Genomic DNA, 72,089 nt, shown 5'->3' with positions numbered 1-72,089 from the left:
TTAGTTGTGGGAATTACAACTCGAAGACACATGATATCCAATATGGTGTTCCACAAGGCTCTATCCTGGGTCCGCTGTTATTCTCAATCTACATGCTTCCGTTAGGTCAGATTATCTCAGGGCACAACGTGAGCTACCACAGCTATGCTGATGACACACAGCTGTACTTATCAATAGCACCTGATGACCCGATTCTATTGATTCACTAACACAATGTCTGACTAGTATCTCAGAATGGATGAATAGTAATTTTCTCAAGTTAAATAAAGAGAAACTGAAATTTTAGTGATCAGCAATAATGGATACAATGAGGCTATTAGAAATAAACTGGATACATTAGGATTAAAAGTCAAGACGGAGGTAAAAAGCTTAGGGGTGATTGTTGACTGTAATCTGAATTTTAAATCACATATTAATCAGATCATTAGGACAGCATTTTTCACTTAAGAAACATAAGTAAAGTTAGACCTCTTTATCACTGAAAGATGCTGAGAAATTAGTTCACGCGTTTGTTTTCAGTCGACTAGATTACTGTAACGCACTCCTCTCAGGACTACCCAAAAAGATATAAATCGTTTGCAACTAGTGCAGAATGCAGCTGCTAGAATCCTAACTAGGAAAAGAAAATCAGAACACATTTCTCCAGTTTTGATGTCACTACACTGGTTACCTGTGTCATTCAGAATTGACTTTAAAATTCTGCTTATGGTTTATAAAGCCTTAAATAATCTCGCCCCATCTTATATATCGGAATGTCTGACACCTTATATTCCAAATCGTAACCTCAGATCCTCAAATGAGTGTCTCCTTAGAATTCCAAGAACAAAACTTAAAAGAAGTGGTGAGGCGGCCTTCTGCTGTTATGCACCTAAAATCTGGAATAGCCTGCCAATAGGAATTCGCCAGGCTGATACAGTAGAGCACTTTAAAACACTGCTGAAAACACATTACTTTAACATGGCCTTTTATAACTTCATTTTAATCGTAATTTAACTTAATCCTGATACTCTGTATGTTCAATTCATCATAACAACTATTCATGGTGGCTCTAAAATCGGTACTGACCCCTACTCTCTTTTCTGTTTCTTTTTCCGGTTTCTTTGTGGTGGTGGCCTGCGCCACCTCCACCTACTCAAAGCTTCATGATGCTCCAACAATGATGGACGGATTAAAAGGAAGAAGTCTACGTGACCATCATCATCATCAAGCCCTTCCGTGAGAACCCTAAATCCAAAGAGGACTGTTTCATTTATGTTAGGTAGAATGCCCAGAGGGGACTGGGCGGTCTCATGGTCTGGAATCCCTACAGATTTTATTTTTCTCCAGCCGTCTGGAGTTTTTGTTTTTCTGTCCCCTGGCCATTGAACCTTACTCTTATTCGATGTTAATGTTGATTTATTTTTTATAATTATGTCTTTCATTTATCTATTCTTTAATATGTAAAGCACTTTGAGCTACTGTTTGTATGAAAATGTGCTATAGAAATAAATGTTGTTGTTGTTGTTGTATCCTGTGTCCTTTAAAATTGATTGCATTTAAACTACAATACATCTTATCTATTGTGTCTTTCATGTCTATCTATCTATCTATCTTATATAGTGTCTTTCATATATTTCTATCTATTATATAATTCATTTCGGGCGGCATGGTGGCGCAGTGGTAGCACTGCTGCCTCGCAGTTAGGAGACTCGGGTTCGCTTCCCGGGTCCTCCCTGTGTGGAGTTTGCATGTTCTCCCCGTGTCTGCGTGGGTTTCCTCCGGGCACTCCGGTTTCCTCCCACAATCCAAAAACATGCAGGTTAGGTGGATTGGCGATTCTAAATTGGCCCTAGTGTGTGCTTGGTGTGTTTGTGTGTGTCCTGCGGTGGGTTGGCACCCTGCCCAGGATTGGTTCCTGCCTTGTGCCCTGTGTTGACTGGGATTGGCTCCAGCAGACCCCCGTGACCCTGTATTCGGATTCAGCGGGTTAGAAAATGGATGGATGGATATAATTCATTTCATATCTATCTATCATATAGTACCTTTAATATCTATCTATCTACCGCCACGCCACCTGCACTTCAGAACAGGTCATCCACCTGAAGCTAAGCACGTTCAGGCCTGGCCATTACTTAAATTGGAAACCATCCAGGAAAAGCTTGGGTTGTTCCTGGAAGCGGTGTTGGCAAAGCCAGCAAGGGGGAGGGGGTCCTTACCCTGTGGTCTGCATGTGGATCCTGATACCTTAGTGCAGTGATGCTGTGCTGTAAAAATGTAGCCATCCTTCAGATGAGATCTAAAACCAATGTTCTGACCCTCTGGGCATCGTACAAAAATGAGTAGGATGTATCACAATGTACAGGCTAAACTACACACTGTGGCCTAGTCATTCTGGCCCCCTAACCATCCACTATCTTTAATTGGCTAACTATCTCTCTCATCACTTCACCACCGAAGTAGCTAATGTTGTGGTGAGAACATACTGGTGCAAATATGGCCGTCGTCACAACATCCAGATGAATGCCACACACTAGTCGTGGTTGAAGTGGCTCCCCAATCACAATGAAAAGCACTTTGAGTAGCAAGAAAAGTGCTAAATAATTATAATTCTTTACATCTATCTACACCCCATGACCCTGTAGTTAGGATATAGCAGGTTGCATAATGGATGGATGGAACGGCATCTATTTATCTATCTATCTATCTATCTATCTATTATATAGTGCATTTCCTACCTCTCTATCTATCATTTGTGTGCTTCAGCTTAGGGATGGTATTAGGCAGGTGATGAGCAGTGCCTGGTCCTCTCCAGACATAGTGTTTAGAGGTCTGCCCAAAGAGTTCCATTTTAAGCTCATCAGACCAGAGACTCTTTTCCCTCGTGCTCTCATTGTCCTTTAAATACCTTTCACTCAAGAGTGACTTCCGTCTAGCTGCTCTACCATAAACGGCTGATTGATGGAATGCTGCCCAAGATGATCATCCTTCCGTCAGAGTCTCCCATCTCAGCACAGGCCTTCAGGAGCTCTGTTGGAGTGACCAATGAATTCTTGGTAACTTACCTGACCAGGACTCTTTTTGCCTGGTGTTGCCATCTGAGGGAATGATAGGCTGACACTGTCAAATTTTTGGAGTGCCAAACTGGCTGTCCCTGTTTATGTAAAGAATTTAATAAAAGTAACGCACGATGACATTCAACAAAAAACAAAAAGCACTCAGTCTAGCTTAGTCAGAATGACTATAAACAGGCTTAGGTCACTTAAACAGAAGTGATGCCTCCTTCAGGGTGATCTCACTTTTATGACCCAGGGACTGGAAGGGTTGGAGTCAGTTGCTCTCACTGGGTGGCTTCTCTGCACTGTGGAGGAAGAAGAAGACAAGAGACAGTTGGCTTGGGGTGGAAGCACATATCTGGGAAGAACTTGGAGGGTGACCCTCTAATGCAGTTACTAAGTTTTGCCAGACAGGCCAACTCTAGGAAGAGACCTAGTGGTTCGAAACCTCTTCTATTTCACAATTATCAAGGCCACTGTGCTCCTGGGAACACTCACAGCTTTAGGCATGGTTTTACCCGCTTGCATTGATCTATGCCTCAGCACAACTTGATCACGGAGGTCTCCTGAGAGACCCTTGGACTTCATGGCTTAGTTTTTGTCCCAACATCCATTCATCCATCTATCTATCCTATAGTGCCTTTTATATCTATCTATCTATTATATAGTGTTTTTCATATCTATCTATCTCTGTTATATAGTGTCTTTCCTATCTATCTATCTATCTATCTATCATATAGTACATTTCACTCTGTCTATCTGTCTGTCTATCTATTGTATAGTGCCTTTCTTATCTATCTATTATATACGTAGTGTCTTTCATATATATCTATCTTGGACTCGGACACAGACAGGCAGACACCAAATGTCTCAAAGCACACACATTTTATTGTACAACTCACAATAACACCACAAACAGTGCACCAACCACCAATAATACAGTCCTTTAGACTTCTTTCTCTCTCTCTCTCTTTCTGTCACCACCACTCCTCTGTCTTCCAAGCTCTGTCCACTTCTACCCGACTCCAGCTCCTGAATGAAGTGAGGAGGCCTCTTTTATACATCCCCCAGATGTGCTCCAGGTGCTTCCTGATCTTCTCCCAGCAGCACTTCCTGGTGTGGCAGGAAGTGCTGCTCTTGCACCCGGAAGCACACCGGACGTACCTGGATTCTTCTTCCGACAGCACTTACTGGTGTGGTGGAAGTGCTTCCTTCCAGGGCTCCATAATTATCCGGGCGCTCCCTGGCGATGACCACGGCCCCCAATCGGGATGAGCTTCCAAGCTGTGCTCCCGTGGCCCCTACGTAGACCAGGGCGGGTGCCCTCTTGTGGCCCAGGGAAGGTATTGCTCCTCTCCTGGTCCCTCCAGGCATCCCGGTTGGGCAGGACCCCCAGCCTTCCACCACATTAACTATCTATGTATCTATTATACAGTGCCTTTCATATCTATCGGTCTATTATATAGTGCCTTTCATATCTATCTATCTATCTATTATACAGTGCCTTTCATATCTATCTATCTATCTATCAATCATTTGTGTGGTAAATAATGACAAAAAGAAAAACTAGTCAGGATTATCTACAAATATAGTTACTAAAAATATGAAGGAAAAGAAAACTGTATGTCATGGCAAAGTTTTTCTGCAACTACAGTAACTATGAGCGGCAGCTTATATGACAAATTCTGCTCAGCCTCCTAAGCGTCTTGCTCTTGTGAGCGCCTTATTTTTTCACAGAATATCACATTTTGATAGGGAATTTATTTTGCAGCTTTCTAAATCTCAAATGACCAGTGGCACATTTGCAAGATGTACCACGCTTTAAGCTGTTAAAAATGGTTGTCGTGTTTGTCAGCTTCTCTCTTATAAACTCCCTTTTTTTTGTCTAAAAGGAGCCTTTGTTAAAGGAGAAATGCTGCAAAGATTTCATGTCAGGAGAATAAATCAACAGTAGTGCACCAAAAAGGTACCTTTTTCCGGCGAGCTCCTATAAAGGGGATGCCTATCTGTGGCATACAGAGAGAGAATAAAGCATGAGTCACGACTCTCGATCTCTGTGCAAGTGAGCACCCAATTATTTTGCTTTTTAGACACCTTTTTTTTTCAGTGTGTTGTTCCTTCCTGATGGTAAATCAGTATTGCAGCTCTATGATGTATGGGGTGTAGGCTGGATCAAGATAGATATGACCATTCTCGTTAAATGGGCCACTGTTTGCTTCTCGAAAAGAAGATGTATTACTGCCGGAGAATGATATATATACTGGCATTCTTGCAACATATTGTAAGCACACTCCATTAAAAATGATTACCATCACCTATATAATATGACTGGTGCAAGTTCATAATTCCTCAGTGCCTAACGACAGCGAAACAGTGTAGTGGCCGGGCTGCCCGGCCACCAGAAGTGCTGTTGGCTGACCCTTGTCAGGGACAATCTAAATCAAAGTGCCAGCCACACAAATATTGAACAGAGCCCTTTTAACACTGCCAGCTGCATAGTTAGAGCATGAGATCTAAAAATAAAGATAAGTCCATCAGTGTCAGCGTATAAAAAATGGCATTTCACACCAGATGGCAAGAATGTGAAGCTTGAATAATACTTTTGCTGAGAAGTTTTTGTAGTGTCATTTGTTTGTGTAGCGCAAACTTGGCAGCTCTCCACTTCAATAATTTGTCTACAAGTTTTGTGCAGCGTGATGAATGGTGGAGGAATAATTTATCTGTTGCGTTTACCAACTTCAATGATACAGTTCCGCTTTAGTGTTTTGTTTATTTTTTTTTTTACCTTCCTCCTGATTTTATTTTTATTCAGAAGCAACCTAAATTGAAAAAAGCAAAATGGGAAGCCGTGCTTTAAATGAATTTTTACTGCAAAGTTAAAGACACAATTATAATAGACTTTACAAAGCCACTTATTTTATTAAAGGGCTGAAAGCTAATTGGAGAGTACATTAGCAGGTTAGGGTGCGAGCCGACCTCACGCGGGGTACCAGACACAGGGCACATTCATGCACTGCAGCAACAGAAGTGAAGTGAGCCTTGAAAGTCATTGCAAACAATTGCTGCAGGTGTCCCAATATCTGCAGATTACTTACAAACCATCTGTCTGTATAACAGCAGTGTTGGAACAAACTGTGTTGCTATTCTTTGGACAATATTGCACTATATATTGTTATCATAATGGTAAGAAAAGGTTAAGGGAAGATATACTGACCATTATAACCCTTCAAAGTGTAGGTCCAAGTCTTTAGAGTCCCGGTGCTTCCTGTCTTGCTGTATGATTGTGAGACATGGATGCCATCCAGTGACCTGACATGAAGACTGGACTCCTTCGTTACTGTGTCTCTTCAGAGAATCCTTGGGTATCGCTGGTTTGACTTTGTGTTGCTCACAGAGTCCTGAATGAGACACAAGACCTGAATTGTGAGAGAGCATCAGTTACAACACTACGGCCATGTGGCACAATTCCCCAAGGGTGATCTGACTCGCAGGATCCTCATTGTCGGACCAGGCCAAGGGGACCTCGTGTAACACCTGGCTGTGCTCGATGGAGGGTTATTTCTGGAGGGTGTCTACCTAGGGGTTTGCCAACCAGGATCCTGAGCTATTTCGTCATGTGGTGGGTGCAGCAACGCACTGTACCAGTGCATGCTCCCCAACCTGACCTGCTACCTGAAAGTGTAGGTCTCTACTTTAGAGAAATTACAAAAAAAAACCAAAATTGTTAGTGAGTAAAATATCCTACTTGAAAATTGGTGGAAAGTCTGACAGGAATGGGTCTGGACAGCCCTTGTGTGGAAACCAGACCACCCAGGCCCATTAGTGAAATCTTGACCTAATAATCGGACCAGGCCAGACATGGACTGGAGACACTCAGATAATAAAATGCAAGAATTTGCTTGTAAAAATGTGATTACTGTCGCTTACAGTGTGAGGTGGCATAGACTCCAGAGCAGGTTTAATTCAAGGTCCACTTTGAACTTGGCTGCATGTATTCTTCACTCAGTTCTGACCACCGAGAAGCACCCTCATAGCAGGATGCTGCCACCACCACGCTTCACCTTAGGGATGGTATTAGGCAGGTGATGAGCAGAGCCTGGTCCTCCCCAGATATAGTGCTTGGAGTTCTTCCCAGAGAGTTCCATTTTTGGTTCATCAGACCAGAGACACTTTTACCTCATGTTCTCAGTGTCCTTTAAATGCCTTTCACTCAAGAGTGACTTCCGTCTAGCTGTTCAACCATAAACGGCTGACTGATGGAATGCTTATATTGTGTCACGCATGTGTGAATGGGAGACAGAATACGGGCTCGAATAAATGTGTTTCTCCGCCGGAACAGGGGTGGGTGCTGTTCTCAAACACTTTCTCCTCTTTTCCTCTGCAGACCACCACAAGTGCCCAACTCCTAGAGACAACACTTTCACTTCCGGTCCCTTAGAACTCTCCTGCCTGTCTGCCAACTATATAATGGCCACGTTTTTTGTTGTACCCCTGTACTGTTTTGTACTCGTCTGTAAAGACGTATTGCTTCTTTTTTTGTACACGGGGTGGAAACTTCAACAATGTATGCTTACTGTCTCTCTGTTTTACAGTTGTTAAACAATATTGAGTCCTAGTGGAGTTAATTTGGTTCTTTTGATGGTGACCGACACAAAAAGACTCTTTAATGTCAATTTGAAGACAGATCTCTGTAAAGTGGTCTGAATCAATTACACATATAAAACACAAAATAATCAATCACATACTGTAAGTGGTTTAATATGACACCTCTAACCACACCAACTGGTGTAGCCATTTAATTTTAGAATTCACAGAATTAGTTCAGTGAAGATCATCTGACTGGAGTTTCAGTAAACTGAAGTCTAAATGCACCTGAATGTGGAGGTATGAGTCAGTATGGTGGCATCACCTACACAATGAAGATGAAAGAACACTCCAAGGAGCTCCAAAAGTCAGGGGATGGAGACAAGAAAATATCCAAGTCCATAAACATCCAGTTACAGTCATATGAAAAAGTTAGGGAACCCCTCTAAGCCTGCATAATAATTGACTCTACTTTCAACAAAAAAGATAACAGTGGTGTGTCTTTCATTTCCTATGAACATCAGAGTTCCGGGGTGTTTTCAGAACAAAGATTTTTAGTGACGCAGTATTTAGTTGTATGAAATTAAATCAAATGTGAAAAACTGGCTGTGCACAAATGTGGGTCCCCTGATCACTTGGTTGGATGAGCTTGTTAAGCCTTAAACGTCATAGGCAGGAGTGTCCAATCATGAGTGGTAGAAGGTATTTAAGGTGGTCAGTTACAAGTTGTGCTTCCTTCCCTTTGACTCTCCTCTGAAAAGTGACAGACAGCATGGGATCCTCAAAGCAACTCTCCAAAGATCTGAAAACAAAGATTGTTCAGTCTCCTGGTTTAGAGGAAGGCTACAAAAAGCGATCTCAGAGGTTTAAACTCTCAGTTTCAACTGTAAGGAATGTGATCAGGAAATGGAAGGCCACAGGCACAGTTGCTGTTAAACCAACTCGGCAGGTCTGGCAGGCCATGAAACATACAGGAGCGGCATATGAGCAGGATTGTGAGAATGGTTACAGACAACCCACAGATCACCTCCAAAGACCTGCAAGAACATCTCACTGCAGATGGTGTATCTGTACATCGTTCTACAATTCAGCACAATTTGCACAAAGAACATCAGTATGGCAGGGTGATGAGAAAGAAGCCCTTTCTGCACTCACGCCACAAACAGAGTCGCTTGTTGTATCAAATGCTCATTTAGACAAGCCAGATTCATTCTGGAACAAAGTGCTTTGGACTGATGAGACAAAAATTGAGTTATTTGGTCAGAACAAAAAGCGCTTTGCATGGTGGAAGAAGAACATCGCATTCCAAGAAAAACACCTGCTACCTACTGTCAAATTTGGTGGAGGTCCCATCATGCTGTGGGGCTGTGTGGCTCGTTCAGGGACTGGGGCCCTTGTTAAAGTCGAGGGTCAGATGAATTCAACCCAATATCAACAAATTCTTCAGGATAATGTTCAAGCATCAGTCACAAAGTTGAAGTTACGCAGGGGTTGGATATTCCAATAAGACAATGAGCCAAAACACAGTTCAAAATCTACAAAGGCATTCATGCAGAGGGAGAAGTACAATGTTCTGGAATGGCCGTCACAGTCCCCTGACTTGAATATCATCGAAAATCTATGAGATGATTTGAAGCAGGCTGTCCATCAAATTGAACTGAACTGGAGAGATTTTGTATAAAGAATGGTCAGAAATACCTCCATCCAGAATCCAGACACTCATCACAGGCTATAGTAGGACAGCGTCTGGAGGCTCAAAGGAGCAAAAGGAGGCTCAGCTAAGTATTGATGTCATATCTCTGTTGGGTGCCCACATTTGTACACCTGTCAATTTTTGTTATGATGCAAATTTAGCTTTGTGTCCATCAGACTAAGCACCATGTTACACTGCACATGCCAGTTAAGGCAGTGACAGCGTCAGGCTGTGGGGATGCTTTTCCGCAGCAGGCCCTGGAAGGCTTGTGAGGATAAAATTAATGCAGCAAAATAAGAGGAAGGAAGTCCTGATGGAATGTACAAGAAACCTTCAACTTGCGAGAAGATTTGTTTCCTAGGCAAGACAATAAGACCAAGCGTAAAGCCAAAGCTACACAGGAGTGACTTCAAAACAACAATGTGCATGCCCTGGAGTGGACAAGTCAGAGTCTGGATCTCAATCCAGTTGAGAATGGACTTGAAAAGCCTGGTCACTCACAATCACGATGACACCTGACAGCTGCAGAGGTTTTGCCAAGAAGAATGGAGAAGCATCCAGTTGTACAAAGCTGACAGAGATATTGAGGGACCTGTACACACACACTCAAGGCTGTCATGGCGAGCAAAGGTTCAGCTACTAAATACTGATTGGAAGTGAATGCTTATGCTAACAATTATTTTATGTTTTATACTGGCAATATATTCAGCCCACTTTGCAGAGACCTGTTTGCACTTTGACATTAAACATTCTGTTTTCATTGATCAATGGTATATTGTCAGGGTCAAACAAGCCGAGGAGTTTTCAGGAATAATTGGAGGGATCCATCAGACCAACCAGTTTAAAGTAAGAGATCCAAAATAACAGAACTTAACCAGGTGCTCGAGGGGCGCACAACAACAGACAAAAGGTGTAATCAGTGCCTCCTAGGCTAACGTGGCTTCTCAATTGAAAAGGTTCAGTGTAGCAGGCCCTTCGTATAAAGGGTCAGATTCCCAAATCTCACCAACTATGGAAAAACCTTGCATATCACATCTTTCAAGTTTTTGGCAAATTGAGAAAATGATGTTGCCCCTCTAATTAATGATTTTTAGATTTCATTTTTCCTGAGCTTCACGTATGCAATATAGTTTTTTTCACAAATCAGCAATTCCTGCCATTTAAATCATGCAATCAAAGCATTTAAATCACGTGATTGTAATCTGACGTTTTCATTGGTAGGCAGTCTTTCCTCATTGGTCACTGGCAGGAGCGGACGGGGTCTCAAAACCGGCCCCGGGCCTCCTTCAACAAGTGTGGTGACGAGGTCGACCCACTCGGCCGATTATTCATTGTAATTTTCTTACAATTTGTGATGAGTATGCGGCTCGCTACTTGCTGTGAGCCTATGATATGAACTCTGTCTAAACTGTTGCCAAACTTAATCTGTAAACTTAAAATTTGACAACATGCTGAGAAATAAACTTTAATGAAACATAAAAAATTTAGTAACACAGCTTACACGTTATTGGAGTACATGTCAAATGTCAATGTCATGTTCAAGTGCCAGTACCCTAGTAGGCTAGTAGCTGCTCATTTACGATGGATATACAGTAATCCCTCCTCGATCGCGGGGGTTGCGTTCCAGACCCCCCCGCGATAGGTGAAAATCAAAGTAGAAACCATATGTTTGTATGGTTATTTTTATATATTTTAAGCCCTTATAAACTCTCCCACACTGTTAACATTATTAGAGCCCTCTAGACATGAAATAACACCCTTTAGTCAAATGTTTAAACTGTGCTCCATTACAAGACAGAGATGACAGTTCTTTCTCACAATTAAAAGAAAGCAAACATCTTATTTTTAAAGGAGCGCCGTCAGGAGCAGAGAATGTCAGAGAGAGCGCTGGCTAAGAGAAGCAAACAATCAAAAAATCAATACATGCTTTTAAGTATACAGAAGCACCGCGATAAGGCGGCATTTTGTAGAGGAGCGTCCGTGTCCTCTGTGCAAACAGCCCCTCTGCTCACACCACCTCCGTCAGGCAGAGAGAGTGAGAAAGATAGAGAGAAGCAAACAAGCACCGCGCGGGAAGCATATTTTATAGCATTGAGGAGTTTTAGTTAATATGTAATACATGCTCTGATTGGGTAGCTTTTAAGACAACCGCCAATAGCATCCCTTGTATGAAATCAACTGGGCAATCAAACTGAGGAAGCATTAAAAGACCCATTGTCCGCAGAAAGCGGCGAACCAGTGAAAAATCCATGATATATATTTAGATATGCTTACATTTAAAATCCGCGATAGAGTGAAACCGCGAAAGTCAAAGCGCGATATAGCAAGGGATTACTGTATTATAACCGAGATTATAATGAAAACTTCACATGATTGAAATGTTCCATTAACTTAACGATAAACTAGAAATGTTCTGTCTGTATCCTGTGCTTTATAACTTCATTTCATCATACTAATAATTGTAGCTGAAAACCACTAATTATCGCGCACAATGATGTCCACAGAACAATCAAATACATAATACATAATCTAAACTAATTATCAGTACTGAAGAATTTAAATACTATATACGAGATAAAACAAATTGCAATAATGTATATGCTAACCGAAATGTAGAGGTGTCGAAACAGAAATCGGCGAATGGCAGTTTTAACCAACTTTTTCGCTGCAACATTGTGTACTGACAACTAAAACAACTTGATGATGTTATACGGTATATTATATAGGACTATATAAATTGCAGTACCGGACAGATAATGTTTAGTAGTTTAGAAAATTAATTTTAATGTCAGACAGTAACCAGTACATAAAATTTATTTCATGAAAAGGCCGGCCCATGACCAGGCGAGAGTCCGCGGCCCACCGAGCATTGCCCAAATACCCTAATGGCCAGTCCGCCCCGGTCATTGGAGTTGCTAGGGTTTTGTCTTGCAGCATGTAAAATACCGTGTACAGACCTGCTTCTTCCATCGTGCTATGACCAGAATGAAGACATACTTGGTCATCACCACTACCATATAATATCAGGAAAGACTTAGTAACTCCATAAACTAAAATAAACTCATTTGTGAAATCAAAATGTTAGTTACAACTGTAGGTTTTTCCATTGTACGTCTGAAATGTGACCATTCCATCTGGAGAATGTCCGAATTTGTATTACTTGACTGAAAAGGTCTGGGCTTCACTGGAAGTTGTGGGCATATCTCAGTTACCCTCCCTGGGTCATCTTCTTGATACTCCAGAAGGAAAAAGAGACAATAATGTAAGCGATGGCACCCTCTTTCAACCTGGAGTGGTATTGCAAGCATCAGCAGAGCCCGAAAAGTGATCCTCAGGCGTCCATGCATGTCAGTTTAAAAAGCCAAATTACTGTAAATCTACTGCGATTCAATATTAATAAATAATAAAATGTGAAAACTTCAAAGAGGGTGAATACTTTTTATAGGCATGCATTGAAATACGAAGTTAATAAAAAAAACAATTTCAAAACAGAGATGAAAAGTTCCATTAGGTCACCATAGTCATATTTAAATTCAATTATTTTATGTTTCCAAATATTTCAGATTCTATTCACATCTTTGACTAATAGACATAAATGCCCAACTCAGACTGAAAAATATAAATGTATTCTTTATTTGTTGAATATCATTTGTTTAACTTATTTGTTAATTTCCCACAAAAAAGTAATTGTTGCCTGAATAGATTTTTACTAATTTATTTTGTATTTAACACATTGAATTGTATCCAGGTTTAAAGAAAGCACCCATATCTTGTTTCATCTTAATTTAAAAATCAGAACAGCGTTTCAGTTCTAGACGTGCATTATTATACAATATTCTGGTGGGTTGTAGAGAATGTTGACCTCTAATTTAAAAATGTATTAATCTGGCATTTTAAATAGCTGGTTTTAGTTGTGACTTCATTTGTGTCAAGTTATGTAACTTAGCGCATATGCATATCACTGCTTGTTATTTTCAACAGGTTTGGAGGAAGAGCCGCCTGAGAATTTACTTTTTAACCCATCTGTTCAGAAAGCCTGGAGGTGCTCAAATGACAGATTTCTATAAACTGCCTCTGGCGTTATCATCACGTGCAGCGTGCTGCTATTGTTATTCAACCAGTTATACTCTTAGCCAAAAATGGAAAGGTCATTAGAGTTAAACACACTATACTTAAAATATTGTGCTTTGAGAAATGGAGTTCCTTTGCTCGTAAACGTACTGAGTAGCCAATGTCTTGATCCTGCTTTACTCTTACTGGCCCATTCTGATTCTTCTTCTTCTTCCTCTTCATATTTTCTCACTACTTTGTGGGATCATTGTGCTTGATCAACCTTCTCCAAGTAGCTTCTCTAAAGTCTGACCCTTTTCCTTCAGATATTTTTCAACTTTATCTATCCACCTCAGCTTTGAGCTGCCTCACTTTTTCTTCCCCTGGACTTTCCAATCCCATCAGTCTTTGGCCCAGATCTGCATTATCTCCCCTCACCACATGTCCATACGACTTCAGCCTACTTCCCTGTACTTTCTTAGATGCAGTATCTCTCCCGCTTTTGTTGTACTTCTGATTGTCTCATGTCTTATTCTCTCCTTCGTTTATAACTCCGCACACATCCATCTCAACATTCTCATTTCTGTCGCATCTAACTTCTCCTACTCTTCGTTTACTGTCCAGTATGACTTTAGGGACTTTTAAAACTCGACTTGATGTTTTTTAGAAGAATTAAGTGGAGAGGACTGGCGAGCTTTGTTGGTCTGAATGGCCTGTGTGTTCGTCTAGATTGTTCTCTAGATGTCTCAGCTCCATACATCATTGCTGGTCTTACCATTGTCTTAGAAACCTCACCTTAATTCTTCGATCACACAATACTCCTGACACCTTCGTCCAATTGTTCCATACACACTGCACTCTATGGCTTATCTCTGCATCTAATTTTCCATCTTGGGCTACCACTGATCCTAGATGTTGAAACTTCTCCACTCTTTCCAATAGCAATTCCCACAGGCTAACTTCTGAATCCTGACCATCATTAAACCTTATATATTCTGTCTTCTTCCTATTTATCTTCAAACCTCTGTATCCCAAAGCCCTTCTGCATTCTTCCATCTTTCTCTCCACTTCCTTTATTCTAATGCTACGCAACACAATGTCATCAGCAGAAAGCCGGCACAAAGTGGATTGGTCTTTTATCCCATAACTCAACGCATCCATGATCAAATCTAAGAGGTAAGGACTTCAAGTGGTGCAGATCTCCTCTAACTGGGATCTTGTCTATTACCCCAACACTGCTTTTAATTCAAGTCCTTACCCCCTGGACAATCCTCACAGTCCTCACTGGCACATTGCATGTTTACAATAAAACTCGGAAGATGGGCTGAAGGGACAAAGCCTACTTTTTTCTCTGATCAATCCTTTGCTCCTCCAAGTTCTATTTCCTGACTTGTTCCCGTCGCCCCTCTTTGGTCATAAATTTGGCCCTCACTTCTCTTTTTTCCAGTCAGCACGTCCAGATCACTCTTTGTAACCTACTTGGCATTAACCCTGAGTGTGACCCAGATTTCTGTGCAATTTTCGTTATGCCGGAGTTAGCCTTGGGCTGACGTGTAATGATCTTCTTGACAGTGTTAAGCCCAAATACCTCTTGGGACTTTAAAACTCTGCTTATGGTTTATAAAGCCTTAAATAATCTCGCCCCATCTTATATATCGGAATGTCTGACACCTTATATTCCAAATCGTAACCTCAGATCCTCAAATGAGTGTCTCCTTAGAATTCCAAGAACAAAACTTAAAAGAAGTGGTGAGGCGGCCTTCTGCTGTTATGCACCTAAAATCTGGAATAGCCTGCCAATAGGAATTCGCCAGGCTGATACAGTAGAGCACTTTAAAACACTGCTGAAAGCACATTACTTTAACATGGCCTTTTTATAACTTCATTTTAATTTTAATTTAACTTAATCCTGATACTCTATATGTTCAATTTCCTCAAAATAACTATTCATGGTGGCTCTAAAATCCGTACTGACCCCTACTCTCTTTTCTGTTTCTTTTTCCGGTTTCTTTGTGGTGGTGGCCTGCGCCACCTCCACCTACTCAAAGCTTCATGATGCACCAACAATGATGGACTGATTAAAAGGGAGAAGTCTACGTGACCATCATCATCATCAAGCCCTTCCGTGAGAATCCTAAATCCAAAGAGGACTGTTTCATTTATGTTAGGTAGAATGCCCAGAGGGAACTGGGCGGTCTCATGGTCTGGAATCCCTACAGATTTTATTTTTTATCCAGCCGTCTGGAGTTTTTTTGTTTTTTCTGTCATTGAACCTTACTCTTATTCGATGTTAATTAATGTTGATTTATTTTGTTTTATAATTGTGTCTTTCATTTTTCTATTCTTTAATATGTAAAGCACTTTGAGCTACTGTTTGTATGAAAATGTGCTATAGAAATAAATGATGTTGTTGTTGTTGGGACAATATCCTGCAGCCATTTGGTGGATAAAATAACATAAAGCTGTAAAAATAAAATCAGGAATATTTTTTTTATGCAGTTGGCCTCTCAAAAGTAACTCATCAATATTCATGAGTGGGATGGAGCCATCAACCAAAACACAATGGTGTATAAACAAGAAGTTGTAAAGGCAGTTTTAGAACAAACCGAAACTAAACGATTAGTTGAATCAAGTGATAGTGATGACAATGTAAATTTGCTTCCGTAGGAATTACAATTCATTCCACCCCAACATAAAACTTAAATTAAATTATTCACAAACAGAAATTAGCTTTCTGGACACTACCATTCGCATAAAGGACGGTACCCTTATGACCTCTGTTTTTCACAAACCAACAGACAGACGGACATATCTAAGACAGTTTCCACCCAAAGCATATATGGAATTCCATCATACGTTACAATTGTATTTGCTCAGACCCAATGGATCAGGACCCACAACTGCAGAAACTCAGGACAGACTTCATCAAACAAGGATACGCTTCCAAATCAACAGACCTATAAATCAGGAGAGCTACGGCTAAACCCAGAGAAAACCTTCTGGAATACAAAGGTGCAGAAACCATCTGGAAACACTTCGCAAAATTATGAAAGAGCTTCAGCCCATGGTACAGAAAGACAATAAAATGAAGGATATATTCCCAGAACAACAACAACAACATTTATTTCTATAGCACATTTTCATAAAAATAAATATAGCTTAAAGTGCTTTACATGATGAAGAAAAGAGAAATAAAAGACAAAGTAAGAATTAGAATAAGACAACACTAATTAACATAGAATAAGAGTAAGGTCCGATAACCAGGGAGGACAGAAAAAAACAAACAAAAAAAAAACTCCGGACGGCTGGAGAGAAAAAATTAAATCTGCAGGGGTTCTGAGGCCATGAGACCGCCTGGCCAGCCCCCTTTGGACATTCTACCTAACATAAATGAAACAGTCCTCATTGTATTTAGGGTTCTCATGGAAGGACTTGATGATGATGGTCACGTAGACTTCTGCCTTTAAATCCATCCATCATTGTTGGAGCATCATGAAGCTTTGAGTAGGTGGAGGTGGCGCAGGCCACCACCACAAAGAAATCAGAAAAAGAAACAGAAAAGAGAGTAGGGGTCAGTACGGATTTTAGAGCCACCATGAATAGTTACTATGATGAACTGAACATACAGAGCATCAGGATTAAATGAAGGTGAAGTTATCAGAAGGCCATCTTAAAGTAATGTGTTTCAGCAGTTTTTTTAAAGTGCTCCACTATATCAGCCTGGCGAATTCCTACTGTCAGGCTATTCCAGATTTTAGGTGCATAACAGCAGAAGGCTGCCCGCCTCACCACTTCTTTTAAGTTCTTCTTTTGAGTTTAAGACACTCATTTGAGAATCTAAGGTTACGATTTGGAATATAAGGTGTCAGACACTCCGATATATAAGATGGAGCGAGATTATCTAAGGCTTTGTAAACCATAAGCAGTGTTTTAAAGTCAATTCTGAATGACACAGGTAACCAGTGTAGTGACATCAAAACTGGAGAAATGTGTTCGGATTTTCTTTTCCTAGTTAGGATTCTAGCAGCTGCATTCTGCACCCGTTGCAGTTGATTTATGTCTTTTTTGGGTAGTACTGAGAGGAGTGCGTTACAGTAATCTAGATGACTGGAAACAAAAGCGTGAACTCATTTCTCAGCATCTTTCAATGCTATAAGAGGTCTAACTTTTGCTATGTTTCTTAAGTGAAAAAATGCTATTCTAGTGCTCTGATTAATATGCGATTTCAAATTCAGGTTACAATCAACAGTTACCCCTAAGTTCTTTACCTCCGTCTTGACTTGCCCTCCTTGCATACAGACAACCACCAAACCCCAAACAACTGATTGTCTGAAACTCAATGTGTGGCTCTGCAGCAAGTGGCACATCTGCCTGCCTACAGGCACATATCTACGTACATGACAGATATACCACATTGCCAGCAGGAGAATAAAATAAAGGTTTCGTGCAAATCTGCTAATGTGGTCTACCTAATCATGTGCACAAGGTGCCCCAACACTGGACTGTATGTAGGGGAAACTGGTCAGACACTGCGCCAGCGAATGAACTCACACAGATTTCATATTAATCAGAAGAGTGTTGATCTTCCTGTGGCAGCACACTTTAGCAGTAATGGCCACAGCATAAAGGATCTGAGGGTCACTGTGCTTATGGGTAATTTCAAGACCCAACAGGAGCAGAGAGAATGGCAATACAAACTTATGCTTAAATTCAACACTCTACAAAATGGTCTTAATATAGATAAGAGTGTTATGACCAGATATGTGGACTAACAGACTGACTGACCAGCTGACTACACCAAAGGCCTATCTTACAGACAATGCACTTCAAATAAAAAACGTACTGGACTTTCTCTAGTGATGGTTATCTTATCTCTACATTTTATTAGTTCATTATTCTCTTCTTTCAGGGTAAATTCATCTAAGGTTTATTAATTTTCCTAACATTTGAACAAAAAGGTTTACATCTTGCCTGAAGAAGGCACCCGAGTTGCCTCGAAAGCTTGCATATTGTAATCTTTTTAGTTAGCCAATAAAAGGTGTCATTTTGCTTGACTTTTCACAACAAAAAGGTTGTTAAGATGAAAGGAAAAAATCACTTTGCTGTCCCAATATAAGCTAAAGTATTTTTCAGTTTCTTGCTCGCCTGATGAAGGGGCCTTATCTGCCTCTGAAGCTTCCATTTGTAATCTACTTAATTAGCCAATAAAAGGTGTCATTTCACCCTACATTCTCGTGTATCAATCTATGGCTAACATGGTACAACACTCTACTACTAATGTGAATTGGACATAAGACATTAACGTGGATAGTGAAACTCATGGATATGGTATTCTACTACCGAACCTCCATGACCTGCCTGGTGACGTCGGTCACCTGAAGGTTCACCATGATGCAAGCGGGAGTGTGGTAAAAAGAGAAAATGATTGTGATCAACAAGAAAGACGGTAATCCCCAAGAACTGTTCACAATGCAGCCACTGTCCATGTTCATGTCAGGGGGAATGTGGAAGTCACTGAGCCTTGTGCAGTGGTAGCTTACAATAACGCAAAGTGAAAGTTGATGGTGAGATTCAGACACTGATATTCTACCTTCTCGTCCTCAAACAACCAGAAACAATATTATAAGAAAAGTGCACAAAAAACCACGCTACTACTACAGGCAGTTCACATATCACACGAAAGACGTGAACTGAATCTGTATCAGTGCAGAAGTCGGCACTTGACATACCCTGTTGTGTTGGGAGACCAATAAGATTTTTATAGGGGAAGCCAGAAAAGTAAAATGCTGAGAGGTCGATAAGTGCCAAAACAATAAAGCCAAAAAGCAAAACGATAGTCAGTAACCCAACAGGACCTTATGAGTAATGGTGTCAAGGTACAATATACTTCAGATCCCTCCTTCCAGCTAAAAAAAAAAGCCATTTCTGGAAATGGTGAATTTATGTAGTCTATGCATGTTTATTTCTCTTAATGCGCTGAGATAAGAATATACATTACCCGGGGAGGACATTTTGGATAATTTAATATGTTTTTTAATAAAGAAATCTCAAAACTAAGAATGTATGCAACTTTCTCTGTCAAAAGTTCATTCTCTTCTTCATGTCTCTGTTGAATAAAAAAAAAAATCAGTAAACCCACTCAAGGAAGTGGGACGTCTTTCAGCTTTCAGTGCAACAACATCTGTAATTAATACAATCGTTTAGTTGCAAATCCTGTTTAAGTAGCCTCATTAAAGTTGTATTAATTAAAACAGAAATTAATCTTAAATGACATGGCACAGTTGTAATGTTTTAACTGATCCACTTTGAGCTTTCACACCATAGAGACATAATTAATTCATTGGTAAAGTATAGGCCAGTTCCCAAGGGTAGGGACTGTTTAAGGAATGAGACCTCTAAAGATCGGACAGACTCTCTGTTAACGACTGCTATTCTTGTTTCTTCTCCTGGTTACCTTTCTTTGTACATTATCTTACATTTGGAATAACAGGATCATAGGGCGGGTGGGACACGTCATGGAAACACATTTGGTGTAGTCGGCAGGATCTTCAGTTCGGGCAGGTGGAACGCTAGATGTGTGGAGCTACACGCAGGCTGAGGGCCATCTGAGACCTTAGCTAATGTCACCAGGAAGTACAATGTTTTAGCAGCTTAGAGACTGTTCCTGCACATGGAAGCAAGAGATATGCTCTCTTGTTCAAAGCATTAAGGAGCTGCTTCTAAACATCCCTGTAACCTTGGTGTCATGGGTTCATGGCTGGTCACCAATCGTTTCCATAGTGTAAAGTGTCTAGATTGAAATGAATCGTGGTTTGTCTCAGCCATTTCACCACAAATCTGGTTCTATAGCTAATACTGCTGCAGTCACCTGAGGAAAATAAAAGGACTTGTTGGAGCTGCATTAATCCCACCAAGCCCCCAGACTCCATCTCTCTGAGTTTCTTTTACCTTTAGTACTTTCTCTCATTTTGCTTTTGAGTTTCACATTGCTTCTTAGTAATGCAATTCATGCACGTTTGGATTAGTTTTTCAGTGTAGTGCAGGTGTTGCAATTACAGTGGTACCTTGGTATACGTCCGCTTTGGAATAAGTCCAACTTGGTATACATCCTGTTTGGATGCAAAGAAGTTTGCTTGGTATACGACCTTTCTTTGGTAAACAACTCGCGTGCTAGAACACCGCGTGCTACACTTGTTTACCTCTCTCGAGACAAAGCCACGACTGCCTACAAGCGTCAGTACACCAGTTGCTAGCATTCAGTGAACAACCCGCGCTATAACTCTCTGTGAATTTTCACGTGATTTTGTGTTTTTTCGCGTAAATTTGAATTGGTTGTTGAAAAGTATGAAGGTGGCATGCGTATCCGGGACTTGGCTGCTGCATACCGTATGCCGAGAAAGACGGTATCTATGATTGTGAAAAACAAAGACGATATTAAAAAGTATAGTGAGGTTAAATTTTCATTTATTTCATCTAATTGCTTTTGCATTTATGCATTTTAGTATTAAGCAGTGTTTAAATTATTTTATACAACCCCATCGATGTATATTATGCCAATAACAATAGGATTTTTTTCATTGGAACAGATTAATCATTTTCTTTATTTCTTATGGTAAAAATTGGTTTGGTATAAGTCAAAGGATCTGGAACAGATTAAGGACGTATACCGAGGTACCACTGTATATGACAATTGTCGATTAACGATTTCTGGCTTTGACCTTCCTATTTGTCTTTAGATTTACTCTTTAAGGATTATGTTTCAGCTTTGTTAATATTGAGTTTTATTTTGGTTCACTTGAATTTGTTTGTTCTGATTTTTCATAGTTGTTTCTTTTTTATTACTTGCAGTGTTTATATAACCACTGTATCTTTTGCTTTCTTATTAACTGTCTGATGCGATTAATTTTACAAAGTGGCCAAAGTGGTGTGAGGCCTTAAAAAACCCATGAAAGCAGGCCTGAATCCTACAAACCTGCCCAGTGGTGCTGCAACAAAAAGTAGCCCTGCTTCCACTTGAGTGGCTGGCTTTGTCCAACACTGGGCCAAAATTCATTTTACAATCAAAGTTCAACAAATACTTTAATACAATACTTTAATACAAATAATTCCCCAAAATACACTCAAAATGGCTCACCAGGCAGAAGATCACCATCAGCCCCTTGATTAATAAAGAGTGGGGCAGCAATAAATCTTTATAAAGGAAGTCTTATTAAATGAAAAGGAAAACAATATCAAGAAAATCGTCAAAAGAGAAAAAAATAACAAAAAAAGAACTTGCCTAAAAAGTCAATCCAAGACAAACAATTTCCAAATCAAAAAACACAACAATAATTCAAGAAATAGTAGCAAAAAGTAAAGAAAATCACAACAATCACCAATATCTACCAAAGCGTTTTAAAAATGAATCACAGTGGACTTCAGTTCCCAGCCTGCCTTTATAGGGTAGGGGGTGGTCCATTAAAAGTGATGGATGGGTGACCCCGCCTCTAGAGGATCCACCCACAAAACACAATGAACGTAAGACAACCTCAGATCTCACATACTGTAGATGCTACATAACAACAGAATAAAATTAACAGATAGTAACTTAAATAGAATGAAATTAACAAAGAATACATAATTAGATCAGTAATAAATGAACAGATCAGTGTAAAAAATAACGGAAAACATTGAAAATAATGAAAAGTAAATAACACTGTCAGTGTTTTTTATCTTGTCTGATTATTATAATATTTTTGTTTATGTCATCATCGGGTAGAGGGGTCCTTTCATCGGCTTGGCTGTCTCAGGTGTGGAATGGCCACATGAGGGAGGCAGCTTGATGGCTGAGGTCTCCATGACTCTAAACAAATCCAAATTATATTATGTGATATCATCTACTGTTAAATTCTGCTCCATACTTGTAAATTTGTTATTTTTATACTGTATTGAGGATTTGTTTTGTTCTGTTCTGTATATTGTATTGACCCCTTTTTTTGATACTCACTGCACCCCCAACCTACCTGGAAAGGGGTCTCTCTATGAACTGCCTTTCCCAAGGTTTCTTCCATTTTTTTCCCTACAAGGGTTTTTTTTGGGAGCTTTTCCTTGTCTTCTTAGAGTGTCAAGGCTGTCAAGAGGCAGGGCCTGTAAAAGCCCATTGCGGCACTTCTTGTGTGATTTTGGGCTATTCAAAAATAAATTGTATTTTATTGTCATATGCGTTAAATAAATATACAGTATTTAAATACTTAAAGGTGGGTTGTGTTTTGGGAGGTGATTTTACGGTTATTGTTAAAAAGACGGTCAAATATCCATATATGCAAATATTTAGAAGAGCACATGACTTCTTATGGGGGGTACTTACTTTTTCACAGCACTGTACAAGAGAACAGATATGCCATTTGGATATCTGAAAGTGGTAGGCAAAGTCAAATTCAAAGTGAACTTTATTGTCATCTCAACCATATACAAGTATACAGATAGACGAAATTGTGAAGCTCAGGGTCCACAGTGTAATAACATGATGTGCAAATAATAAATTAAAAATAGAATTAAAATTAAAAAATTTAAAAATTAAAGATTAAAACACAAACAAGACATTGCGCAAAGATAGGACAAAGAAGTAGCAGCAATATTGATGTGTAAGATATGTAATATAATAAATAAATAATAGATAATACAGAAATGATCAGTGTATGATAATAGTTGTTTAAGACGTGTGTAAACAATGAGAGGTCAGAATGTTTCACAGCAGAAGGATAAAGAGTGACCAAATCCTTAAAGGTCAGTAAGAGATTTTCAGTTCTTTTCTACCTGCACACTCATCTTTGCAGGACTGTGGTTTTCATGTATAAAAGTTCTGTTTTTAGTGGTGGTTGAGGCCGTGTAGAAGGTCCCAGGGGGCAGCCTGGTGTCAAGGAGTCTGACAGCTTGGGGGTAAAAACTCTCCTGCAGCCTGGCACATCTGGCTCTGATGTTGCAGTATCTTCTCTTGGATGGCAGAAGTGTGAAAAGTCCATGTGAGTGGTGTAAGGGGTCCCGCACAGTAATTGGATCTGGAGTGCAAGTGTACTAGTGCCACAATTTCCATTAGACAGTGACAAGTCACTGAGAAAAAGTTATTGTGAGCCTCTCTTACAAAATATACCTCAAATGTTGTAATTGTGGTATTTAATATACATCGAAAAGCTGACAAACACAAAACAGCAGAGAGAATGTTTCACAATGTCAGACCGGACTTTCTAAATACTACCCAATTCATTTTTGAAGACTTTAAGAAAAATGCCCCATACAAGTCAGATGATCATTTCTTTATCAGTTCATTATCTTTGTATCTTGCCTTGCTTCTAATGCAATGACAAAGGCTTCCTGCAACCCTACGCTAGGGTAATGTGGGCGCACTTAATGGATATACAAGTGGAGTAAAAGGAGCGCAAACAGGTAAAGAGTTGGGGTCCCGTGGGAGGCCCTGTTTAATGTCAAAGATTCTTATGAAAGTAATATAAATGAAAATGAGGCAAATAGGAAATATGCCCTGTCTTAAAGGAGAAGTTTGGTGTTTTTCAAGTCAAAGTTATTTCACACAGTCCATGGTGTATATTAATATTCCACTTGAAACTGTATTCTAAAGTGCAGGATTTTTTTTTAAAAATGCTTTGCCTGCTATTGTGCTTTATAATGGGGATCTTATCAGAAGATGGACCCTGAGCAAAGCGGCAGGAAAGAATGGTAAACGAAGTATTGATGCTGCTTCAAGAGTTGGTGCATTCACGTGACATCCTTGCTTTTGTTTGACATCAAGTTGCTAGAGCCACAGGTCTCATCTAACGTCTAATCTCGGAATTATGTGGTGATAGTTATTGGATATGGAGGTTGGGAGCAAGCACTGATACAGTGCGTTACCACACCCACTACACAACGAAACATCTCAGGATTCAAAATTAGGACCCGGGCACAGCCGTGCAATGGAGGACACCTCAGCACCACAGTAGTTGGAATGGACTCAAACAGTGTGAGATTCTTCATGGTGGCTGGAGTGCCAATCCTGCCATTAACCCCCAAGTTTTCCTTGTAAGTTGGAGGACCAGCTAACAAGACTGGATGCAAGTTAACGTCATACTCAGGATGTACTTAAGGGCCTTGCTCAAGGCCCCAATGGAGTAGAGTCACTTCTGGCATTTACGATTGCCAGTGTAGATCCATAGATAGATAGATACTTTATTAATCCCAAGGGGAAATTCACATACTCCAGCAGCAGTATACTGATACAAAACAATATTAAATTAATGTATTACAAATTTTAGGTTATAAAATGAAAGCCATCCATAGGAAAGCCTGCAATATACAAGTAATAAATGATTATACCGACAGAGCCAGCGTTATGGTTCCTTCTTGTGATTTGATTTCTAATGGAACAGATTTGACTAAAGGATTTAACACCTGTAAATTCTCATACTGTACATTTCTCTTAACATATCTATATTAATTATTTCTGTTAATTTATCTTATTATTTGTTACACATTACTTTAATTGGCTTGCTTTTCCTTGTTCTTTGTGAAAGAGAAACCCAGCAGTGGATCATTGAGTTTGCAAAGGAGTTTTGTGAGCATTCTTGGTCCTATGGATTTACCTGCTCGGTTTTTTGGATTTCGGCTCATATACTGGGACTAGTCCACCTTGGATTCCCTTTCTTAGCAAATCCCTTTCTGCCCTTTTGAGCATTTAGTTATATGTTTCTATTTTGTTGATACATTTCTTCAATTGTAAATATTCATTGTTCCCCTTTTGTTCCTAAACCAGAGGTATACGGTCACCCCCCTCCCTTGTAGGTCATTTTTGGTATATTTGTTATATCTTGAGTTTAAAAAACGAGAAGCTGACATTTATTTGTTTATTTGCTTTTGTAGGCCGCAGCCTGCAGGTAGTAGTTGGGGGCTGTCTGACTTGTGCCGAGCATTTTCAGAAGAGACTAGTGAAAGTCCTGGTCTCCTTTGCAGTTTATTTTGAAATCCTCACTCTTCCTTTGTACCCCTTTTGGACTAAACATAGACTGAAACGTGTTCAAGCATTAAGTCGGCGTTTCTCAACCTTTAAGTATTTGCAACCTGAGTTTTCATAACGGTTTTAATCGCACGGCCCCAAACATTTATTAGAAACCCTAATAAAATGTATTCCTATATTTTTTGCTGCCGATACACCGCTACAAGTTTTATTACACCTACTTAATTTTTATCGACATTTATCTAAATCTATATTTATTTTTCTAGTATCAGAATGTAGTTTAAGTTAATTTGTTTTGGTTTCAATAGATGTATTTTTCATGTTTTCGATTCTTGTTTTCTTTTTTCACATCTTCGCACCCCCTTTTTTTGTAGCGGGTGTGCCCTACAGGTTGAGAACCGCTGAGTTATCATTTTGGAAACACTGGCTTAGATTTTGCAAAAATGCATTCTTGTTCCTATCACAAACCAAGCCTAGCAGAATCTGTAAAGTTTATTCGTAATTGAAAAAATGCACTTATCAAAAGACGGATCTTTGAGCAAAGTGGCAGAAACGTATAAAAAGAGGGATTGATGCTGCTTCTAGAGCTCGTGCATTCAAGTGACTTCCTCGCTTGGTTTGACATCAAGGTGCTAGAGCCACAGGTCTCATCTGACTACTAATCTGGAAAGTGCGTGGTGATAATTGTTAGATATGGAGAATGTTACAAACTTCAGCATACAAAATGAAAGCCATTCCTTGGAAAGTCTGCAATATACAAGTAATAACTGATTGTAATGACAAAGCCAGCGTTAAAGTTCCTTCTTGTGATTTGATTTCTAAGGGAACAGATTTGACTAAAGGAATTAACACCTGCAAATTTTTATAGATTTCTATTATTATTTCTGTTAATTTAGCTTATTTGTTACTTGTTACTTTAATTGGCTCAGTCACCCTTGTTCTTCGTGAAAGAGAAAACCAGCAGTGGATCATTAAATTTGTAAAGGAATTTTGTGAGCATTCTTGGTCCTTTGGATTTACCTGTGCGTTTTTTTTTTTATTTTGGCCTTTGGTTCGTGTACTGGGACTAGTCCACCTTGGATTCCCTTTCTTAGCAAATCCCATTCTGCTCTTTTGAGCATTTAGTTACATGTTTTTATTTTGTAAAGATTCATTCTTCCCCTTTTGTTCCTAAACCAGAGGTATACGGTCACCACCCTCCCTTGTAGGTAATTTTTGGAACATTTTTTATATCTTGAGTTTTAAAAATGAGAGGCTGACATTTACTTTGTTTATTTGCTTTTGTAGGCCGCAGCCTGGAGGTAGCAGTTGGGGGCTGTCTGACTCGTGCCGAGCATTTTCAGAAGAGACTAGTGAAAGTCCTGGCCTCCTTTGCAGTTTATTTTAAAATCCTCACTTTTCCTTTGTACCCCTTTTGGACTAAACACATTTAAACACACTAAACACGGACTGAAACATGTTTAAGCATTAAGTTAAGTTATCATTTTGAAAACACTGGCTCAGATTTAGCGAAAATGCATTCATGTTCCTATCACAAAACAAGCTTGGCAGAATCTGTAAAGTTTCTTCGTAATAGAAAAAAAAAAAAAAAGAGAATACACTTATCAAAAGATGGATCTTTGAGAAAAATGGCAGAAAAGAATAGAAAAAGAGGAATTGATGGTGCTTCTAGAGTCCATGCATTCAAGTGACTTCCCTGCTTGGTTTGACATCAAGGTGCTAGAGTCACAGGTCTCATCTGATTGCTAATCTCGAAAGTGGGTGGTGATAATTGTTAGATATGGAGAATGTTACAAATTTCAGCATACAAAATGGAAACCATTCCTTGGAAAGCCAGCAATATACAAGTAATAACTGATTGTAACGACAGAGCCAGCGTTACGGTTCCTTCTTGTGATTTGATTTCTAATGGAACAGATCTGACTAAAGGATTTTAACACCTGCCAATTCTCATCCACTTCTCTGAACAGCGGGACAATCAGGCGGCTGAAAGTAATGTGGGATGTGACTGTTGCTTAGTGACCAGATGGGTCTGGCTGGTAGAATCTAACCGATATTAAACAGGTTACATTAGGCCTAGTAGTAAATTGAGGGTAAACTAAGTAAGGTAAATTACAAGCTGCATGGGCAAGTAAACAGTTCACAATAACAGAGCCATGAGCAACAGATGCAGCTTATGCTGATGAATGTAACACCGTCTGTCTTTGGTTTGACCAGAATCAGAGTTCACTTTTATTGCCCCGGTACACTAATGTGTACTGAGAATTTCTCTTAATGGTATTGATGCAACATACAAAGACAACACAGAAGACAAAATATAAATCTAAAGTATGATGCAGCATACAAGGTGTGAGGGACAGCCGGGATCATAACCCAGCCTCCTTATTGGAAGAAGAGCTGCTATTTGGCAGCTCTCCTGGGCTCCAACAGTGCCTCGGATTCCCACAGGGATGTATGGGAATTGCTATTTGTCGGCTTAGGCCTGTTGGGCTCCAGGGGGTGGTTGCCAGGAGGTGTCGTAGGAACTGCTGAGCCCTTTTGTGTAAAGCTCCCACCTTACCCAGACGCATTCCTGGGCCACAATTATATGATCCCAAAAGAGTTTCTGAACATAAGGAACAGCTGAATCTCATTCAGGGAGTCGGGAGGACAGAGGACAAAGGGAGGTGATGAGCGGAGGAGGTAGTGACCAAGGGAGAAGTCAAGGTGCTGTGCTTAATACTTGTGCTTTATTGTGCTTCTGTACTATGCTGCAGGTGGGAAACTTAAAGAAAGTGTTTCCCATGCTTTAATAAAAGCGTTGTGAGCTGCTGGACTTGTGTCTCTGTCTGTGGTGTTGGGTGTAAGGGAGCTGGAGTGCCCCCTGGTGGTTCATAAAGGGTAATACAAAATAATATAGAGATAGAAGGATTAAAATTTCCAAGCAGTCCAGTGTGCAGGTCTACACAAACACCAAGTAGAACCTCAGGCCTGATTAGTCAGAATAACTGCACGTGTTTAGGTGACGTGTTGTTTGAGCTTTCACCGCATGATGGCATTTGCTGAAGTGAACTCTTTGGAACAGATGATGTCCTGAGTGAGTCGGATCAGCAATGCTCTTTGTGGCCCACTTCCTTACCTTGTACTTATAATAGGACTTGAATGTGTGGGTTCTGATGATGCCTTGCAAGTTGGGCCTTAGCCTGACCAGAGGCAGCCACCAAACCAGACGGTCATAGACGGGGTCAGAATGGACTTGGTGATAGATGTGTGGAATTGGACCAATATTGTTTGAAGGGGGTTGAATTTCCAAGAGTTGAGCAAAAACCAAGCCATGTGGTTGAAGGAATTTCTTGCAGGTCTTAGAGAGAGGATTGCATAGAGGCAAAGATTTAGGGATGACTATAAAAAAACTTCAGCAGCATTGAGGGTTCCCTGGAACACAGTGGCCTCCATAAGCCTTAAGTGGAATACGTTTGGCACAACAATGACACTTTTTCTACAACCAGCCATCTTGCCAAACTGAGTAATTGGGGGGAAAACGGCCAGGGTAAGAGGTGACTGAGAACCTGATGGTCACTCTGGCTGAGCTCTTGAGAATTTGTGTGGAGATCAAAAAATCTTCCACAAAGACAACCAATCAGTGCAAGGCCAGACCAATCTGAGCTTTATGAGAGAGTGACCAGAAAGAAGCCTCTCCTCAGTCAAAGTCAAATAGAAGCCTGATTGAAGTTTGTTAAAAGGTCACCTAAAAGGAAGTTCAGACTGTAAGAAACAAGATTCTCTAGTCTGAAGTGTGAAAGATAATAAAGGAGATCAAGGGGTAACGTAGTTACTTAGGGGTAATATAGTTATACTTCCATATTAAAATGTAACATTTATCTTAGAAGTAGAATGAAGGGTTAAGCAAGCCAGGGTGTTTAGAATGAGACTTTTTATTTAGGTGTTTAAGAGTCGTGTATGCTAATGAACCAATCAGAGTAAAGGTCAGATGTTGTGTAAGAATTAATTCAGCACTGTTACGTAAATTCAATTGCTTATAAATGTAGGACTGTAACTTTGCTCTCTGACCATTCTGTGGCATCTCTGCTCAGGGCATATTTTCGTTAACACTAGAATTCCTGAAACCCACTAAAAAATCTGTAATCCCGGGCCACCTTAAATTCCTTTGCACCTCTCCTCATCAGTATTTTTTGTTTTGTAAATGTGTCGATCAGCACAAGCAGCAAGCAGCCTGCTATCCCATTCCCCTACTGCTGCAGCTCAACTCAACTCCAATTTCTCCCAGCTCAAGTCTTATTTATCTCGGTGTGAGGTGCCTGGAGTTGTAGAGGGTAAATAAAACAGTATATCGTTATTTGGAACACATGCATTTCATGAGTGTTCTGTGCCTACAATGATCTGGGTTATAGCACTAATGTCAACATTTTGACCTGAAGTGTATAATGTGTGAAGACTGAAGTCCAAATATCAAATAAACACTTTCACAAAAGGTACATGTATAACAAATCAAGTGAGCTTTTATTCAAGAATATAACAGAAGAAAAAGAAATCGGATTAGGGTACGAAGCTGACACAGCCACAAGAAGTTGCCGGTTCAACTCTGGGCGTTTCCCTTTATTACCGTTTTGAGCAGTGAGCTGCTCTTATTCTTACTATTATAGAATAAAAACATATATTTGATTTGAATCTGTAACAGCCGGTGTAAATTTAGAATGATAGATAGATAGATAGATAGATGGATACTTTATTAATCCCAAGAGGAAATTCACATACTCCAGCAGCAGCATACTGATAAAGAACAATATTAAATTAAAGAGTGATAACAATGAAGGTATAACTGACAATAACTTTGTATGATGTTAACGTTTACACCGCCGGGTGGAATTGAAGAGTCACATAGTGTGGGGTTCTCCTCAGTCTGTCAGTGGAGCAGGATGGTGACAGCAGTCTGTCGCTGAACCTGCTCCTCTGTCTGGAGATGATCCTCTTCAGTGGATGCAGTGGATTCTCCATGATTGACAGGAGTCTGCTCAGCGCCCGTCGCTCTGCCACGGATGTCAAACTGTCCAGCTCTGTGCCTACAATAGAGCCTGCCTTCCTCACCAGTTTGTCCAGGCGTGAGGCGTCCCTCTTCTTTATGCTGCCTCCCCAGCACACCACCGTGTCGAAGAGGGCGCTCGCCACAACCGTCTGGTAGAACATCTGCAGCATCTTATTGCAGATAGTGAAAGATGTTGAAATTAGGGTTTATTTATGGTACTTGTAAAGGTTAACGTTCATTTTTAATTCAGTTGTATTCTCTCAGTCACGTTCACGCTTTCCCCAATCTGACACTGTTAGCTTTCAAATAAAGACGTGCTGTAACAGAGGTGACCTCAGACGGAGAAAGACAACTGAAGCCCTCCCTGCAAGAAACGCCCACTCACATATAAGAACAACGCGGCTGCACCATGGCGTAAAGGCGAAAGGTGGCACTGTTAGGATGCAGCAATATGTTGGGTGTCATAATGCTAATCAATCTGCCACACGCATGTCCTTCAATGAAACAGCAGGACTTACAGAGCTCACCAAGGTATTGTGCAAAGTTCATAATACCTGTGTGCAAAATTTGGTTGACCTAAGTGAAAGCGTAATCAAGTTACTGTGTTTACACACACACACAGACATAATTTCAGACTCAGGGAGGTCTAAAATGTTGAGATTCATCAAAATCTCAAAATGAAATTTTTTGGAGGATTCCAATACTTTCTCTATACTTCGTATATGAGAAAGTCAAGGAGGTCTAAAACATCGAGTTTTGTGAAAATCTCGACATCGAATCTTTGGACGATTACAATACTTTCCCTATGTTTTTGTATACGAGAAAGTAAAAAGGGTGAGTTGGTGTAACTATAGGCCAGTAATATTAAATTACACAGGTAAATTAATAGAAGGAATTAAGGGAAAGATTGAGCACCATCATCTTTAATTTCTTCCATGTGAAGCCTGAAAACCATAAGAACTGATTTAGAACATTGATGTTAGGTAGAACACTGAGTGGGGGGGCTGGGTGGTCTTTTGGCCTTGGAACCCCTGCAGATTTTGTTTTTTTTGCTCTTTGTTTTTTCCATCCTCCTGGCTATTGACCTGACACATTTCTTTGTTACGTACCATACAATTTTATTGCCTAATCTTGTTTGTGTATGTTTTATATTAACTTCCTTTTATTTCATTTTGTACAGTACTTTGAGCTACATTGTTTGTATGAAAATGTGCTATCGAAATAAATGTTGCTGTTATTGTTGCCTTGTCAGTCCCAAGAAGTCTCCAGGATGGAATGAATGCAGAAGGTGCTGAATAAAGGGTCTAAATACTGGTGTCATTGTGATTTTCCATTCTTTACGCTTTGTCATTCTGGGGTATTGAGTGTTGCTTGATGAGGGAAAAAAATGAATTGAAATGATTTTAACACAAGGCTGCAACATAGCCAAGTGTGAAAAAAATACTTTCTGAAGCCACCATATTGGGAAAATTCTCACTTCCTTGTTTACCCACATCCCGAGGGAATTAAGGCTCATGCAAGGTTTCTGTTCCTTTCGTGGTTAATTGTATTCAGCCTCCCCGACAAGCACCTACCCTATTCTGTAATTTTGGCCTTGATTTTAATCTTATCATTCTGAATTACATTTCTGTGCAAACAAAACGCTGGCTCTCATCTTCCCCGGGTTCCCTGAAGGATGTCTATTGTCTGTCGCGCTCTTTGTTTTGTTGTAATAATGACTGTAAGAGCAATCGCCACTTAAGACACATAATTAAATCTGCAGATGACTCTCTTTTTGTTGGCTGAATGCATGCAGAGGAGTGACGTGGTGGTAGAGTTTTCCAGTTGAAAACGTGTGTTAGTGATTTAGTGAATGTTTTTAAATCCAAATGGATAGCAAATGACTTCACGGTAACACTTTAGTTTAGATACTGCAAAAATACATCTTTTACTCATTTATTATTATGTAACAAGACCATAACAAAGGCTTCTTTTGTTCTTCATAACACTTGTAAAACATCAGTAGATGGCCTATTCATGTCTGTGCTGTGTGGTGTACTGACATGCTGCTAAAATGGCTTGTTAATATGAAGGATTCACAGCTAATTACTTTAAATACGAGGGACGGTCAAAAAGTTTCCGCACTTTTTGTTAACTCTATTTAAGAGAGAATTTCCAAAAACAAATTACATAACTTTTCTAGTACTAGGGTGTTATACCGTGTTAGCCATTATGGATGTAGTGAAAAGTCAAGCAAAATGACAACTTTTATTGGCTAACAATAAAAGTTAGCCAATAAAAGGTGTCATTTTGCTTGACTTTTCATAACTTTTCTACATACAGTGTAGTCACCTTTTGATAATAATAATAATACATTTTACTTAATCTTTCTTAACACTCAAGGTCACCTTACAGTGAAATTAAACAGCACTAATAAAATAAAAACAAAGAGAACGATAAAATCAAATAGCAATAAATTACAGAGGTAGGAGCAAACATACAAAGATAATAGGCAGTAACCGTGTTAAATTTATAATTGGTATGCCAGTTTGAAAAGATAAGTTTTGAGGGCAGTGTTAAAATGTGTTATTGAGTCGAGTTGACGGTTATAAGAGGGAAGAGAATTTCAGAGTTGAGGAGCACTGGCAGTGGCATAGCTTGAGTTTGTGCCACGCGGGGCGGTGATTCAACATATCTGAATATGTTAGCCTATTTAGATGGAAAATTCAAATGACGTACAGAGAAAAATTAAAATAAATTTTGCATAAATTTATTCATATATAGAGAAACACCAATAATTTTTCACATATAAGTCAGTCATTTTCCAACCCGCTATATCCTAACACAATAAGCCGTGTTCTAATTATTAGTTTAACATTACGCTGCGAAACCTGAACCAGTGTAGTGTACAAGTGATACGTGGGGATGTTTTCTACACAGAGCAAAAACACATTCAGATTGATAATGAAACTAAATTCTAAATTTTAAATCAGTTGTTTATCTTCCTAAAAATTATTACATATAATAATTATATATATATAATGTTTATGTTTATTTTGGTTATCGCCTCATAAATTTCAAGTACTGAGTCTGATGCCGTCACAGAAGGACAGTCTGAAAATTATTTTTTGAAGCATTTGTGGATAAAAATCAGAGAATTTTACTTTTTTCACTCATGAGTGATATTTTTCTGAACCCTGCTGCTTACACACAAATTGTACCGAGCCTTTTGGCCAATTCTGCCGCCAACCCCCCCAAAAATTTGCTGCTCGGGGTGAACCGCCTGCTCTGCCTGCCCCTAGCTACACCTCTGAGCACTATGAGAGAATGCTTGAGCTCCCATAGAACAGAGTTTGATGTGTGCTACAGAAAGCAGAGCTGTAGATGAAGATCCGAGCGAGCGAGAGGGAGTCTGTAGGGAGGAGTGAGACTGTGAAGAGCTTTAAATGTTAAGTGCAGTGTTTTGTATTATATTCGGTAGTAAACAGGGAGCCAGTGAAGATGAGAGAGAACAGGTTTAATATGTTCAGAGGTGGGTAGTAACGAGTTACATTTACTCTGTTACATTTACTTGAGTTACTATTTTTTTAAAAATTGTACCTTAAGAGTAGTTTTATTGCAAAATACTTTTTACTTTTCCTTGAGTACATTTGTGAAGAAGAAATGCTACTCTAACTCCGCTACATTGGGCAACACTCGACTTGTTACTTTTTTTCCATTTACACATTAGATACGCTATATTTTTGCCAGAGAGAAGATGCCAGTGGATCTACTGCATGACTGTTTCACCAATCAGACGTAGCAACAATAATCACATGATGCCGTTTCACCAATGAGACGTACCAACATTACAGAAACAGACAGTCATGATAAAGTGAGACTTCTTGTACATGCACAAGCTGCCTTGTTCTACTGTTATTTTCTATAAAAATAACACTACTACTACTAATAATAATACAAATAATAACAAAAGTTCGGTGACGACACTATCGTAGGCTGCATCAGGAGTGGGCAGGAGGAGAATTATAGGGACCTAATCAAGGACTTTGTTAAATGGTGCGATTCAAACCACCTACAACTGAACACCAGCAAAACCAAGGAGCTGGTGGTGGATTTTTGGAGACCCAGGCCCCTCCTGGACCCCGTGATCATCAGAGGTGACTGTGCAGAGGGTGCAGACCTGCAAATACCTGGGAGTGCAGCTGGATGATAAACTGGACTGGACTGCCAATACTGATGCTCTGTGCTAGATAGGACAGAGCTGACTATACTTCCTTAGAATGCTGGCGTCCTTCAACATCTGCAATAAGATGCTGCAGATGTTCTATCAGACGGTTGTGGCAAGTGCCCTCTTCTACACGGTGGTGTGCTTGGAAGGAAGCATAAAGAAGAGGGATGCCTCACGCCTGAACAAACTTGTTACGAAGGCAGGCTGTATTGTAGGCACGGAGCTGGACAGTTTGACATCCATGAAAGAGCGACGGGCGCTGAGCAGGCTCCTGTCAATCATGGAGAATCCACTGCATCCACTGAACAGGATCATCTCCAGACAGAGGAGCAGCTTCAGAGACAGATTGCTGACACCGTCCTGCTCCACTGACAGACTGAGGAGATCGTTCCTCCTCCACACTATGCGACTCTTCAGTTCCACCCTAGGGGGTTAAATGTTAACATTATACAAAGTTATTGTCTGTTATACCTGCATTGTTATCACTCTTTAATTTAATATTGTTCTTTAACAGTATGCTGCTGCTGGAGTATGTGAATTTCCCCTTGGGATTAATAAAGTATCTATCTATCAGCCGTGCTATTTGGAGGGCAGTGTACAGGATATCTCGTCACTGTAAGTAGTCTGCACTGTTCAAACATACACGTTACCTGCTGTAGGTATCGGCTTCAAAAGCTTTGTTGTGAAAAAATGAGATTTGGAACTTTGTGTTATTTGTGCATCTTTATTTCGTAAAGATGTTATTTATTTTTATTCATTTTTTTATTGTATTATTTGGAAATAGCTGAATTTGCAAATTGTTTTATATTTTTGTCTGTCTTATTACAACATTTCTAAAAAATAAATAATTTAGTATGATCAAACAATTACTCAGTACTTGAGCAGTCTTTTCACCGAGTACTTTTTTACTCTTACTTGAGTAAAATTTTTGGCTACTCTACCCACCTCTGAATATGTTTAGTGGATTTAGAACATGTTATTATCCTAGCAGCAGAATTTTGAATAAAGTGTAAGCGATGGATACGTTTTTGTGGGATGCTAGACAGAATAGCATTACAGTAATCTACACGTGAGGTGATTCGGGTATTAACCAATACTTCAGTACTGTGTTGTGTAAGAACTGGATGAAGTCTAGAAATGTTTCGGAGATGGAAGAAGGCAGTCCGAGAAAAGTTACTTATATGGGAAAGAAAAAGAGAGGGTACTGTCTAGAATGACGCCCAGGCTCTTAACCTGGGAAGAGATGTCCCAGGGTCGTACTAACGTTTTAATGCCCAATTACTACTCCTCCCGCCTTAACCATTTCCAATGAAAATACGAACATGCGGTAACTCTTCGAACGCCACTCGTATGTAATATCGAGAGAAATGTTTCTCAGTTTAGCCACCTCAGAGCACTCCAGAGTGAAGTTTTGTTAGTAGGTCACACTGCAGACATGCAGAAACACTTTACTGATGTTTTACAAGTGTCCAAATGAAGTGTTTGTTAAGGTCTTGTTACATAACAGCAAACAAGTAAGAGACAGGGCCTCTTAACATATGTGCACGCTGGGCAGTTGCCCAGGGGCCCTACGCTAATCTATGTATATTGTGACTTGCTGTCAATAAATAAATATTATACTATACTAAACTATAAATATTTGTTATCGTGTTACAAGTGGACATTGGCATTCTCCTCTGATTTAGTATCACAGTCGCCTTTGCAACCTCACGTGCCTGTATGTGTACGTATCTCACGCACTACATCACGCAAAAGCATATATGTTAACGTCACTTCAACTCAGTTCTAAGCAAAGAAATTTCACAAATGTTTGTGTTGAACACTTGATTCATAATCAATAATTCATAGTAATTTCATACGGTGCCATATCCGTCTGTATGGTATACCAATTGAGTATCGTTTATATGTTGAAAGTTTTGTGTTTTATTGTTATATTGTTCAGACATTTGTGTTGATGAATCTTTGCTGTACAGCATGTTTTTTAATGTTTAAACACTTATTTTGTTGGAATGTTTATATATTGTAAGGTTTCTAAACTCTTTTGGGACTCCCCCTGACGGGACAACATGCCAAACAGCCTTTCCGAAGTGCAATCACCGCGTCTGTGGTGACAGCATATCAGGTGCCAGGGCAACTCGCCGCAAAAACAAATCAGAAAAGGTAGCGGTAGCACTATGAGCACCTGACGGCAAGAAACATTATAACTGCAGGGAACAGGATTACTAACCGGTCACTAACCTGATCACGACCCTGCCGGATTGCTGTGTCTGTGTATAGGAGAGTGATAGATCACGCTACAGTAAAAAACTGTGCTGTTCCTGTCACTAGCTCAATAAATTTGGTTTTGCTAAAGTACTGAGACTCATCCTCATGTTTTGGGGTGCAAGACAGGGACTCGCACGTCACAATACTGTATATATGTTTAATTTTACTAGCCATTTACATTTTTATTCCTGTGGTGGTTCTGAGGGTAAGGATCTGCACTATTATCCCGCAGGTTGTCGGTTCGAATCCCCATATTTGCCAAAAAGAAATCCTACTCTCTTGGGCCCTTGAGCAGGGCCCTTAACCTTCAATTGCTCCAGGGGTGCTGTACAATGGCTGACCCAGCGCTCTGACCCCAGGGTATGCGAAAACTAACAAATTCCTAATACGAGAAATTGTATAAGGCGAAATAAAGAACAAAAAAAAAAAGAAACCCTGGACAGGATGTCAGTCCATCACAGGGCAAACACACTCACACACACACCTATACCAAGCAGACATTTTAGCATAATTTAGGATCGCCAGGTCATCCAACATGCAGGTCTTTGGAATGTGGGAGGAAACCCACGCAGACACGAGGAGAGCATGCAAAACCCATGCAGGGAGTACCCATGATGCAAATCCAGGTCTCCTGAGTGCACCACCCTTTTCTAAAATTTTATTAATTAAATCTTGCCATATTAAAAAAAGCAAAAAAAAAAACACAAGATCAGGTGATCAATGTATTGAAAATGCTTCAGTTTTAGAGCACAATTTGCTGTAACAAATTGATGTACCGTATACCATGATTGTAATAAAATGACCTCAACTTGAGAAATACTGAACTTATTCTTAAATGGCACAGATTCTACATGTTTTTCTGGTTTGGGTGTATAAAACTGTGGAGTTTTCCCATAAGGGTGTATGGACTGTCTCGTGCCTGCCTGCCATATGAATAGTGGTGGATTAGTCGTCGTGCGTGTTCGGAAGGAGCGCTCCCACAAATCTCACCCCTCGTCACTCAGGACTACTGGTAAGATTGTTTATTAAATTACTTACAGAAAGTTGTTCCCGGGATCATCATCTTTCATTCCATATCACTTTTTCCGTTACTGCTGCACTGATTCATGGACATTGTCATGGGTATATTGTGTTATTGTTGTATTTATTATCGCCAAAGGGGATTTTTTGTTGTTCATATTTGATTCCCATTTAATATATTGTTCATTTATTCAATTGATTTAATTGATTCGTGTCTTTGTCTATGAGTGAGTGTGGGTTGGGCTGAGGCTGGGTGCGTTCTTGGAGTCCCAACTAAAAACATAAATAAATCAGTGCCCTATCAACAGTGTGAATCTGATCGGTGCCGGACCACTACAATTTATGGATTATATCAAAGCTTAAGAACAATTATATCTAAGGTTCAAATGGAGATGTCCATGCATGCTTTTATTTTTCCAATTCTTGATTATTGCAATTCTTTATTTACATGTTTATGCAAGACATCGCTGCTGCACCTTCAGTCTATTCAGAATGCTGCTTCCATGGGTGTTAAGCAGCTTCAGTAAGTGGTCTCACATTACTCCGAATTTATCTTAACTTTATTAGCTTCTGGTGGAATTTAGAATCCATTTTAAAATTTTAATAATCACCCATAGATCTCTGCGTGGTCAAACACCACAATATATATCAGATTTTGTACAACATTACACTACCAGTTGCCCTTTTAGGTCATCTAACCAGGGCCTTCTTATTGTTCCATGTACTCAGCTAAAGACTCGTGGGGATTGAGCTTTTTAGTCTGTTGCACAGAAATGGTAGAATAGCATTCCTTGTGCTTTATGGGCTACTGATACAATTGATAGATTTTAAAAAACAGTTGAATAGGCATCTTGTTAGGTTAGCATTGTCTGTTCTGTTTTATGTTCATTTGTTGAAATGTTAGTTTAATTTTATTTTTTATTGTTTGTAATTGTGTTTGTTTGTTAATTGTTTTCTATGGTGTACAGCACTTTGTGACTCTGTCTGCGCTTTATGAATAAATAGATAAAAAAAATATAGACATATTTATATAATGGTGTATTTATCGAAGGTGTACAGCACTTTGGTTGACTTCTATTGTGTTCTTTGTGCTCTATAAATAAAATTGACTTGGGCACTAAAGATGCACCATGACTTCAAAAGGAGTTATATATTCAAATTTCAGTCCTCCAAAAATTTCATAAATTCTCATTCTACTTAAGCTGCACGGACTTCTTACATATTGCAAGTCTGCACGTGAACAAAGTACTGAAATAGAAAAGAACCATGGCGGATGAACGAAAAGAGAGGCCAAGTCAGATCATTTTCTTTCCTTGCCAGTAATGTTTATTATAGCAAGTGAACCAGACAAGGACAGTGGATACCATTTGGAATTACATATGCAAATACCAGACTTATGTTAGCAGGAATTAACTATGCTAAATAATAATGAAGCTAATATGTATGTTGCATACATATTGATTAATTAGGCAAATGCACTTATTTGCTCAGGGAAATTGACAAAATAAAAGCTGAGCATTATGGCGAGTAAAGATAATATTGTCTAATCACTGCAGATTCCAAACAAGACAAAAGGCCATCATGAAACAAAGCTAGAAATCTGAATAAATCATTATGATCATTAGGACAAATTATAAATAAAAAGAGAAGCTGAGCTGGCTTGAAGGAATAATGTAGTTTCAAATGTAAGTGGAAATTTTGAAGGGTTGTTCTTCCCATTTCTCTTTGCTCTCTAGTAAGAATGCATAGTGAAATTGCCATCCTCAACCTCCTTGGCGTTAACTCCCTGTGTGACCAGGGCTCAGAATTCTTTGCAATTACGGTTAACCCCGAGTCACACTTTGGGCTCACATGACCCGCTTTACATTTTTAAGCCTGAATAACTCTAGGCAGGGTTTTCTGCTGCCATCTAGTGGATGAAATAATATCATGGTGCAAACAATCACTATGCATTTTGCCACTCTAAGGTAAACTCATCGATAGTCATCAGTTGGATGGTGCTTCCAGCTAAAAACACAATGGCAACTAAAAAGCTGTAAAGGCAGGGTCAGACTGAAAGGAAACGTTTTCCTTATCAAAAACACATCACTCCAACCGTGCAGTGTGGTGGTGGTAGCATTTGGCTTTGGAGATACTTATCTGTAGCAGGCCCTAGAAGGCTTGTGAGTGTTAAATGCATGCTAGTGAAACCTGGAACCTAGAAGAAATCTCTGCCTTGGGAAAGGATTTGTTTTCCAACAAGACAAGGACCCCAAGTATAAAGCCAAAGCTGCACAGAAATGACTTCAGAACAACAATGCTAATGAACTGGAGTGGCCGAGTATTTCTCAAGCATTTCAGATTTACTCCTAGGAATCTCACTAAAAGGTCTCGCTAGGATAAGAATTTGGCCTACCCCGGAGTAGGACATGAGAAGTAGTTATGTAACGTCCTAAACACACTCCTAGTGAAGAGTAAAAGTTTTACATTTGAGAATGAATGACGTCATGATTTTACACCACCCTGAGCTGCTAAATGGAGGATTGCAGGAATCATCGGGTAGAGGGGTTCTTTCAGCGGATTGGCTGGCCCAGCACTGACTCAGCTGTGGAGTGGCCAATAGGGGGAGGCAGCTTGGTGGCTGAGGTCTCCAGGACTCTAAATAAATCCAAATCGTATTATGGGATATCATCGACTGTTGAATTCTGCTGTGTACTTGTAATATTTCTGTTGCACTATTATATTGTATTGAGGATGACTTGTGTTCTGTTCTGTGTATTGTGTTGTATTTTGACACCCATTGCACGCCCAGCCTACCTGGAAAGGGGTATCTCTTTGAACTACTGTTCCCAAGGTTTCTTCCATTTTGTTTCCCTACATGGTTTGTTCTTGTCTTCTTAGAGTGTCAAGGCTGGGGGGTCTGTCAAAAGACAGGGCCAGTTAAAGCCCATTGTGGAACTTCTTGTGTGATTTTGGGAGATACAAATTGTATTGTATTGTAAATGGCACTCATGAAGGCATTTTGTAAAGAAATCATGATGACATTTTGATAATTTCTCATCCTAACACTAAGGATTAACCACAAAAATAACAATCAAAAACACATCAATAACTCCAGGAAAACCAGTGATTTGCATGAATGCAACTTGCTTTAACGTTACCTCACTCGTATTAAGGTCATTGAAAGTTTGGTACAGCATTGGGATGAAATGTCTACTTGTGACATGTCCAAATCATTGCTATTGAAACCCTATATTTTCCCCATGGCTAAATAACTCTCGTTACCAATGTGTTCTGTGACAGCCCTTGGCTTATCTGCGTAAATGGAGCTATCACAGGACTTACAAGATTTGCTACTAATATTATACCGTCTCTGTCAAACTGATATCTTTTCACATGTTCACGGTTGTCCATCATTTCCAGAACAGTCTGAACATTTCAGATTTTCCTGGAATGTGCGTGGCAATCTCGGCCTAAGCATAAGCTTCTGGTAACACCTAGTAAGTTTGGACAGCCAAGGCTGTCATGGCTGCCAAAGGTGCATCTACTAAATACTGACTACAAGGGGATGAATACTTCAGCCATCGGTTCTTCTGTGTTTTATATTTATTTTTTTATTTAGACTATTTTGCAGAGACCTGTTTTCACTTTGTACATTAAAGCGTCATTTATACTGATCAGTCAGTCTTTGCCCAACCCGCTATATCCTAACCACAGGGTCACGGGGGTCTGCTGGAGCCAATCCCAGTCAGCACAGGGCACAAGGCAGGAACAAACCCCAGGGCAGCCCACACACACACCCACCCACCCAGCACACACAAGGGACAATTTAGGACCACCAATGCACCTAACTTGCATGTCTTTGGAGTGTGGGAGGAAACCCACGCAGACACGGGGAGAACATGCAAACTTCATGCAGGGACGACCTGGGAAGCAAACCTGGGTCTCCAAACTGCGAGGCAGCAGCGCTACCACTGCGCCACCATGCTGCCCTTTACACTGATCAATGTAAAAAAAAAAAATGAAATCTATTTTGATTCAACATCCAAGGGGGTGAATACACATGTTACCCCCAGATGCATGAAAGAATTCCCAACATCATCCATATATGCATCAGTACAGGCATACTGTAGACATAGAATAACTAGATGCCACATGACCAGGAGCATTGTACGTCAACATCGGCGCCATATTGCGAGTGGCACTGCTGTGGAGTAAAGTAATGGATAAAGATGCCTCACGCGTGTGCTGCTTGGGATTGTACAAACCGCTGTACGCTCTAAACCAGATCCCGGGGGATTACGTTTCATAGGTAAGGCTGAACAATTGTTTTAGTTATATTTGGCCATTAGAAAATCCCGTTTTATATTCTTAACTTTAGCTACGCCAGGCTAAGCTTGCAAAGCTATGCATTCATGTGCTCAAGTGAACATCCAAACAACGTTTTGGCTAAACGTATTTAGTCACTAACTATGTAGATTGTTGTTAGCTGTTAATATTTCTCAAACTTTGAAGGTTTCCCAAAGAAATCCACCTCAGGAAGCAGTGGGAGGTCAGGTAGCCCTTAGGCGGGATTTTGAGGAAGCTGTCCTGTGATGTGTGCTGTGCTAGTTTGGCAACAGATGCTGTACCGGCATCATATGATCAAAGCTACCACTCGCTCATGTTAAAAAACAAAGGAGGTGTGATGATTCCCTCTGACGGTACAGTCAGGGTGGTCAAAGTAGCTGAACATGTTATCTGACAGTCGACATTAGGGCAAGCTGTCAGTGTATCTTTGATCAATCAGTTTGTTCAGGCTGCGATTGGTTCAGATGATGTGTTTTTTCTCAAGGAGCACATCGAGGAAACACAGTTTGAAACTGACAACCATCATTTTATGCTCATGTCTTTAGTTGTGTCTGTCATCCACAAACTAAGGCTGCACCATATTGCCAGAGTGAATACTCTCAAATTACAGGATCTGAGTTGGCGAGATGGAGTGTAAGTCTGGAGGAGATCAGCGAGGTAGGGGGGCGCTTTAAATGTTCAGTGCAGTATTGTATTCAGTAGTGAAAAGGGAGCCAGTGAAGTCGAGAGAGTACAGGTGTAATATGTTCAGTGGATTTAGAACTGCAGGTTATTAAATAGATAGATAGATAGATAGATATAAATTTTAGTATAGTAGGCAGGATAGATAGATAGATAGATAGATACTTTATTAATCCCAAGGGGAAATTCACAATATTATCCTGGCAGCAGAGTTTTGAATAAGTTGTAAGCGATGGATACATTTTTGTGGGATGCCAGATAGAATAGCATTACAGTAATCTATACGTGAGGTGACTCGGGCATTAACCGATACTTCAGTACTGTGTTGTGTAAGACCAGGACGAAGTCTAGAAATGTTTCGGAGATTGAAGAAAGCAGTCCGAGAAATGCTACTTACATGGCAGGAATTATTTAATAATAATGGTAATAATTATTATTATAATTTAATAATTGCCATTATTAGTGTATAAATGGATATAAATAATTGCATTTAAACGATTCGCCAAAATCTGTTGTATGTTAACGATACTGTTTTAAACGTTATTGTTTTTTCATCATAAAACCCGGTTTCCACGTCTACCTGTATTAGTTTAAATGGCACTTTTGCCACTCGCAATATAGCGGGCGTGCTGACGTATTGTGTTGACTGGGCAACACAGGGAATGCGGCGTCTATCTATATATTTCTATGAGTACAGGTACAGTGAGACTGAGGCTTTTGATCAGCACAGGGGTGGGTAATGTCAGTCCTGGAGGGCCGCAGTGGCTGCAGGTTTTTGTTCCAACCCAGTTTCTTAATGAGAAGACAATTATTGCTGATGAAAGCCCTATTGCTTAGGTGGCATTTCGATGCTTCATTTTAGGGGTCTCTCTTGTGGAGATTCTACACCCTTAATTGCTTATTTCAATCTTAAACAGCTGCATTCAGTGTTTTAATGGCTCCTTATTAGCAATAAGCTTTAAATGACAAAGCCACCAGAAGTTCTCCATCTAGCTTCTTTCCATTTATATCTGTGCGTGTGTTTATTCTGCACTGGTTGATTTAATAAAAAAACTTAATAGAAAACTGTGACAGACTGAAAATGATATGTTTTAAGCTCAAAAATCATTTGGATGATATCCTAGGAAAGGAAAATAAATCTACAATATAAGAACTTTTCATTGAAGAGTAGCAAGCCGTAAGGCCGGAGGTATACTTCACGCGACGAGACGCATGCTGCAGTGGACGCTCCTGCTATGCAGGCGTTGTAGCGTTCATACTTGCACGCGTACTTTACGTAAATCTGGAGGAATCCACCAGGTGGCAGTGCGAGATATTATCACGGTGAGAACATGTTCGGCTTCTCATTGTTATCAATTGCCTGGAACACTCATTAAATTCTGATGACACCTTACCGCAATATCTCTGAAAAGGATGTTTATTGATTAAATCCATCAATCCAGGGATGTGTCCATTCCAGCAAGCATTGGGCACGAGTGAGAAACAATCCCTGGACGAGGCCTCAGCTCATCGCAAGGTGAATACAAGCACTCGCATACACTCGCGTCATTTTAGCGGCACCAAATTCCCTAAATCTGCATATCTTTGGAAGGAAACCAGAGCACCGTGTGGAATCCAAGCAGGGAATACCAGCAACATGACTTCCTGCGAGACAGCAGTGCTATCACGCCACCACCGTGACACCCCCATGTGTGTAATTATTAACAGCATTCATTATTTAAACGAAATTATATGTAAAATGTAACATACGCACTTTAATGCATAATAGTGGTATCAAGTACAAATCTAAAGATTCTAAATGTGCAGAGAGTTGGAATATCAGACATGTCATGTGTTCTGTGTGGTGATCTATTGCTGCTTGCCGCTGCTGTCAGGTCCAAGAAGCTCGTAGCGATTAAAAACTGAGATGCCGTTTACGATGGTCTGCATTAATGATAAAGTAAACTACGAGGTTAAAGTGGACATTTTGAGATTAAAGCCGAAATTTCCACTTTAATCACAAAATACACGTTTTCACCGTGTCCTTTATTTTTTTCTCAGTGGCTCAAATACAGCGCTATACATTATGTTGCTGTTGTTAAGTTGCAAAAAAAAAGACGGAGCAAAAGATGGTATGTGAGACTTTTAAAATGTATCGTGTCATTACGATGGGGAATATGCGACGCTTGAATATAAAAGCACCACGAATGCATCTGTATATCGCCGTTTTTCATCCCGTAGGATCTGCATAGAGGCTTTCTGTCACATGTAGATAGTAAAGAGAGACACTGACGTCACGTTCAGACTTTTAGCACACTCGCCCGACTTTTTGCTGGTACTGCGCTAATTTCTGAGGACTGGCTCAGAGGACGCGTGAAATGAACGCTGGGAACTCGTGGCAGCCATGATGCGGGCGCGTACGCGTTCTGAGCGTGAAGTATAAATCGGCCCTAAGATGAAATAAGGTCTGCGATTGGCCAGGATTGGTTTCTAATTAGGCAACTGGGTTGGAACGAAAACCTGCAGCCACTGCGGCTCTCCAGGACTGACATTGTCCACCCCTGATCTAGCACATGCTTTAAAGTTGCAGGTGACCCATGAAACCCAAAGGGAACATCATAATGTTGCCATGTTCAGAATAGGTCCTGAATATCATATTTCCTTTTGAAGACTTTTTCAAAAAGAATTTGCCAACTTTTATTCATACCGGTATTTGTTAAGAAGCAGCATCTCAAAAGCATTCAATTAAGTTCATCTACCTGAGGCACAGGACTGGGGTGAACTTTCAAGTGCCAGTGTGGGAAGACAGCTGCGAGGGGAACAATATGCCCCACTAATTAAAGGATGCCTGGCCTTTTGATTAGAAATTGGTGACTTGGGAGTGCAGGTTACCAGGGGCAGTCAGAGGGATCTGCCTGTAAAGTTCATCTAATGTAAGGTGCACAGCTTCTTTTGAATTTGGAGCCCCGTCATTAAAAAAAAAAAATAATAACTCAAATTGGCTGTCTCTTCTTTTTTATGATAAGAGGTTATGTGCAATTGCAATGCCGACTTTCAATCAGTGCATTGTTCAAAAAAGAATGTGAAGCATATCATTATGTTGAGTGTCACCAGTTTATGGGTGGGTATTTGTGCTGGAATATCTGGTCTCCTTTTGTAAATAGACCCACATGACCGCACAACACTTTGTTCAGCTTGCATGTTTTTTAAAGACCTGTCCACCCACACCTGACTGCAGTTCAGTAGTTGATGTTCTAGCAAGACCTATTTTTAGTCTCTTCTATAGTTCATTAATGAATGGCACAGTTCCGGATGCACTAAAAATGTATGCTTTCTCTCTTAAATACTTGAAAAAATAAGTAATCAGCTTCACTTTCACCTTACACGTCACCATTTATGGGAGAAATTCCTGTCTGGGTTCCATTCTGCTCACTATACCAAAACGACACTGAGCCAAGTTGTAAACGACACTAAATTAGAATCTGAAGAGGGAAATTTCACAGCAATTATGTTGGTAGATTTAAGTGCAGTGTCTGACACCATCCATTCTATTGGATTACATACAGTAGACTGGAAACTACGTGAGGTGCCGTCCTTGCCTGGTTTAGTTTTTATTTATCAAATTTATTTCAGTACTGGCAGAAATGTCCAGACACTAGAGTTCTGTAATTATACTCAGAAGTTAAACATGATGTCCCGCAAGGCTCAGTACTCAGACTTTTACTGTTTTCACTTTAGACAATTCCATTGGGAATTATCAAACATCAAATTAATGTTTGCTTTTATGCAGATGATACCCAACTATACCTTCCATTTAGACTAAATGACGCTTCTCTGAGAGTATCCTTAATTCATTGCATAAGTGAGATCTACTTTTCTCTAAATACAGAAAAACAATGTTATTTACTGGAGGAAATAATGCAAACTGCAAGAATATTTGTCACTCTAATTCAGTTGGAATCAAAACTGGTTTTACGGAATCAGTATGCAATTTAGGCATTATCTTTGACGCTAGCATGTCTTTTAAAACAAACATTACAAAACTGTCTAAAACATGTTCTTTCAATCATAAAATTCTCTAAATATGTAGGATACTGAAAAATCAGTTCATGCCTTTACTTCTAGTAGGATTGAATACTGCAATGTGCTAATCACTGGCTGTTCAAATTCTTCTTTATGTAGCTTTCAGATAATTCAAAAAGCTGCTGAAGGAATTGTTACAAGAACTACAAAGGATGAACACATAACTCCCGTTCTTAAGTCTTTACTCTTACTCCCAGTTAACCTTAGAGCAGATTTCAGAATCCTCATTTGAACACATAAAACCTTAAATGCCTAAGGCCCTGCTTACATCTCTAAACTTATCATTATTTATAAACCAAAGCATAGATATTTAGAAAATTTAATGCCATCCAAATCCTTATGTTAATAAGGCAATCAAGCAGGGGCTGGACAGAACATGGATAGATAGATAGATAGATAGATAGATAGATAGATAGATATAAAAGGAACTATATTACAGATAGATAGATAGATAGATAGATAGATTGTTTTGTCCTCTATTAAAATGTGTTCATAGGGGACCTCTAGTGGCTAAATTAGGTATTATTCTATACGGTTATTAAGACTCCATCTTGAAGCAAGCAGCACATGGAGAAGCAGGTGGCAGACATCCATTTCCATCCGCTGTTTATTTACCCATGTAAAGGCATAATCCATAGGTATTTATTTCTTTATTAGTATATATATTGTTGTGAGTTTTAGTGGTTCCTTTTACTATTTTCCAGATGTTTAGTGTGCATGTAAATTTATATGTATATGATTGTTCAGGCCTATTTTTATGCATTTGAATGTGAAGCGGCAGGATGTCTTTGCGCTAAAGAATCTGTTTTGTAATATTATGCCATTTCATAAGGAAATAATAACAAAGTAGTTTGTGTTAAATGTGAAGGCATTTTTAAAGAAGAATGTATATTAAGTTAACAAATTCTGATAGGTATTGCTTGTTACCTTACAGTTTCTCATCACTTTCATTAAATGCCTGAGCATCACCAGTGCCTTGGGTGTTTGTTGAAGGAGTGTTTAGCTCGCTGCATAACTACATCTGCAAACGCGTGGTGAGGGCAGAAGATAGATAAGAAAGGCACTATATAATAGTTAGATAGATATGAAAAGCATTATATAATAGATAGATATGAAAGGCACTATATAATAGATAGATAGATATGAATGGCACTATATAATAGATAGATATATAATAGATAGATAGATAGATATGAGAGGCACTATATAATAATAGATACATAGATAGATAGATATGAAAGGCACTATATAATAGATTGATAATATGAAAAGCACTATATAATAGATAGATAGATAGATATGAAAGGCACTATATAATAGATAGATATGAAAGGCACTATATAATAGAAAGACAGATAGATAGATTTTATTTGTTCCATGAGGAAAATGTGTATTTTTACAGGGGCTCTTTAAACAAATATATTAAAAAAACAACAAAACAAACAAATAATAAATAAACATTGTGGTAGATAGGGGGCGCTCTCGCTCCCTTAAACCCCTGTCCACGACTCCAAACACCAGATAAAAGTCCTCAAATTGATTCAATCGCCACAGTGCACAACGCACACTCTCCACCACAGTACTAATATAAATCACAATACTAACTCACAAATACAATCCTCCACTCCCAGACGTATTGCCACCCTTCCACCCAGTTCAGCTCACCGTCTGTGAGCTCCCACAGTCCTTTTATATCTCCTGACCTGGAAGTGTTCCTAATCCCCAGTCCACGTGACTCTCAATCAGTTCCGGGTCAGGTACAAGTTCTTTTCTTCACCCCGGAAGCACGTTATTCCTGTTGTCCACGTGTGCTTCCGGGCGTAGGGAAAATATCCATTATTCCTCCCTACAGCGTCCCCTAGTGGCCCCCATGGCATCCAGCAGGGCTGTGCATAAAAACTACATTGTCCATGATGCCCTGCTGGTCTTCTGGGGACCTCCATACTGCAAGGAGGGCTCCACCTGGTGGCTTGGGGGTATTGGCCGGGATAAACGGCCAGCCATCCATCACAACATACATACACACACAATTTGGTCTGAACACACAGCAGAATGTGTAATAATAATAATTATTATTATTATTATTATAAGTATGTCCTGTGTGGGAATGTGTAAGTGGTTCTTGTAAAGAAGTGACGCTCCCTCCATGGTTGGATATTATTATTTCACTAGCTGCATGTCGTCCTCAGAACAAAAAAAAAAACAACCTGAAGACTCCCTTGCAGGGGGAGAAAATGCAAACTCCACGCAGGAAGGACCCAGGGTCTCCTAACTGTGAGGCAGCAGCGCTACCCACTGCGCCACCGTGCCACCCAGGACTCATACAGTTTATATTAAACTGCATTTTCCGAGTGTTCACCCAGTTTTGAAGCTTGTCCAAGTCTTCTTAAAATATCCTTGTTGTCTTATTAGTGTCTCTACGATTTTTGGACCATCTGCAAATCTCCCACGTTTACTAAGTGGACCAAAAATCCTCCAGTATGTCACTAAATGAACCGAGCTGTAAAATTCATATACTTACTTTGGGAGAGAATTTCTTGATCAGGGAGAGCAAGTAAACGTCTGCACTCATTTGACCCATGCATTGCATAACAATAACACAGAGCTATGCCCACTTGGATTAACAAAAGTTCTTGATGATGTTGTTGTCAGCGTTCTATATAAAATACGGAGTGACTGATGAAAATGTGCCAGCTAACATCAAGCACATTGAGCACGCTGGAAAAGAGAGAGAGGAACACTGTAAAAATAAAAGAAATCAGCGTTGCTTGAGACCTCAGACTGATAAAACTCACCATCTTTCATTTGTCACCGGTTGTTATTCGAGCACAAATGGAAGGTAAACACAACAGATTCCTCACAGCAATGTGAGCGACTGCCAGTCTCAGAATACGCTGTGCCTATCCCAGTTTGCAATACGTGACTCCTCTGTAGTATCCCATTAGTGTTGTTCTCTTCAAAGCCCCTTTTGTGAATGACGACGGCCATTAGGTAAATACAGCTCACCTCTCAATGTGTTTACTTTTACCAGTATGCATTATTTAACATCTTCTATACTTGACTCCTATGACGCAGAACGCTGGAACAGTAGCTTTTAGACTGATGTGTTTATAGATGTGACAAAAACAGTAGCAAATGAAGCATTTAAATCATCCCTGGAGCAAAGACATCACTTTCCACAAAGTGCTTGCAAAGGTTTCCAATGTTAGGCCATTTGCTGTTTGAATTTATCTATGAAATGGATTTTTTTTTTTTAAAGAATAAAACTTGAGTGACAGCATGTATGGAAATTAAAACATCAAAATGAAAAATGGATAGTTTGGAAATCCTGACGCTTTGGGCAACGAAAATAACACAGCATGATTATTAAAAAAAATATATATATATATTTTAAGCATTCATTGAATTTACTTTACCTGCCCATTAGAAAATAACCTCAGTGTGCTCTACGTTTGGAATTGACGTAACAAGAAATGGACTAAATATTTTATCACGTGCCAACAGAACTGCTTAGTATGATACGGTTGACAGCTGCCTTTTTGCTTTCATCGTGCATCGCTTTGTTTGTAAATCTACCAAGTTCTTTGATAGTGGGGGCACAGCGGTGCACTGGTTGGCGCAGCTGACAGATTCAGCATTCATAGCGCGTCACCCTTCATGTCGAGTTTGCCTGTCCCTGTCTTGTCCCTTTGTGTTTTAATTTGGGTGTTTCACTTGTCCTCCCTCATAACCATCTATCCATTATCCAGCCCGCTATATCCTAACTACAGGGTCACGGGGGGTCTGCTGGAGCCAATCCCAGCCAACACAGGGCACAAGGCAGGAAACAAACCCCAGGCAGGGTGCCAGCCCACCGCAGGGCACACAAACCAAGCACACATTAGGGACAATTTAAGATCTCCAATGCCACCTAACCTGCATGTCTTTGGACTGTGAGATAAAACCCACGCAGACACGGGGAGAACGTGCAAACTCCACACAGGGACGACCCGGGAAATGAACCAGATCGCCCGCATAACTAATACCTGAATTTTAGGTTAATCGTCAGCTCTGACTTGTCCCCATGAAGACGGATGTGTGGAGGGTCTGTACCCACATCTTGTTCAGTGCTGTCAGGCCCTTCTCGACCCCAGCTGTAGCGTCTCTGGATCTGGAGTGAGAAAAAACGTGCTCCTTAAGGTGGTGGCAGACTGTTAGAGGGGGCCGGAATACCCAGAGAAGATAGTGTGGCAGACGTCTAAGGTCCATGCCCAGCCAGGACACCCCTATAGTGGAAGGTCTGGGGGAGAGAGCCTATCCAGGCCATTACCTCTCCCGGAGCACTAGAGGGCACCGGCGTGTAGCAGTGCCACGAGTTTGGAGCATGGAAGCTCTACCCTGCTGGGGCCCATGGCCACCACCAGGGGGTGCCTGGAGAACTGTTGAGCCCTTTGGTGCAGCACCTCTGCCACACCCGAAAGTGCTGCCGGAAGAAGGTTGACGAGCACCTGGAGTACTTAAGGGTAAAGGAGCCAGCAGCCACTACTCCGGGAGCCAGAGTCGGGAGGAAGAGGATGAATATTGCCAGGAGGAGTGGAGGCAAAGAGAAAGACAGAGAGAGAAAGAAGAAGTAAAAGTGTATTCTTGTGGTTGTGACTGTGCTGTACACGTGGGAAATGGGGGAAGGCGTTTCCCACAGAAAAAAAGAGAAAAATAAAAAATGTGTGGCTGAACTTGTGTCCAATGTCTGTCTGTATCGGGGTTGGGATGGCTGGGGCGCCCCCTAGTGGTCTACAAATAGATATAGAGAAGCCTATAAGGTGGCCCCATGAACAGATGATGGGGAGGAAGCACAGATGCAATACTTATGGAGCAATTGGGATGCGTTTCACACCACTGGCAGGCCTTGGAGGTCACAGAGATGGGGAATACAGTAGTGTTGCATTCAGGTTTCCTCTGACCCCAAGTGAGGGTAGTGAGGCGGATTCAGGTGCCACGAGTGACTGAACAAAAGGACAAAGCAGTTGGGAACGTGAGGTGCCATCAAACACCTGAATGGCTCTGGTGGAGATGCGCTGAAGAAATCAGCAGGCCGCTCTCCACAGATGAGACTAAAGAGGCTGATTCAATAACTTTGTCCTTTGCACCCCTTTGGGTCGTTACAATACACTTGAGAATGGTATTATAAGGAATAACTGTTGCAACCACAAGAGCTGCAGATGCAATGTTAGCCAAAGCAACCCTGGGTTCCAATAACCGATTTTTATTTGTTGGGTCTTTAACTGATTGTTCCTCTTTGCCCTTAGAATGAAGAAAGACAAAGCAGACAGATATTGACGTCACTTCCGCTCAAGATTACAGGGGTCCTTTATGTTTTGATCTGGGCTCTATATAACCAACACAGTACTGGAAGTTGGCTTCATTTGTAGAATTAGCTTTCACAAAAGGATGGAACTCTTTCTATGAAGCCTTAATTGGAAGCTTAGTGAAGGAACTGATAGCAAAACAAGACAATCCTCTATGAACTCCAGAATTTCATGATGGGGCCTGTAGGTTGCTCTCATCACTGCTGATGTCAAAGTGCATTAGAAAGAGGCTGCACAAATTAGATCTACATGGGTGGTGTGCCAGGAAGAAACCTTTTGCTGTCCAGAAAGTACATCAAGGAAAGACTAAAGTGTGCCCACCTAGACAAAAACCAGGACTTCTGGAATAATGTGCTCTGGACAGATGAGGCAATGACAGAACTATTAGGCCACAGTACCAGAAGACATGTTTTGGCTAAAAGCAAAGACAACATTTGATCAGAAGAACCTCGTACCAACAGTAAAGCATGATGGTGGAAACTTCATGGTTTGGGGCTGCCTTGTTGCATCAGGGCCTGAGCAGCTCACCATCAATGACTCCACTATGAACTCTTTATAATACCAGAGGGTGCTTTAGCATAACATGAGAGTCTCTGTCAGAAGATTGAAGCTCAAACAAAAGTGGACCTTGAAATATGGTAATCATCTCAAACATACCAGTAAATACACAGAGGAATGTTTGAAAAGAAAGAAACAGAGGTTTCTAAATTGGCCAAGTTAAAGGCCGCATCTGAATATAATTCAATACAATACAATTAATTTTTGTATAGCTCAAAATCACACAAGGAGTGCCACAATGGGCTTTAACAGGCCCTGCCATTTGACAGCCCCGGAGCCTTAACTCTCTAAGAAGACAAGGAAAAACTCCCAAAAAAAACCCTTGTAGGGAAAAAAAATGGGTGAAATCTCAGGAAGGGCAATTCATAGAGAGACTCCTTTCCAGGTAGGCTTGGCATGCAGTGGGTGTCAGAAAAGGAGGTAAATACTACACAATACACAGAACAGGACACAAGTAATCCTCAATACAATACAATAGTACAATAGAAATATTACAAGTGCAGAACAAAAGAGTAGATGACATCCCATAATATGATTTGGATTTATTTAGATTTGGCAGCCATCATTCTGCCTCCCCCTATTGGCCTTTCCACAGCTAAGTCAGCACTGGGCCAGCCAATCCAATGAAAGGACCCCTCTACCCCATGATTCCATGTGATCCTCCATCACAGATGACTTTACCTTAGGCGGGTATAACAACTTGGCAGGTGGGCTGTGGCACCAAGTGCCACATTTGAGTACCGATAAGAGAAACAGAATAGGTGAGGGATAGTAACAAATTCTAACTATCATATTACTTATGTTTTAGTGCTAATGACTAACAACAGAGATGCAGTCTGTACAGTTCATCAGCAGCTCTAGTCAGGGTGTGCTAAACTGAAGTAGTGAGAATTGAAAGCTGAGACTGAAAGGGCATCTCTTATAGTAGCAGGCAGACCACTCCACAGTTTAGGGGCCCTGTAACTAAAAGTACAACCTCCCACTGTTATTTTATTAATCCTTGGAATCCTAAGAATCTTGAGATCTTAATGTACATTCTGGTTTGCAAGTCATGATCAAGTTCAGACAAGTAAACCAGACCTTGGCTATTTAAGGCTTTATATGTTAAACGAAGATCCCGTCGAGATGCTTTGGAAGGATTTAAAGAGGGCTTTGCACACTGATCATTGTATCCTCCATGGCAATAACTTGTCCAATAGACAAGACACTCCTCGACCATCTTTCAGCTAAATGAATTCTTTGTGGAGGAGATCTTATCCTAGTCGAGGGCAGAGACTGCTGGACCCTTGCAGGACATGCCAACTTGAGTGGGCAATGGCAGCTATTAGAGCCAAGGTGGGGACTTACTGTTTCCACAGACAGAAACGGAATATCTATTATTTTTCCATTGAATAAACTATTGCAAACTTTCTCTTCAATCACCTTTATCAAAAGATATTTTTCAAATGAAGCCCAAATCTTAATATGCCCACATATGCACTTACTTTTTCGCATGACTGTTGTCGTGGCAGAGGTCATGACAGCCCAACTTTTCTCACGAAGGCACACGGAGTCTCAGGAAGGCAGCAGAATCAGGCACAGACTCAAATCAAGTGAAATGAGCCCCCAAGGGTGGGCAAACCCTACCTTTATTACAATTCTTATCTCCCAGCACTTTTGTTTCTGTAATCTGACTCCCTATCACTCCATTTCCCGCTATCTGGCCTACAACTGGTTCCACCAATATTTCCCAGTTCACTGGATGTAGCATTTTTCCCATACATCTTATATACTTGACAGGGCCTAATCCCGCCTAGTACTGGTCCAGCTGTCGTCACCAATATTTACAACCTCAAGTTCATATCTGCTATCTGGAGTAGTGGAATTCACTCTCCCCATCCTTCAGTGCACACTTGACCTTCGGCCTATAATATTTTGATGGTTTCTATCTTATTCAGATACATAAAAAATAACAGGCCTGAGCCTTTCCAGTTTAACTCATGCAGTGCTTGAGCTTAATCTTCTTATATAATACGCTATTGTGGCTGTCTGTTTATCTGTCCAGGATTTTAAATCGCCTGTAGCTCGCAAACGTTTGAACTATTGACATGACATTTGGTACACATATAGCTTTAGGGGTGATGATGGACCTCCAAGGTTATTCCTCTTTTTATTTTTATTTTATTGTAGAATCAACTCTTGGCAGCGACCAGCAGGGTTAGGGTTAGAGGTAGGGTAAGGATTAGGATCTCATTCCCGATCACCTTTGTCGTCACATATCTTAAATAATTCTTGAGCAAATTGAAGACTTAAGTGCCAGCTTAAATGAAAAATGAAGGAAAATGTACTAAGTAATAGCAACACAAACACGAACTTAATCAGTTTTAATGCAAAACGATTCAGACAAAAGAAGAGAAGAAACGGGTCGCTATGGTGGAGAAAAGAAGAGCTGCTCAGTAAGCATCAACCTCTGAGCAAACGAATGGTAAACGTACAGAGAAAGAAGATGAAAACTAGAAGTCAGGTGTATTCACTGCATTTTACCATGCAGTGCGCCATTACTGGTAAAATTTAATACTTATTTCTTTTATGTGCTCATTATTCGTTTTGAATACATATATGAATCAACAGTAAGATAAATACTTCTATCTCTACTCTACATTCTAAAAAAGAAGAATTAAAATCAACCTCATTTGGAAATCAAAACCTTACACATTTTTCTCTACTAGAAGTTGGCATTTTACCCATTCTACCTGTCAAATAATCAGTAACATAAAAGGGAGAAATTCTTAGTAAAAACAAAACAATGGCTGTCAGGCAAACAATATTAATATTTAGCTGTGGATGCGCTGGCTACCTGCTGCCAGAAGGCACTGACTAGAGGGCATTTTCAAAACATATGCACAAAGGTGTCGGGAGACTACAAAGGACAGAGATGACATACGCTACAAAATGCACGGAAAATGAGATGCAAAACACGTACATGAAGTAAATAAGTATTTTGTAAACTACTGTGTGTAAAAGCAAAAAACAAAACCTCTTCCTATTGCCAGATCTGATTTCTTTTCAAGTGACATATTGTGTATAGTAACAATCTGCCCTGCGTCACCCACTGAGATGAAGACTGGACTCCTTCATACTGTGTCTCTGCAGAGAATCCTTGGGTCCTGCTGGTTTGACTTTGTATCAAACGACGGAGTCCCGAATGAGGCGCATTACCTTCATTGTGAGGGAGCGACAGTTACGGCCATGTGGCGCCATTACCCGAGGGGCGGAGTGGTGGCTCTGACGGTAGGGATCTGCACTGGCAATCGGAAGGTTGCCGGTTCGAATCCCGTAAATGCCAATAGGTACTCTGCTCTGTTGGGCCCTTGAGCAAGGCCCTTAACCTGCAACTGCTAAGCGCTTTGAGTAGTGAGAAAAGCGCTATATAAATGCAAAGAATTATTATTATTATTATTATTCAGCTCACAGGATAGATAGATAGATAGATAGATAGATAGATAGATAGATAGATAGATAGATAGATATGAAAGGCACTATATGATAGATAGATAGATAGATAGATACTTTATTAATCCCAAGGGGAAATTCACATACTCCAGCAGCAGCATACTGATAAAAAACAATATTAAATTAAAGAGTGATAAAAATACAGGTAAAACAGACAATAACTTTGTATAATGTTAACGTTTACCTCCCCGGGTGGAATTAAAGAGTCACATAGTGTGGGGGAGGAACGATCTCCTCACTCTGTCAGTGGACCACTTCCTGAATGATCGTGTGGTTGTAGGAAGTTCCCTCACTCTTGGTTTGTAGTGAGGCTGAAGCAGAACCAGGTTATGATCTGCTTTCCCAAGCAGGCAGCGGGGTGGCTCTGTATGTGTCTTTAACGTTTTCATACAGTAGGCTGATATTCCTATTTCCCCGGGTGTTACAGTCCACATACTGGGAGAAGGCAGGTAATGTTTTGTCCAGCGTCACATGGTTAAAGTCTCCAACGATTAGCACAAGTGCTTCTGGGTGCTGTGTTTGTAGTTTAGTAACAGCGGAATGGATGATGTCACCCACTATCTCCACGTCCTCCCGAGGAGGGATGTATACAATAACAACAATGACGTGTCCAAACTCTCTGGGCAAGTAATAGGGACGCAAACTTACGGCCAACAGTTCGATGTCCCTGCAGCAAGTGGAGATTTTGACGTTTACATGTCCAGAGTTGCACCACCTTGTGTTCACATAAAGAGCGACTCCTCCTCTTTTCCGCTTCCCGCGGGTATTTGCGTCTCTGTCCGCTCTAACTGTGCTAAACCCGGGTAGCTCCACGTTATCATCTGGGATGGTAGTTGTTAGCCACGTTTTAGAAAAACACAACAAACTGCATTCTCTGTAGATCCTGACATTTTTCACCAGTGCAGCCAGTTTGTCGATCTTATTTGGTAGTGAGTTCACATTTCCCAGGAAAACAGAAGGCACTGAATGTTTGTATCGCCACTTTCTCGCTAGCCGCTTAGCTTTTAGCTTAGCGCCGGCTCTGCTGCCACGATATGACCTTCTTACCTCGTCAGGTAAATAGGGTTCCACACTGGAACGGGCCTTAGTTCTCAGCGCTTGAAGTTGACTACCTGAATAGACGAGTCTCAGCGTGTAAAAATCCATGTCTAAGTAGTAAAAAGTGTCCAGGGAATGAGTCCACATAAAAGAAAGTGGTAGGAGTGATCAGTGAAATAGAGAAAAAGGTAGAAAGATAAAGTCATACACGGAGCTGCTGGATATGCCTGAGTCATATCATGATACTCATTGTTGTGGAACCAGGCCAAGGGGATGCACACATAACACCTGGCTGTGGGATATAGATGGTCATTTTTGAGGGTTGGGAATGAACTGCATGTATGCCTGGGGGGGTTGCCAACCAGGATTCCCATCTCTTTCATAATAAGGTGGGTCCTGCAATGCACTGTACCAGTACATGCTCCTCAACCTGACCTGACCTGCCACTTCACCCACTCAGGACTGCCTTGAAGCCTAACGAGGCTACCAACTAAAGATGCCAACCATACCACCAACACGTCAGGACAGATGATCCACCTGAACCTAAGCATATCTGGGCTCCTAATCAGTACTTAGATTGAAGACCAATAAGGAAAAACATAGGATCCTGCTGGAAGAGCTATTGATGAGGCTAGCAGGGGGCACTTGGCCTGTGGTCTGTGTAAGATTCGCAATGCCCGCAGTTCAGCAATGGGGACACTTTGAGCGAGATCCTGCCCCAAGTGGAGGAGTTCAAGTATCTCGGGGTCTTGTTCACGAGTGAGGGAAGAATGGAGCGTGAGATCGACAGGCAGATCGGTGCAGCATCCGCAGTGATGCGGGCTCTGCATCGGTCTGTCGTGGTGAAAAAGGAGCTGAGCCGTAAGGCAAAGCTCTCAATTAACCAGTCGATCTACGTTCCTATCCTCACCTATGGTCACGAGCTATGGGTAGTGACCAAAAGAACGAGATCGCGAATACAAGCGACTGAAATGAGTTTCCTCTGCAGGGTGTCTGGGCTTTCCCTTAAAGATAGGGTGAGAAGCTCAGTCATCCGGGAGGGGCTCAGAGTAGAGCCGCTGCTCCTCCGCATCGAGAGGAGTCAGATGAGGTGGCTCGGGCATCTGATCAGGATGCCTCCTGGACGCATACCTGGTGAGGTGTTCCAGGCACATTCAACCGGGAGGAGGCCCCGGGGAAGACCCAGGACATGCTGGAGGGACTATGTCTCCCGGCTGGCTTGGGAACGCCTCGGGATTCCCCCGGAAGAGCTGGAAGAAGTGGCCAGGGAGAGGGAAGTCTGGGCCTCTCTGCTTAAGCTGCTGCCCCCGCAACCCGACCTCAGATAAGCAGAAGAGGATGAATGGATGGATGGATGGATGAATCACCTGAAGAAGCAGGTTGTTGTCCCTGCACCACAAGACAAGGTCCTCCACAACCTTCCTGTACTATGACTCGTCTTTATTATTAATGGAGCCAGTTTTGGTGGAGTCATCTAAAAATTTCTGTAGATGGCAAGCACTGGTGTTGTGCTGGAAGAATGTTGTGTGGAGGGTAAACGGGATGGGAGATGGGACAGTTCAACCTGATCCTTGAACTTTAATCACAACAACTAACAAATAATTTTCTACCTGATAAATAAGACTGAAATCAGTTTAAGACACTGCTGGAGAGACCCACCCATTGCCTAAGGCGATTTATTAGAATATTGTAGTCTATGGTGTCAAATGATGCGCTCAGGTCTAGGAGAAAAAGAACAGATACGCGACCCTTGTCTGCATTAATCCACAAGTCATTTAATATATTAAAGAAACTGCATTGGTTAAAGTAATTTGTTCTAAAATCTGACTGAAACAAGAATAGAATGTTTATTTAAATTGTCATTGAATTGCTGAAAATCAGATTTTTCTAGAATTTTACTTAAAATAAGATTAGAAATAGGACTAAAGATTTCAAAGATAGTCCACTGCAGTCTTTAGACAACCTGATAATTGGAGAAAAGACAAAATAAGGGTTTTGTCAGAAAGAGAGGACAACGATAAAGAGTTGGGGTGCAACGCAATTATTGCGGAGTCATCTCTGCAGACACGAGTTCAAAACAGAACTGTCCCAAGATGGCGGAACTTCTGCAAGTGCAGGGTAAGAGCCTTGCTCAAGGGCCTGTGACGATGCGGGTTCACTCCATGCTCCCATCCAGCTTCTGGGAGCCCTTGAACCCGACACCGGCGGTAATGTTACAGATGAGCTTGGCAGTGAAGCACAACAATGAAGCAAGGGGATGGTGTAAAAGTGCTTTCATTTAAAACAACAAAAATCAAAACAGTGTCGAAATAAATCATTAAATAAATAATCCAATAAAACAGAGGTAAAATCCAATAGAAAAATCCTTTAAAACAAACAACAAGGTCAAAACAATGGCTGGAAACAGTCCTTTAAAAACACAAAGTCCGGTGTCTTCTTTTACATGGCGGCTCCCCTGCTTCTCCCATCTGGGCCCTGCAAAAGGAAAATCGCCAGCTGACCTTCTTTCTACTCGACTGGTCTGGAGGCTTCCCGATCCCTGGCTTCGGCTCAGCACTCCTCAGACCAAGACTTAGGTTTTCCTCAAATGGCCAGGACGCTCACAGTGGAGATTCACCTCCCAAGTCTCCCGACTCCCACTGCCTTCTCGGCCAGCCATCCTCCTTTCGGTCACTCCCGCGACCTCCATACAATGCTCAGCAGGAGCGACCACTACCAACTACCCTAGGTGTCGGCCAAACACCCCGCTAGGGCTCACTGTCCAGCTGCCTGCGAGCGCACACTCGCTCTCTCTCTCTCTCTCTCACACACACCGGCTTTCTCCTTGCTGCTTCCTGCCTTCTTCTCCTGCAACCTCCATCTCTCTTTTCTCCTAGCCGCCTTGCGCTTCTATTTATGAAGAGGACGTGGCAGTTGTGGCAATCAGCAGCTCCCGGGAACAATTACGGATGCGGACTTCAGCCACACAACCACGCCCCCTTGCTAAGTGGCAATTATTTAATTTAAAAAATGGCCCTTTTGACATGAGCTGTGGACCCGCTATACCACAGGGCCCAGCAGAGTAGAATCTCTTATGGCAGTAATGGAGATTTGAACCTGCAACCTTAAAGATACCAGCACAGATACTTAGCCTCAGAGCTGCCACCACCACTCCACCCCGATTTTTAGGCCCTTGAGACAGGAAGAGGCGGGTCCAGGTGGACGTACACCGGAAGTGACATCAGAGGTGTTCTATTATCAACCAACCGGTCTGCAGAGGGAGGAAGAGAGAGAGGCATTAGGACGCAGTGCACACCCCTGGGGCATCGGTAGAGTTGCAGTCGCTAGGGCTGTACAGTTCCACCGAAAGTACTCCCAGAAGCAGGATAAAAGAAATCCACTTGCCACATACACCAAGAGCCAGAGTCGTGAGGAAGAGTGATGAGGCTTGCTGGAGGAGGAATGGAGGCAGAACGAGAGAGGCTGAGACTGAGAGAAGAAAAAAGACATTACTATGTGTTGTTTGTACTGTGCTTGGAAGCGTTTACCACAGTAAAATAAAGCCGGTATGTGTTTAAGAACTTGTGTCTGCGTCTGACTGTGTCGATTTTGGGAGCTGGTGCAGGCTACAGATACAGTGATGTTCTTTTCTGCTGCACACTCCTTTCATTTTCCCTGTACCTTCAAATTGGTCCCCAGAGGATACTCAGCAGGCTCATGTGGTTGATAATATTCATGAAAAACGATAAAAAGCATACAAGCGTACAGTCACATGGCACCTTCACAGAAGTACTGCTCTTCTGTCGTCAAACATTTTTACATCAGTAATCCTCTTTATTTACTCTATGAATATTTTATGAAATTCTTTCCTCATTCTGTCTCAGATATTTTGCCAAATGTTAGGTCATCCCTGTCAAATTGCATATTAATAGTCTTTTCTAACAACATTTCATTTCTTGCTCCTACCCTCATCCTGCACTGTCTACCATATGTTCAATTCATGTTAAAAAGAACTTTTTCACTTTTTGATTACATCTTCTTAGCTTATTACTCCTCATTATATTCAGCAAACAGTTTTTGAGCTCCCTAAGTAACAGTTTTCCTATACTGACCATGCCTGGTTGATTAACTGAGATATATCACTTAATAACTTTTAATTGCATAACTCAATACTAAGCCAGAGAGGGAGGCTTTAAAATAAAATCTCGTAATGCTGTTGTTGTTTCACATGCTTTGTCAAAGTAAATTCACTTCCATAAATTAAGTAAGTCTTCATTCGAGTCTTGATTCCTTTTTTTTCTGTTTGGTAAATTATTAAATATTTGATCTGTTGCTCCAAACTTCCCAATAATATTCCTTGGACTTTGAGCATCGCCAATTCATGTCTGATCAAAACATCATCCCTACAGTAAAGTATGGTGGAGGGAGAATCAGGATTTGGGCCTGCTTTCCTGCATCAGGGCCATCATTGAGGGGAAAATGAATTCACAAGTTTATCAACAAATTCTCCAGGATAATGTGAGGGTGTCTGTCTGTCAACTTAAGCTCAGAAGAGGCTAGGTGATGCAACAGAACAATGAGGCCCAAATCCACAGCACAATGGCTTCAGATGAACAAACTGCGCCTTTTGGGGCGGCCCAATCAGAGCCCAGATCTCATTCAGATTTTAAGCCTAGCCTGGTAGGCTGTGACTAGAGTTCTTCTTTGACAAAATTTAATTGATAGACATCTCTGAAGTTTTTCAAGCAACCCTTATAGCCATTACAGGTGTGAATACAAAAACATATTCTGTATATTCTATACAGTGCCTATAAAAAGTATTAACTGCATTGGAAGTTTTCATATTTTATTATTATATGTTACTTGTCTCAGAACAGTCCAGCTGCAGACCTATAGTGGCAGATGGCTGATTTAGTCATAGGACCCTGTGACATCATTAATGGGTATGTGGCTAAAGATGATAATGACATAGATAATAGCTGAATAATAGAGAAGGGTCCAGGTACAACTCTTTAATGGCAGGCCCACCTGTGGCTCCTTTAGCCACACAATACTGCAAAGTCATTCTGGGGTCTGTGGCTAAAAAAGAGAAGGGTCCAGCTGCAGACCTATAGTGGCAGGCCCCACCGTGGCTACTTTAGTCATAAAACCCCGTGACGTCATTAAGGGGTATGTGGCTAAAGATGATAATGACATAGATAATAGCTGAATAATAGAGAGGGGTCCGGGTACAGCTCTTTAGTGGCAGGCCCTCCTGTAGCTCCTTTAGCCACAGGATACTGTGAAGTCAGTCTGGGGTCTGTGGCTAAAAAAGAGAAGGGTCCAGCTGCAGACCTATAGTGGCAGATGGCTGATTTAGTCATAGGACCCTGTGACATCATTAATGGGTATGTGGCTAAAGATGATAATGACATAGATAATAGCTGAATAATAGAGAAGGGTCCAGGTACAACTCTTTAATGGCAGGCCCACCTGTGGCTCCTTTAGCCACACAATACTGCAAAGTCATTCTGGGGTCTGTGGCTAAAAAAGAGAAGGTCCAGCTGCAGACCTATAGTGGCAGGCCCCACCGTGGCTACTTTAGTCATAAAACCCCGTGACGTCATTAAGGGGTATGTGGCTAAAGATGATAATGACATAGGTAACGGCTGAATAATAGAGATGGGTCTGGGTATAGATCTTTAGTGGCAGGCCCACCTACGGCTCCTTTAGCCACAGGATACTGTGAAGTCAGTCTGGGGTCTGTGGCTAAAACAGAGAAGAGATCAGCTGCAGACCTATAGTGGCAGATGGCTGATTTAGTCATAGGACCCTGTGACATCATTAATGGGTATGTGGCTAAAGATGATAATGACATAGGTAATGGCTGAATAATAGAGAAGGGTCCAACTGCGGATCTTTAGTGGCAGGCCCCTTTTGTGGCTCCTTTAGTCACAGAACCCTGTGACATCATTCAGGGGCCTGTGGCTTAAATAGAGAAGGGTCAAGCTGCAGATCTTTATCGGACTGTGGTGTTGACTTTGTCCAAGTGGGAGTAGGCTCTGTGGAGCATGGAGATGAGAGCATCAAGGGACATACAGTCAAAGTAAAAAGTATGTGCGTCCCTAGGAATGATCTCTATTTATGTCTAATTCCCATATAGCACATGATCGTATCTTCATGTCAGTCCCAATAATGAACAAACACAGTCTCCTATAACTAAAGATACACAGATTTTCAGAGAATTTTTGACCTTATTGAAAAAAACCATCTGCGGTGGTTTGGCACCCTGCCCAGGATTGGTTCCTGCCTTGTGCCCTGTGTTGGCTGGGATTGGCTCCAGCAGACCCCCGTGACCCTGTATTCGGATTCAGCGGGTTAGAAAATGGATGGATGGATGAAGAAACCATTCAAACTGTGAAGAATGGAAAAAGTAAGCGAACTCTAAGCTAATTGCTTTTTAAAAAGCTCATTGCAGTCCAAATGTGGAGTCCACTTAATGATACGAGTTAGAAGGTGTGGTGGCCCTGAATGACTTCGACTGATCACAAACACTATAAAGTTGGAGTTTGAGCTTTTGACAAGAAGCATATCCAGGTGGGAATCACGCCTCGCACAAAAGAGCTGTCTGAAGAGCTACGATGGAGAATTGTTCATCTACATGAGGCTGGAAAGGGTTACAAAGTCATCTCAAAAATTTGAGATATTCATCAGCCTACTGTCAGGCAAGTTGTCTATAAATGGAGACCATTTGGTATTGTGGCTACTCGGCCTAGAAGTGGGTGCCCTGCCAAGATGACCCCAAGAGCACAACGCAAAGTCAGCAATGCGGTAAAGAAGAACCCTAGAGTGACAGCAAAGGACTTGAAGAAGTCATCAGAAGAGGCTAACATCTCTGTTCATGAGTCAACTATACGCAAAACAGTGAACAAGAGAGGAGTCCATGGCAGGACACCAAGAAGGAAGCCACTGCTATCAAAAAAGAACTTTTGCTGAAAGAGCACTTGGACACTCCACAACAGTACTGGGAAAATGTTTAGTGGAGCGATGAAGACAAAAATTGAACTATTTGGGAGGGACAAGCAGAACTTCATTTGGCGTAAAAAGGGCACCGCCTATCAACATCAAAACATCATCCCTACAGTAAAGTATGGCGGAGGGAACATCAGGATTTGGGCCTGCTTTCCTGCATCAGAGCCATCATTGAAGGGAAAATGAATTCACAAGTTTATCAACAAATTCTCCAGGATAATGTGAGGGTGTCTGTCTGTCAACTTAAGCTCAGAAGAGGCTGGGGTGATACAACAGGACAATGAGCCCCAAATCCATAGCACAATGGCTTCAAAAGAACAAACTGTGCCTTTTGGGGCGGCCCAGTCAGAGCCCAGACCTCAATCCTATGACTTGAGGAGAGAGAGCCGTACACAGAAGACTACCAAAGAATATGGAAGAGTTAAGGCACGTCTGCAGGGAAGAGTGGGCTCAAATCCCCCCGCATGATGTGCAGGTCTGATCTGCAGTTACAGCTGAAGGAGGGTCAGCCAGTTATTAGATCCCAAGGTTCACTTATTTTTTCCACTACCACTGTGAACGTTGAATGCGTTTGTAAAATAAAGACATAAGAGAGTAGAATTTTGTGTGTGTCATTGGCTGAAGCTCATTGTGTTTATCAGGACCTGTGACTCAGATGAAGATCAGATCACTTTTTATGACCAACTCATGCAGTAAACCAGATCAATCCAAAGGGTTCACATACTTTTTACTTTGACTGTAAAGATGTTCCATGCAAACTTAATATTGTCAAAGATTTCATATCAGAGAGAAAATACGGACAGCAGCTTGACAAATAATAATGGCCACACATTAATAGCACAGAATAAAGCCGGGACTTTGTATTTAGCTTTGAAAATAAAAGCTGCTCAGTTCCAAAAAAACTACAGGAGATCACAACCCGGATAATTTTAGTATCAAACAGACAAAAATGTTTGACCGAACATAGTCCAAAATAAAACAAGTAATTAAGGGAGCAAAAAAAATAAAAGTTTAAAGGAACCCAGTTTTAAAGCTGAGGAAAAGAGATATTGAAGCAGTCAGCTTTTAATCTTAGCCAAGAGGGAAAAGCGCTGGATTACAGCCAGATGGAGCCGAGACAAATCACAAAAGCCCAATTATAACAGTGGAAACCAGGGAGTGACAAACCAGCATCTGCTTTATGTCTAATGACAGCAGAATATTGAAAATGCGGCATCTTGCTTTTCTAAATAAATTCAGAAATTAAGTAGCTTAAGTCTGAACAAAAGAACAGGGGGAGGATGGCAGAATCCGGGACTCTTTGGCTAATGAATTTACCTCAATGAAATCTTTTAATTTACATTTTAGAGGGATGGGTGGGCACAACAAAAAAAACCAAAAAAAACTATGGGGTCGTAATTAGTAACATTCCTGGTTATTACAGAATATCTGTTGGTCAGAGTAATCTAAGCCAGTTATTAGGAAACTAAAATATCAGCAATTGAAGAAAAATGAAAAGACCGCTAAATTGAGTTGATGAATATATTAATGAATATACGTATTTACATAGCAAGGTTGGGACTTTTACATAATCAGAACGTCAGATTAAAGTGTTGCCTTTAATTCCCTACGTGAGATTGTAGAGAACTCCCCCTTTGCTTGGGCACAACCCCCCCCAACCGATCCTGGGGTGAAAGGGCTTCCTTAAATGTCCATAGCACAGGCCTCACCCCGAAAGGATTTCATCCCAACTCTACTGGTCTGATTGTGGTTTCACACGCCAAAAAAGGGGATTAAGCCTCCAAAATCCTCTTAAATTTTCAAAGAAAGTCCCACAAGAGGAGGGATTACCATAAACCCTTGGCTTGTATAAAAAGGGCAAAAAAACATATCTTTATAAGTGTACGATTTATTTATCAAACCTAGAAAAATTTACAAGGAAGTGCTCTAATAAACAAAAAGAAATGATTTGTTGCAAAAGACAATCCAGAGCAAAACAAGTCTAATAACACAATCCAGAATTCGGTATCCTAAAAACAGAAGAAGAAAGCAACAAAAAGAGTAAGTTCAGAGAAATAAGCAGCACTCAACTTTAAACAAATGATCTCTGGCTCTTGAGACTTTGATGCCAGTTTATACAATACAATTTGTTTATGCATAGCCCAAAATCACACAAGGAGTACCGCAATGGGCATTAACAGGCCTTGCCTTTTGATAATCCCCCAACCTCAACTCTATAAAGTAGACAAGGAAAAACGTCCAAAAAAAACCTTAGTAGGGAAAAAAAAATGGAAAAAACCTTGGGAAAGGCAGTTCAGAGAGACACCCATTTCCAGTGTGACAGGCGGCCGGGTCCCATGCCCGGCCGGGATGCCCCTTCTGTATATGTTCCCGGGGGAGCAGCTATGGACATCTCACTACCTCCCCCGGGACGCTTGGTGGCAGCCTCCCTGGCTGACGATGGTGCCTCAGTTTCCCGCAGGGTTTCATGGGAGATGGAGTTATCCACAACCCTGTGGGGAGCTGGGGTGGCCGCCAGGCGGTGCTGCATGGACCCAGGAACCCACCTGGACATCTCTGCAGCCCCACCTGGAGGTGCAATTAGCCACAGGTGATCAAGCATCTGGAACACTTCGGGGTGGGCTATAAAAAGGGCCAGCAGCCACCACTCAGGAGCCAGAATCGGGAGGAAGAGGACGAGGTTGCCTGGGAGGAGTGGTGGTGCCAAGGTGGAGAGAAAAGAGTGTTTGTGCTGTATTAAGTGCTTATGGGACTGTGTTGTGGCTTGGAGGGATTACGGGGAAGAAGTGCCCTCCAGATGAAGAAAAATTAAAAGACTGCTTATTTTACATGTGCCTCTGCGTAAGTCTGTGCTGGGTCGGGCGCTATATAGCGCCTTTCACACCAGGTAGGTTGGGTGTACAGTGGGTGTCAAAAAAAAAGGGGGTCAACACAACACAATACACAGAACAGAACACAATCCTCAATACAATATAATGGAAATATTATAAGTACAGAGCAGAATTAGACAGTAGATGATATCCATATACACACAATACGATTTGGATTATTATTTATATATGCAGAGGGAGGGTTCACAAGTGGTGACATCAGGGAGGCCACGCCTCCTGAGGCTCCACCCACGAGGAACATAAGCAGATTTAAAGAGACAGCAAACAATTACAGAACTACAAATGAAGCCAACAGAAATATCATGAAGACATTTAAAAAAGTAATAACTCATAATTAACAAACACAACAATAAAACCTAAAATAAACAAAGGTTCACACTGATACATGTCGTCTTTAAGCTCCATATTTTTCTCATCCCGCGTTTTCAGAAACAGTATTTCTGACTTTCCGGTAAAGACCAAAGCCTCTGTTTTTGATAAAATTTCTTCTCCCCGTCCTAATCATTACCAAGACCCCCCTGCAAATCGAGATACCTCTCCATCCTTAAATATTGGAAAAGAACCTGCTGTACTTTAAGATGGCACCAGATTAAGATGGTGATGTTGGCCTGTCGCCTCCTCAGTGGTAATCATTTTTATTTAGTCTAATCTTTAATTAGTAAAATATATTTACTGCTCGGCAGTCCTTGAGAAAAAGGCTATGATCTTCTACCCTTGCTGAAGTTTACACAAAAATCTGCCCTCCATATGCTTGAATCTAATTAGAAGTCTTTATGCCTGGCACTGAAAATTACAAAATAAAGAGGACTGTTGTCGAGATCAGGAGAGACAGACACATCACAACATGAAATTCATGGAAGCTCTTATATTTATGTTTCTTATTAATAGTTATGTCTTCGTTAATTTCTTTATCAAATATTGGTGGGATGATTTGCTAGTACAGAGACAAACGTATAAATAGCTGATAGGAGGTCAGAAGGGAGTCTTCTGTATGCAGGCTACGCCATTGTGATGATTCACCCAGGGCTATTGCCTTTACTTAAGTTTATGTTTTGTTTATTATCTATTATTGTGTTATTGACTTTCACTGCACCAAAGAGCCTCTGTCTGATCACTAATCAGGGAGTGGATGTAGAGGTGCTGCAGTACTACAAGTACTGGGGGGGTCCACATCAATGACTTTCTGGACTGGTCTCCAAACATAGAGGAACTATAGAAGAGAGAGGAGAGCGGGCTCTTCTTTCTTTGGAAACCAAGTTCCTTTAAAGTGGGCAGCGTCATCCTTCACATCTTCTTCAACTCTTCTGATGGCCAGTGCAAGTTTGTACCCTGTATTGTGCTGGACTGGTAACATCACTTCAAGAGAGGCTCACTGAACCAACAAGTTAATTATAAGGGCAGACTCAGTCTCTCGGACTCTGATCCCCCTGGAGTTCAAAGCAAAGGAGAGAATGAATACAAAACTGAATGCCATTATGAGCAATAATGCACATTCTTTCCAAAACTGAGGGCTTTCAGCCAATGTATCATTCAGCAGAAGTGAGTCAAGAAACACTGCAGGGGCTCCTTTATACTTTACTTTACTTTATACACCCACACCTCACTGGGACTGGGGCTGCCAAGTCCGAATTTGTCTTTCTGTTTAGTCTTTCTAGTGTGCGTTCAGGCCATATTGTGTGTGTGTGTGTATTTATTTATTTATTTATTTATTTTTCCACATTATGTGTTTTCACATAATTTTCCTGTGTCATTCAGGATTGACTTTAAAATTCTGCTTATGGTTTATAAAGCCTTAAATAATCTCGCCCCATCTTATATATCGGAATGTCTGACACCTTATATTCCAAATCGTAACCTCAGATCCTCAAATGAGTGTCTCCTTAGAATTCCAAGAACAAAACTTAAAAGAAGTGGTGAGGCGGGCGGCCTTCTGCTGCTATGGACCTAAAATCTGGAATAGCCTGCCAATAGGAATTCGCCAGGCTGATACAGTAGAGCACTTTAAAACACTGCTGAAAACACATTACTTTAATATGGCCTTTTTATAACTTCATTTTAATCGTAATTTAACTTAATCCTGATACTCTATATGTTTAATCTCCTCAAAATAACTATTCATGGTGGCTCTAAAATCGCTACTGACCCCTACTCTCTTTTCTGTTTCTTTTCCGGTTTCTTTGTGGTGGTGGCCTGCGCCACCACCACCTACTCAAAGCTTCATGATGCTCCAACAATGATGGACGGATTAAAAGGCAGAAGTCTACGTGACCATCATCATCATCAAGCCCTTCCGTGAGAATCCTAAATCCAAAGAGGACTGTTTCATTTATTTTAGATAGAATGCCCAGAGGGGACTGGGCGGTCTCATGGTCTGGAATCCCTGCAGATTTTATTTTTCTCTCCATCCGTCTGGAGTTTTTTTTGTTTTTTCTGTCCCCCCTGGTCATTGAACCTTACTCTTATTGATGTTAATGTTGATTTATTTTGTTTTATAATTGTCTTTCATTTTTCTATTCTTTAATATGTAAAGCACTTTGAGCTACTGTTTGTATGAAAATGTGCTATATAAATAAATGTTGTTGTTGTTGTTGTTTATTTATTTAAAGAGCTTCTGTAAAAAGACTAATTTCCCCCAGGGGTATATTTATGTATCTATCTATCATATACTGCCTTTCTTGTCTATCTACCTGTTATATGCTGCCTTTCATATCTATCTATGTATTATATAGTGCCTTTCATATCTATCTATCTACCTATTATATAGTGCTGCTCATATCTACCTACCTGTTATATAGTGCCTTTCATATCTATTCATCTATTTGTTTTATAGTGCCTTTCATATCTGTCTACCTACCTGTTATATAGTGCCTTTCATATATTTCTATCTGTTATATAGTGCCTTTCCTATCTATCTATCTATCTATCTATCTATCTATCAGACTCTGACAGTTGATTTTGCACTCATACCTGGAGTGAGGTCTGTGATTTGCTTCAAAAAGCAGCAGTAGTGTTAAATCCTGCTAAAGTAAATCAGGATTTGCAGGAATCGGGCTAATTCCATTTTGGGAAAGCTTTGATTTAGTCAAAGTGTTTCTCAACAGATTAAGCCAGAATTATGCGATCCGTGAGGTGGATAATTCTCTAATCCTGATATTTGCAATGGGCTCAGGATTTTCCTGTTCCAGAAAGAAAGATTTGATGAAATGTATTTGGTTATTGAGGAAACCAATGCCCTAAAACTAACCCTGCAAAAAAACAAGCATAACATGACTTATTAATGCTTTGCATCCTCAATAACTAAGGAGGAGAGCATCTACCTTAAGAAAAGGATGTGTGTGTGTGTGTTTGATTGCTATGTCTCTGTCATTCCAAAAGATAGTGGATCACAAACATTTATAATAATCAAATGCATTGCAATTGTCATTCCAACAGATGGCTCACTACAAATATTAACACTGTTGTTATCAATACCATTACAAATGGCATATACCAGAGACCTATGCATTGCATTTGTCATTCCAACAGGTGACACACTACAAATGTTAACATTGCTTTTACGATTCCCATACCAAATGACATATAACAGAAGTATATACATTGCATTTATCATTCCAACAGATTGCTTCTTTGCTTGAAAGAGTTCTTCTCTGATATATGAAGGGTGTTTTAATGTTTATGCCTTGTGATATTAATTTGAATAAATGTGGAAAACATTTCAATCTTCAGAATAATTCTAAATCATAAGTAACTTCTAGGGTTAACAATAATTTTCAAAGCATTTTTTGTCCTAGTCAGAACTGCCAAAATGTACATTATGTGAAGGAGCTGAGAGGAAGGCTTCGATGGGAAAACGTCTGGGCAGATTCAGATCTGACAAAAACAATTAGCAGTGTCAGCAGGGAATGTAAGACAGGGTTCATATAATTAAGGACAAATGAGTAGAATGTGGCATGTATTTCCATCAAATTAGAGGTTAGTAAATGTTCCAGGTCTTGAATTAGAGATGCTGAAGAATACAAATTAGAACAATGAAGAGGCTGGAAGAGCTAGAAATATTTCGACAGAAATCTAAACTAATTGTAGATAAGAATACAGCCTTCAGCTAAATGGTACTACAGAAAATTAATACAATTATTGGGTTTCTTAAAGTGTCGTTCTGAGAAATATGTGGCTGAGGTCACAAGGAAGTTCTTATCTCAGTTGTGGCCAACTTCATCAACAAAATGCAATATTAATTGTGGTAATCCGATCCCAAACATTACAAAGACCTTTGTAAAAATGGGCAAAATGTCACCAGTCAGCCTGAATATTCTAATCTCCTGATCAGTGAATGAATTTTCATTTTGTCCTTCCTTCTCTTATACAGGGTGAATCATTAGGTAGAGGGGTCTTTTCATCGGATTGGCTGGCCCAGCACTGACTCAGCTGTGTAGTGGCCAATAGGGGGAGGCAGATTGATGGCCGAGGTCTCCAGGACTCTGAACAAATCCGAATCGTATTATGGGATATCACCTACTGTTGAGTTCTGCTCTGTACTTGTAATATTTCTATTGTACTATTGTATTGTATTGAGGATTACTTATGTTCTCTTCTGTGTATTGTGTTGTATTTACCCCTTTTTTTTGACAGCCACTGCACGTCCAACCTACCTGGAAAGGGGTCTCTCTCTAAACTGCCTTTCCCGAGGTTTCACCCATTTTTTCCCTAAAAGGGCTTTTTGGCGTTTTTTCCTCGTCTTCTTACAGAGTCAAGGAGTGTTAAAGCTCATTGCGGCACTTCTTGTGTGATTTTGGGCTATACAAAAATAAATTGGATTGGATTGTATTGTAATGGACATGGCCCTGAG

This window comes from Polypterus senegalus, chromosome 16 (assembly GCF_016835505.1).
Source record: "Polypterus senegalus isolate Bchr_013 chromosome 16, ASM1683550v1, whole genome shotgun sequence".
In the NCBI taxonomy this organism is placed as follows: Eukaryota; Metazoa; Chordata; class Cladistia; order Polypteriformes; family Polypteridae; genus Polypterus; species Polypterus senegalus.
This window is presented reverse-complemented; position numbering follows the sequence as displayed.